We start from the raw sequence: 72,089 nt of genomic DNA, 5'->3' as shown, positions 1-72,089 counted from the left end.
ACTGTCGCCAGTACTGATGACATAACAATCTGCATAGAGAGTCCTAATGGATCCACACTGCCTATTATGAATAATAAATAATTTCAACAAAGGAGCAGGGTACAAGATTAATGTAAAGAAGTCTCTTGCATTTCTACACATTAATCATGAGATACCCTAAAATGGACGTTGAAAGCAATACTATTTAAAATCCATCCCCTCGAATATCTTGGAATAAATGTAACCACATATGGGAAAGGTCTACACACTGAAAATTATAAAACATTGACAAAGAAATTAAAAATTATTCAAAGAATTGGAAATATGTCTTGTGCTCTTGGATTGAAAGAGTTTGTATTGTTAACATAGTCGTACTACACAAAGAAACCTGCAGATTTAAGCAAATTCCTGTTAGATAGCTATAGTGTTTTCCGTAGAAGTAGAAAAAAATAACTGTTTTACATGAAACCATTAAAAAATTGCCAAAATGATCTTGAGAAAAACAACAAATCTGTAGATATTACCCTCCCAGATACCTTACTATACTACAAACCTACAGGAATAAAAACAGCATGGAATTGGCACAGAGATATAATCAATAAAAACAGTCTAGAAATAATTCAACACACCTATGAGTAATGAATCTATGATAAAAGAGGCAAGAGTACACAATCGATAAAATGTCACGTCAATGGATGGTGTTGGGAAAGCTGGACATCTACATGTAAAACAGTGAAATTAGAGCATTCCCTGACTTCATATACAAAAATATACTCCAAGTGTATTAAGGACCTAAATATAAGACCTGATACTATAAAACTGCTAGAAGGGAATATAGGTGATACCCTATTGGATATATATCATAGGAATATTTTCTTATATCAGTCTCCATAGGTAAAAGAAATAAAAGCAAACATAAGCAAGTGGGACCTAAACAAACTTGAAAACTTCTGCACAGCTAAGGACACAATCAATGAAATGAAAACGCTGCCTGTGTAATTGGAGAACATATCGGTAAACAATGCAAATGACCAGGGTTTAATAGATGTAGGTAAATAGATGCAACATACATTTAGGTTACACAACTCAATGTGAAAGGCAAAAACCCAATCAAAAACAAGGGCAGAGTAACTGAGCTAATATTTTTCCAATGAAAACATAAAGATGAGCAACAAGCAAGTGATAAAATTGCTCAACATTACTAATTATTAGGTAATTACAAAACAAAACAACAAAGAGGTATCACTTCACACTTCTCAAATGGCTATTATCTAAAAGTCTACAAATAGAAAGTGTTGGAGACCATGTGGAAGTAAGAATTCTCTTGAATTCTCTTGGTAGGAATGTAAATTTGAACAACTTCTATGGAAAACAATAGTCAGATTTCTTTAAACCTAAAAGACAAATACCATATGAAACATTAATAACTCTCCTCAGAAAAATCTGGGGAAAACACCATAAATTGAGAAGAATCAATGTTCAAAACAGCACTGTTTATTATATGCAAGACAGGGAAGCAATCCAAGAGTCCACAGTAGACTATGGAATTAAGAAGATATGATATTTCTATAAATATGCAATGGTATAAAATGCAGCCATGAAATAGTATAACACATTGCTATTTCAACGTCATGAAAGGACCTAGTAAATAATGTGCTTAGTGAAGTAACTTATACAAAGACAAAACTATATAATATAATTTATGTTTGGAATCTAAAGAATAACAGATATCTATGTAAATCTATCTATAGCTATCTATTGATAGATGGCAGATAGATAGATAGAAGGATAATAAATGATAGAGAGATAGATAGATATATAGATAGATGATAGATAGAAAGATAGATAGATAGATAGATAGATAGATAGATAGATAGATAGACAGATAGACAGACTGATTGATTGATTGAATGATTGATAGAGATATGGTAGAAAGAAAGAGAGATTAGATAGACAAGACTGAAGCAGACTGAAATATATGGGAAAACATTTATCTTTACCAAAGTGGAAGGGAAGTGCAATTTTATGGTATGATATTGAGGGATATAATATAGAATACATAAAGGAGAGAAGCAACAAGATAATCTGTATAGATCAGGGAATTATACACAATAACTTAGAATAATTTAATGTTAAAAATATTGTCATAATTTATAATGCAATATTATCCACAAAGAGGTTGGTATCCCTTAACTGTACATCTGAAACTGCACAATATACTACATCAACTGTACTTCAATTAAAAATAAAACATCTCATGTATAATTTAGCCCTTTTTCCGCTGATAGCAGCTCCTTTAATATTGATTTATTTTTACTCTTTAACTTTTAATATTACTGTCTCAAATTAGTTCATTTATTCTTGTGAAGTTGTTACCAGATTGATGTATATATATTTATTGCCCCTGATTTCCTATTTTTCTTTCTTGAATACATATAGTAGAGAAGCTTTTAAAAACATACCCAAAGAAACAGTTGCAAATTTCTCATGGTGTCTACTTAGCATTTTGTTCAATGTTTTGCATATTTTTGCTCTCTTATTTTTCTTAGTAGAGCTCTTTTCTGCACCCCGTATAAGGTGTCTCAGTTTTGTTTTTTCATCTCATTCAGGTTTTTTTTTGTCTGGTAAAGACTTTATTTTCACTTTATACCTAAGTGATAACTGTGCAAGGAAGGGTATTCTTGGGTGAGAGGTTTATTATTTCAGGAGTTTGAAAATGTCATTTTATTTACCCTTGGCCAATGTTTTCTGCTGAGAAATCTGCTGAAAGCCTAATGAGGTTACTTTGTAGATTATTATAATATTTTTTGGCTGCGTTTAAAATTTTCCTCTGTCATTGAGTTGTCAATTTGCATCTGACGTATCTTGAATGTCTCTTTGCCTTAAAGTTATTGGTGTTTTGTTGGCTCACGGACTTGTATATCAGTTCCTTACACAGGTTTGGGAAGTTATCAACTATTACTTCTTTAAATAAACCATCAGCTACATTCTAACTTTCTTCTCCCTCCAGGATGTCACACTAAAGTGCATTTCCTGAAGAAGTCTGATGGCTATTGTAGAATTTCCTCACTTTTTAATATCTTGTATCTCTGCCCTCTTCTATCATTTCTAGTTTTGTATTGGTCAGCTTGGTAAATTCTCTTCCACATAGGCAGTCTGCTTCCAGTGCTTTCTGTTGCATTCTTCGTCTCAGTTTTTGAGTTCATCTCGTCCTCCAATTATGTTTGGTTATTTTATAGTTTCAGTCTCTTTGGTAATGTATTGCTTATCAGCATTTAATTTATTCCTAAGCTCACTAAACTTATATCTGAGTTTTGTTTTATGTATTGAGATTCTGTATGACACCTATTTGGAGTCTAAATTATATGGCAATATACCATGACTTTAAGTTTGCTGCAGGGTTGACATTGTGTGTGTGTGCGTGTGTGTGCTTGTGTGTGACTGTGTCTGTTTTGGTGTCTGTGTCTGTGTATCTGTATGTTACCATGCCCTATAATTTTACTGTGATTGGTCATGGTCTTGGTAATTTACTGCTCTGATGACACTAAATAACAGATTGGGAGTTGAAGACCTTGCTTTTGTTTTCTGGTAGTTTGCAATATTGCACAATTTTTGGTTTTACTTACCTGAGCTACCTCTGATAATATTTCAAAATGGCACTTTCCAGTCGTTACTGTCTGGATAAAAGATGTGCTTTCATTGTCACTTCTTAGAATTCTCCGGTAGTTAATGCCACTCTTGTCACTGGTATGGTGAACACTTCCTTTTATCTGATATGCCTTGAGACTCAGTGTACACATTGAGGAAACATGCAAAGACAGGTGGGTAATTGGAATCAGGCAAGTGCCTTTCCCATGACCAGTTTTGCAAGGTAACTTGTCTCCACCAATATGAATTGGGAGTTAGGACAATGTCATGAATGTCTGAGTGTCTGAAGGATGGAATTCCTGTCTCCATTGTGGCTCCCTCCTAGTTACCTGTGACCATGAGTACTGGTGCAGTTTGAGGCTGAAGCTGTGTGAACCACTGAGACCCTGTTTCTACTGGGTTCTCTGAACCTGTAGGCTCAGATACCCTAGTCAGTGGTCCTTGGTTGCAGGCACCAAATCTTCTCTTCCCTCAGTAGAGCCTCCTTTATGTGTTTTCGCCCACCAAACGTCAGCTGTACATATGCGTTCTGGAGTATTGTTTTGTGTTGTAGTTATTTTTGTTGAGATGTGAACGTTTTACTGACTGTAGATTTAAGGGGAGAGACAGAAATAATTTAAACTTATGTCACTTTTTTCAAAGTATATACTTTTTCATTTAAATGCTTAAATTATAATAAGGACATTATAAGAAGAATAAAGAAATTGAACAAATCACCCCCCTTAATGTCATAGTACTACAAAATATTTTATTTTCCTGGGTTCTTTTCTTCAATATTTTTCCCACATACACGCACATTTTACTAAAATATATGCCTATAATTTCTTTAAAATCATTTAAATTATTAAAATATTTCTGTGCTGTAAATATAGCACTGTTGCTCCTCTAATTTATAACTAGTAGCTTGCATATTTCTGTCTTCCCCATCCTTCTTGTCTGTCCCCAAAGGAAACCACTACTTGGAACAGTACACATATATATGTGATTATGTTACTGTTTCTTTATGATTATTACACTTATATCTTTAATTTTCTCATGTAAGTTATAACTTAAAGTGTTTTTGTCTGTATGATTTATTTTCATATATACAACACTCTCTGGGTCCAGTCACATTGTTCCAATTTGAAGAATTTTATTTTTTGATATGGCAATGACTATTTATTATGTTACCTATATCTCACATCTACTTCAGCCAATCATCTCTTGATGGGCAGTTGATTTGTGCATCTATCCTTGGCTATTATAAATGATGATGTAAAGAACATTGGGGGTAAAATATCCTTTAAAGTTAATGTTTTCATGTTTTTACAGATTTATACCAAAAACTGGAATTGCTGCAACATATAATGCTTCTATTTCTAGTTATTTGTGCACTGTTTATACTTTTATATAAGTGGATGCATCAATTTTTATTTCCACCAACAGTGTACCTGGGCTCCATTTTATCCTTTGATGGTTGTCATTTGAAGACTTTTCTAATAGCCATTTTGGTTGCTGTGAGATTATATTTCATTCTGGTTTTGATTTATGATTCCCTTATGAATAGCAAAATTATGTTTCTTTTTATGTGCATGAAAATCATCCACATGTCTGTTTTTGAAAAGTTTACATGAAGACCCTTAAAGTGTTTTTAAGATGGGGCATGTGTTTTAAAATATTGGGTCTAATATGCTACATATATATTATGGCTATTAACACCATCTTGGTCTCATTGTCTGAAGTTTTTCCTTCTATTCTATGTGTTGTCATATTTCTTGTAGAAGGTTTCCTTTGCTCTGAAAACGGTTTTGCACTTCACACTTATACAAGAATTAGAATCCCTGTATCACGTAGAAAATCTAATTTTTCCTTAGTAAACTTAAAACTATTATTAATTTTCCTTTTTTTAATTAGGAGACATATCAAAAATAAATATTGCTATGATTTATCTCAAAGTCAGTTCTCCTCATGTTCTTGGTCAGAAATTGTATAGTTTCAGGTTTTACATTAAGGAAATTAATCCATTTTTTTTGTATTCTATGGAAGGAAATGCTCATACATCTTCTTTTTACATGTACTGTCCTGTTTTCCCAGAACTACTTGTTGAAGGGATTGCTAATTTTCCATTGTATACTCTTGCCTCCTTCATTGTGGACTAATTGACCATATGTGTGTGGGTTTATTTCTGGACTTTTTATATTGTTCCATTGATCTATGTGTGTCTTTTAGTGATAAATTTTGATGTTTTGAATACTGTAGCTTTGTAATATGTTCTAAAGTCAGGGAGGGTAATACCCACAGCTTTGTTCATTTTTCAAAAATAATTTTAGGAAATTTGTGTCTTCTGATTTTGAATATTATTATTTTTCTCCTTGTTTTGTGAAGAAACATATGGATTCTGGGAGAATAGAAATTTTCTATAGGAAAAAACAAAAGAAAAATACTAAAATTTAGATTATAAATCATACAATATTAAACAACCAATGGATTGCTGTATAAATCAAAGGAAATATATATAAAGAAAATGACAACAAAAACAAAGTCCATGGGGTATAGCAAAAGCAGTATTAATAGGGATGAATATAGCAAAATAATCCCACTTATTCAAATAAGAAATATCTCTCTCTTATAACATAATCGTATAAACAGATGATGTAGCAAAATATGAAACAAACTTGTTAGTAGAAGGAAAGACAGCTGAAAGATCATAAGATACATGAATAAAAAGATTAAAAATAGAACCATTCAATCATACTAAATAATGGCTATTGAAAGATAGATAAAATTGATAAAATTTAACCAGACTCATGAGTAAAACCAGAATACAGATAAATAAGCTCATAAATAAATGGAAGTTACAGTTTATATCAAAGAAATACAAAACATTATAAGAAGATACAACAAATTATATGTCAATAAAATGGAAACCCAAGAAGAAATGGACAATTTCTTAAAAAGACATAATCTCCAGGATGGAATGAGAAAGAGAAAATATGAACAGATTATCACTAATGAATTTGAATAAGTTATTAAACAAAATCTTCCAAGAAACAAAATTCCAGGCCTAGACAGCTTCACAGGTGAATTCTGACAAACAATTAGAGAAGAGCTATCACCTATACTTCTCAGAGAATTCCAAAAATTTGCAGAGGAAGGAAGGCTTCCTACCCCAACTTTCTGTATCACACTACTATTAAAACTGGAACAAATACCTCAAAAAATTACAGGTTATATACTACTGATAAGCATAGGTGTAAAAATCATCACTAAAATGTTAGCAATGAAAAAAATACAGTAAAAGGATTATACAGTATGATTAGTCCATTTTATTCAAGGGATGCAAAAGCGATTCATTACCCACAAATTAATTAATATGATACACCACACTAACAAATTGAAGAAAAAAATAATATGCTCACTTCAAAAGAGTCATAAAATATTTTGAAATATTCAGTATCTATTTATGAGTAAGTTTCTCCTCAAATTGGGCATGAGGAAACATACCTCAACACAGATAAGATCATATATTACAAGAACTCAGCTAACATGACACTCACTGATTAAAAGCTGAAATCATCTCCTTTATGGACAGGAAAAAGACAAGAATGCACACTCTTTCAACTTTTATTCTGAATAGTATTGGAAATTCTAGCCATAGTTATCCAAAATAAATGTAAATAAAATATGGCTAATTTAGAATAGGAATAAAAGTATCTGATTGCAGATGACATACTTTAAACAGAAATCCTTATGATGGCACCTCAAAACTACTAGGGCTTATCAATGCATTTGATAAAATTTCATATTGTAAAATTAACATACAGAAATCTTGCATTTCTGCACACTAACAACAAGCTAACAGATAGAGAAAGTGAGGGAACTGTCTCACTTAGAGTTGCATTACAAAAAAATAAACCTGGAAATATATCCAATCAAGGAGGTAAAAGAACTGTACACAGAAAACTATGAAATATTTATAAAAGAAATTGAAGATAATGCAAACAGATGAAAGTATATATTGTGTTCATTGATGAGGTAATAATATTGTTTCAATGACAGTATTAGCAAAGAAAATACACTAATTAAATTCAGTGCCTATCAAAATACCAAGGGCATTTTCATAATTTACAATAAATAATTCTAAAATTTACATGTAAACACAAAATTGTTGAAATCACTAAAACAAATAACAAAAGAAAAAAACAAACCATAAATACAAATTTATTTTATAAACAACAAAGAGGATGTATCACTTTCCCTGATTTAAAACTATAATACAAAGCTACAGTAATAAAAAGAATTTGGTAGTGGCACAGAACAAAGGAAATAATGGCACACAAAGAATGCCTAAAAATGAAATCAGACAGTTATGGTCATTTAGACCATTACAAAAAATGAATATACAGTGGGGAAAAGGTAACCAACAGGCATATGAAACCGGTCAACATCACTAATCATCAGAAGAATGCAAGTCCAAAACACAATGAGAGTTTATGTCAGCCCTGTCAGAAAGAATATAATCAAAAAGATAACAAATATAAGTGTTGGTGAGTATGTAAGAAAAACAAACCTGATGCACTGCTGGAGTGAATGTAAATTTGTGCTGCCACTGTGGAAAACAGTATGCAGTTTTCTCGAAAAATTAAAAATGAAATATAATCCAACATTTCCATATCTGGATACTTATTCCAAGAAAATAAAAACACTAACCAGAAAAGATAAATTCAAACATATATTCCCTGCAGCATTATATACAATAGACAGGATATAGAAGCAAATTAATTGCTCATCAATAGATGATGGATAAAGATAATGTGTGTTTATAATATATATATCTACACAGCTATATTTTTATCTTTGATTTTATTGATTAATCTATATTTACATGTATATATAAATATATATGTATATATATATGCACACACACAGATAAAATTCCAATGGGTTATTACTCAGCTATAAAAAGAATAATTTTTTCATTTGCAACAAATTTGTAGACCAAAAGGGTAATATGTTAAGTGAAATAATTCAGAAATAGAATGACATATGATATATGATTTTACTCATATTTGTAATTTAAAACAAATGAAAATAACACAGCAGCAAAGGAGATATAGATATACAAAGAAACAGGTTGTTCACAAGAATGGGGGAAATGGGGTGAGGAAAAAGAAATATTTCATGAAAATTAAGAGAGAAAATTTTCCAGTTGCAAATTAAATGAGTCAGGGTCAAGAAATGTGCTGTATGGGGAATAGTAAATAACTACGAAATATCTTTAAATAGCAACATATCATATCTAGATATATTCTGGTTATCAGTTTGAAGTGTACTAAAAGTTGCAAAGAGTTTGATGTTTAAGAGATACTAACACAGTTTATAAATTAATGTTCACTTCGTAAAGAAACATACTTTTAGAAAGAAATTAGATTTGTAGTTAACAGGGGCAGGGGTTGGGAAAGGAGAATTTGATTAATGCACTCAAATGCTATAAACCTCCAGCCATAAAATAAACGTGTTCAAGGGATGCCCCGTAGTAATATGAAAATTACAATAAATACTGCTTTATGTTATATATGAATGTTGTTAAGGAAGTAGACAATAAGGTTTTATATCACAACCAAAAGGCAAATCGTATTTCTTTAATATTGAATCTAAATGAGATAATGAATTCTCCCTAATGTTGCTATGATATTTGTTTCAAGATACTTGTTAATCAAGCCAATATCCTGGACACCTAAACTTACACAATGTTCTATGCCATTTATATCTCAATAGATGCAGAAGGAAAAATGGAAAGACAATATTCATTTTTCCCATGATATTTCTCATGATTGTTTCTGCAGCAAGTAAATTTGAGTTATGATATACTTATTCTAGGTAAAGATACTAATAAATATGTGATTCTAATAAATAATACATAAAGATACTAATATAATTAGTTTTACCATGCCTTAAACATTGTTCATGTTAACAGCCCACTGCTTCTGTAGGCATCAAAATTTCACTCTGTGTATTCATCTGAGATTAGGAAATGGATGCTCTTCGGCTGAGTGATAAAGTTCACTGTCTCTGACCGATGGTCTCATCTCCATAACAGCATCAGTAAGAAAGGAACATGCTAGGTTGCTAAAAATCTCAGCATGGGAAAATCTCAGAACCCCTACAATTCTTAACTGTTTTGCAATGGGAAGTCAATACTGACAAAGACTTGATTTTGGATAACAATGTGGTGTTTTCTCATGGTTGCATTAGAGAATGTGAGGATAATCATTGAGACCCACAACAAATATTCTCGCTCAAGAGCTGGGCAAAGAACTGTAAATGTTCTGCATTATTAGGACTGAGGACTGCTTTCAAAATGATGACAATGCAAACTCTACTCCATGTAGTCCAAGGAAAGAAAGATTATTGCAATTTCTAGGTGAACAGGAATAAGTCAGTGGTTCAGTCTCTATAAATTAGTCAACGGGTGTTCAAAGCCAAAATAAGTTGTGACAACAATGAGAATTAAAAGAAAAATAACTTAGATGTAAGCTTAAATTAAAAAGGAGACACAATCCTGTTCTGGGCTCTGTGGACTGAAGAATGTACCTGCCTCAGTCCAATTCAAGGGTTCAGAGGCTTGGCCCCAGCTTCAGCTCGGGATTCAATGAACAGTTAACAATTAGTATACTGGAAGAAATATAATCTACCTCTCCCTGATCGGTAGAAAATCTGGTGGCTCAATGAAACTCTTAATACACAGATATTCTGCCAAATGCAGAGGAATATTTCACTGATGACTCAGCTAAGACAAACTTAACAATCCATCTTCACACACACACAGTGATAGACAGATTTGTAGTATTTACTGGGAAGAATTCAGTGGGCAGTGCACAGAGAATAGTTTTCAAAGCACCAGCCAACTTTTGTACTTTTGCCAATGGTCTAGATTTTACCAGGGAGAAAACTACAGATGGACAAACAAACAATATTCTTCTTTAGGATTTTGAATTTTGAAAGTAAACTGTAGCTTTTGGCTTGTAAGTATAGAACCTTGTTAAGATGATTACGGTAAGACCCACTGTCTGATAAGAGAGCTGGAAACTAGCTGCTGAACCAGCCCATCTGAACCCCAGACTGCTAATGTAAGCAAAAACATAGCCACCATCAGATTTGAGCTGACAAACTTAAAAGCATGATGTTTCTGTTGTAGGAAAAACCACTGCTGTCAATACACAGATCTCCTACTGCAAGTGGTCTCTTTCTTCTCTTGATAAAGGTCATATTGGTGGGATGTTCCAAGAGCTTACCCTGGACCATTTGCCCATTCTCCAGATAATCAAATACTTTCTTCACAACTGGTGACACATTTTCAGGACTCAATTTTACCATTCCAGTCTTATCAGCTGACACTGGCTGCATGATTATGACCAGAAGCCTTAGACACCCTGACCTTGCCTACAATTTTTCCAGACTTTCAGGGCATTTCACATTCTGAAAATGCTTCACCTTTTATTTTAAATAAATGGGAAATACTCAAAGTCTTCCAGGAATATATTATATTTCCTAATATCTGCAGAAATTTGGTAATCTTGCAGTTGGACAAATTTTAATTCCACCACCCTCACCTCCTACTATTCCACACATATTAGATTGCAATTTCGTTACTGAATACGACCACCACAACCAAGGTTCTAGTACCTCTTAGATACTTCCTGTGTTAAGGTTAGAAGGGGCACAAATTATGTGGGGTGTATAAATCTACATTAAAAGTTTGAAATGGCACTGTCTCTTCTGGACAAAGCTCTGATTCTAAGAAGTAAATTAATTAGAAGGCAGTATAGTTATTGGTATGGGGAAGAGAATCAGCTATTTTGGGTGGGTGTGTGATGAAGAGATAGGAAGAAATCCAGCAAATGAAAATGGAATACTTTATGCCTCTCGAGGCATGAATTAAGAAGAAAATAATACTTTGTCTACTTTACCTACTTCCACTTACTGTTTTGAGTGACTAGTCCTTGGGCTATGAAAAGAGCTAGTTTGTGGGGAAGAGTAAACACCATAACGAAATAGTTTGAAAAGCATGAGAGATTTGTTGTTTCAGGAAAGTAGATTTTCCTTAAAGTCAACATGTATCTTTCATTCACTAAATATTAAATTGCATCCTGTGGCATGTGCTGTGCTTACAGTGCTGGTATCCAAGTTAGACAATGAAAGGGGGATAGACAGAAAACATCTGGAGGAGGTGGTTTCATGCTGAGACTGGGAAAGTCTAAGAAGGTAAAAGGAGGATACCTAAAGTCCATGGATGAGCTGGAACAAAAGTGGTAAGGTTGGAGCTTACATTGTTGACAAGCATTTGCCTGGATATATCTCCAGATACTGTGAAACATAAAGATATTCCAAGGAAGTCAGATACCAGATTTATTAAGGAATGACTAAACTAAGTTGAGTTTCTGGGCTTAGAGATGTATAGGCATTAAGTGCCAACCTGAGGACATAAGCTTGTCTTTAGCTGGAACGTAAAAGCAACATAAATTATTGACTTGTTAGTATACTGTAGACTCTTTAGTTCAGGAAATGAAACCACCAATTGGAATGTTTTGAGAACAGCACAAAGAAGACCATAGATAGAATTGCTTCTTAAATTCTACCACATGCTTAATATGCCATCTGAGACTACATTATGTGAACTTTATGGTTCCAGGAGTGACACAATAGAGACCATGATCCCTGGGCTTGTCCTACATTTACCTTCTGTTCCAACCTATCCTAACTTAACACTATTAATACTTTCAAGGATGAACCAGAAACCATTTAGTACATTTGTCTCTCTCCATGTGTTAGTTTTTTTCCAAATTCTTCCATTTTCTCTTCTTCCTTACAAGAAATTATTTAAATTTACTTACATATTGTTCCATCAAATGATCAAATCAATGAAATATTTTTTTTTCTTAAATGGTTACTTAGTCTCACATTTAAATTTTAACTCCATTTAAAACAAATAAGGAAAATACAGGTACAAATCTATGTTTATTGTTCAAATAAGAAATTTGCAGATATTTGTGGACATTTGACAACATCAATTTTAATCTTTGTTATCTTGCATAATCTGGTAGTCCTCTGGTAGATCAGTTTTAATTAGGATGACGTTGATAAACTGAAGATGGTTGATGAGTTGGCTTTGAAAGAGAGGTAGTTGATGTATCAGCTATCCCTGGCACTGGAAACCGTGGGTTGCTCCCTGGTTGAAGTTTAGAAAAACGACCTTCACTGGCAGATTTGTTGTGATATCTATTTGGAAAAGTAGAAGGCTCCAACATCAGTCCATAACAATTGCTCTGTATGGGAGACAAGATGCTGTATTGAGAATTAGAAGTTGTAGTTGTAATGAAGTTCACAACAGTGTCATTTGCTTCATTGAAGCTGCTTTGAGAGTGCCCGTGGACAGTGGTAAACTGACTTAAAATAGCACGTTGATCCACTGCAATTTGCACTCGTGGTCTAACTGATATTGATGATGGAGGAGAAAAATCACCTCTGATCGGGGTATTTGTATCACCAATAATTTGGCTAGTAGGGGGCTTACTTATTAGATTCATATTTAAATTTGCAGGAGATAAAAATGGACTTTCTCCACTAGTGTCAGCCACAAAACCAGAATTAAGATTATCCACATTACCACCTGATTTAAAGTGCTTCTTTTTGAAATCTTCATCCAATGAAGATACCAGAGAGGCATTTTTAATCCCAACTCTTCTTTTTATTCTCACTAAAAGCTGGGGACAGACTCGTTTAAAATTTGGATAATGATAGAATTGCAGCTACAACCAAAGGAGAAAAATTTTAGTAATATTTTAAACCAAAATACAAGACTAAAATAAGCCTAACTAATAAAACCTCAGATTTCACGTTTACTGTGCATAGAAAATATCATCAAAATATAAACAATGCTGATGATATTTTGAAGTTCCTTATTTGGAAAATACAAATTTAAATTTTGTAGTCATCAAATTTAAGAAGTTAACATTTGCAGCAACGGTGAATTCCAATTTTTAAAGCAACTTTAATACCTTTATTTAGATTTCTGGTGTGATTCATAGTTGCAAGCAAAGTTTCTCATAATCTTGACTACTTAAGGCACTGTCCTCATTTTTTTGAAAAACTAAAGGATTTTAGTCTTAGTAGTTCTATACAATTTTCAAAATCTAGCTTTACATTTATATTACCATAGATTGATGTACAAAATAAACTTTTATATATAAGTTACCAAGTCGTAACTAATATTTCTGAATATCTTGCTTAAAACAGAGACTAATTTTTCTTCTGCCAGAATGTCAGCTAGACAAGCAGATCTTTGAAAATTCTGCCACTGTTTACTAAACCCATAAAGCTTAAGCTCTCTAACTAAACTTTTCATACTTCCAGTTTCAAATATAGTGAAAGGGGACTTTCTTTCCAAAACTTCCTTCTTAAAGACATCTTCATCAATCACTACAGAGGTTCCATTATCATCCCAACAGATGGATTTAAATTGGTCACTCCCAGTCATTTTCCAGAGTATTCTGGGAAATGTCAGAGAACGAAAATTATTATCTTCATCTGGTTCAGAGACACAATGTGTGTAACATGGTCTTTTTATCATGGATTCTTCAGAGAAAGTCTGGAAAATATTTTCCTCAATCATAGACCTCAAGTCCAAGTCCCCAGAGAATGTTTGATCACACAATAGAGATCTACCGGGGTTTCCTGAACCAGTTTGTTCATCTTTACGAGACACATCTTGAATTTCTGAAGAAACATGTGCCATCTCAAATAAATTTTTCCACAGCTACTTTTCTAATCAGCATGATTTTGAGCACTGCAGCTACAAATGCAGCTTTGGCAGTCTTGCACAGATAAACTGCTAGGCCATCACAATGGTTCTCAACCTGAGTAGCTGTCACATCACAAAGCGACTGATCTCCTACCAACCCAAGAGTAACATTCAGCCACTGTTTACTTCTCATTCATCCAGTTAAAATGAAACATATAGGATGCTTATGTTTATAGTGTTATCTGCAAATCTTATTCCCACAAAATCTTTTTAAATAATTTAATTTTGGGGTCTATGAAATAAAACCAATCTCCATCCTTTTGTACACAAATTTATACCAGATTGGTGAACAGAGTATAAATAATGCACAAAATATCTATAGTAATTTTAAAGTTTTGGAATTTAAAGTGAAATTTGTGTAAAAACTGTAAAGAAATGGTATAATGATTTCATCATCATTTGTAATTAAAGTGAAACTTAGTTTGATTTGGAAATGGAAGTAGTTATTTATCTGTGTACTTTACAATATGTATCTCTATATTCAAAACATGTGAAGAATAAATATGTTTATTTTTTATGTTTATAAATAAATGATAAATATTTATGAAATAAAATTAGATTAAAATAATCATTAAAATTTAAGAAATCCCAAAGGGTGGCATTTTTGTTTTAAATTGTAATTCAGTGCTATAAGTAAAACAAATGTAATTTAATATACTACTTTAAAATTACAAGAGAGACAATCTTATTGTATATTTACAAATGTTTGTTTTTGCCATTCTTTCACTCAGAGGTTTCTCAGTGCATAGAACTAATAAATTTTCTTGTCATCTATATAATACATACCCTTGGGGCTTCTGTTATGTGTTCCAAAATGATGTTGATTAATACTCTTATGCACAATATCCTGGGTTCAATAAATGTGCCTCCATTAAGGGGGAAACAAACAATCAAAAAACAAAGAAATAACAGTGTATGTGGGTTGGGGTGGAAAAGACCAGGTAATGCATTTTAGGAAGCAACATATTTCTCAGTCCTGAAACATTTGTCATTGTAAGTATAATACGGCATTTTAAGGCAAGTGTCTTGTGAACTAATTGTAATAATAGCTATGTTCTGTATCAGTAAACTGTAGTAAATCCAGTTCTACCAATACTTATATACTTATTTAGAAATAAATTCCGTTAAACATAAGCCAAATTCAAAATGGGAGATAAAATTTTTAAATAAATAAATGTACCCTCAAGCTACAATGTAAAATTTTCCTTCAGTATCTGTAAATTCCATTCTAAATAAATAATAGCAACCTGAATTTATTGCACGTTATAAGTATTAGAAATTATAGTTAAGTTGGGTTTAGTCCTCATTCATAAATATTACTTAACATATGTAAATGAATATATGTGATACCGTCCATTAGAAAACAAAGAATTCAAAAATAACAATCTGAAAATATGTAGGAAAATTATTCACAGATTGGATATTACCTTTTTTTATAAAAATATTCTTAACAAATTTGCTCTAGATTGAATGTAACTAAACATAATAAAAGCCATATATGGGAAACCCATGACTAACATCAAGTTCAATATTAACATACAGTAATGTTTTCATCTGACCCAGTAATAAGAAGAAGTAGCTCATTTTCAGAAGTCCTAAATTACAGTACTAGATGTCCTAGCCAGAACAAGTAGTCAAGAAAAATTATAAAAGGCATCCAACTTGTAAAAATGCAGTAAAATTTTTACAGATGACATAATTATGCATAGATAGAAAACTCCATATACTCCTCCAGTGACTGTTAGAAATAATGAACAAACTTAGTAAACTTGCAGAATACAAAATCAATATACAAATATCCGTTGCATTTATGTATACTAAAAACACATTATCAGAAAGAGAAATTTGGGAAACAATTGTGTGTAAATTAATACCAAAAATATTAAAATACGAATAAATTTGATAAGTGAAATAAAAGATCTAAGCATAGATGTATAAATTACAGGTGCAAGAAATAAAAGCAAACAAAATAAATACAAAGATATTCTGTGCTCATGGATTGTATACATTGTGAGGAAATATTCTAATCTATCTTTTACATGTTCAATCTCCCAGCACTAATTATTGAGGAGAATGTCTTTTCTTCATTTTATACTCTTGCTTCCTTTATCATGGGTTAAAAGATCATAGGTGTGAGGGATTATATTTGGTTGCTCTATTCTCTTCAATTCATTGGTGTCTGTTTTTGAGCCAGTATCATGTTGTTTTAAATACTAAAGCTTTGTAGGACTATTTAACGTCAGAGAACTTTACACCATTATATTTAATACACTTTTTGAAGATTATTTTGGCAACTCATGATCTTTGTGGTTACATATAAATTTTGAAATTATTTGTTCTATTAAATGGAAAAATATCATGGGTATTTTGACATGAATCACACTAAATGTAGATTGCTTTGGGTAGTAGGGTTGTTGCAACCACATTGTTTCACATTATTAACACAAGAGATTTTTTTCATTTCTTTGGACCAGTTTTAATTTCATTCATCAATATTTTCTGTTTTTTAATGTATAGGTTTTCTCCTTATTTGTTAACTTATTTGTAGGTTTTCTTTACATATATATAATTAAATACATTGTATTTGTAAATACATTTCCTGCACAAATACAACAGGCAGAAGGCAGTGGCAAGTCATATTCAAAGTCCTGAATGAAAATAGCTGTAATCTAAGATACTTTATCAAGCAAGGCTACCTTTTAGTGTAGAAGGCGAGATAAATAGCTTCCACACAAGCAAATACTAAAAGAATTAAGCAAGAGAAAAAGAAATAATGAAAGATCTACTCTAAATAAAAAACAAGCAGGAAGCTATAGAAAAGAGAAAGGTATAATTAGAAAGGAAATAGCTACAATGACTTACAACAGAATAAATATGATGTTGTAAAACAGGACGTCAAAATTTTATGCGTCACTGACTGAAACATGAAAATACAGAGTGTTTTCTTCTTGTTTCTCTTCTCTGCAGGATGGGTTTGAGTTATATTCTTATCAGTTAAAATAAACAGAAATATCATAGGTCAATATAAATATAAAACAATGTAATAATAAGTCAAAAGCTTACAATGAATTCACAAAGCAAAAAGAAACCAAGATTATAAAAGAATACTTATCAAGCCACAAAAAGAAAAAGAAATGAACAAAAAGGAAATACCAATCAACTGGAAAATGAAGTTAAAAATGGAAATAAACACTAGTCTATTAATAATTATCGCAAATGTTAATGGATTTAGTACTTCAATCAAAAGATATATATTGTCAGATGGGATAATATAACAAGACCCTACATTATGACAAATACAAGAGAACCACTTTTGCGAGAGGAACACACATCAAATTTATGTCAGAAGATGGAAAAATATATTCCATTCAAATGTACATATGAAGAATGCAGGACTAGCAGTACTGACTTCACACAATAGAGACTTTACAAGAAAGGCCATAGAGAAAGATAAACAAGGACATGATATAATGATTAAAGGAACAATGCAAAATGGGGGTATTATACTCATTAATGTATATGCACTCAATATAGTAGCCCCTAAATATATAAAGCAAATACAAATAGATAAAAAGACAGAAATCCCTGGGAACACAATCAGAGTTGGAGACTATAACTCCCCATTACATCACTGGACTGGTCTTTCACACAGAAAATTAATAAGGGAACAAAGATACTAAAAGACATTATAAAATAATTGGAGATGGTTGATATTTTTAAAACAGTAATTCTCCCCAAAACAGAATATGCACTCTTTTCTGTGCACATGGAACATCTTCTAGGAAAGATTATGAACTCAGGCTCTGAAAAAGCCTCAACAAATTTAAGAAGATAAAAAATATTTCAAGCATCTTTTCTGAGTATAATACCATGAAACAGAAAAACAGGGAGAAAAAATGACACCATCCAGGATAAAAAACATGGTACTAAAACAAGGGGGAGAGTTGATGAAGTAAAAGAAGAAATTACAAAATATCTTGAGAAATATGACAAAACACAGCACAAATTCTATGGAAAACTTAAAGCAGGCTTAAGAGGGAAGTTCATAGTGAAAAGGCCTTCGTCAAAGAAGAAGAACAATTTCAAATAAATAATCTAACGTTCTATGTAAACTAATCAAGAAAAGAAGAGCAAACAAAACCAAAAGTCAACAGAATGATGTAAAAAATAAAGACCATGGAAGGAAGATTTGGAATAGAGATTAAAAAATAGAAAAAATATAATCTAATTATTTTTTAAAATAGTAAACAAAATTGACAAATCTCTGTACAGGCTCACCAACAAGAAAAGAGAGAGAACACAAATAATATAAGAAATGAAAATGGAGAAAATACAAAGAGTACAACAAATTTGCAAAATATCATAAGGGATTACCATGAGCAACTGTATGTAAACAAACTGGGCAACCAGGAAGAAATGGAGAAGTTTTTGGAAACATTCAGCCCACCAATATTGCATCAAGAAGAAATTAACCATTTGAACAGACAGATCACCAGAAATCGAATAGAAATATCAATAAAATAAAATTCTCTGCAAACAAAATCCAGACCCAATTACCTTCACTGGGGAATTTGATCAAACATACAAAGAAAAATCCATACCAGTCCTCCTCAAACTCTTCCAAAAGATTGATATGGAGAGAGTACTCCCAAACTGACACCATAGGCCAATATCAAACTGATACCAAAAGCAGAAAAAGACACTACCCCAAAAAGAAAACTATAGGCCAATATCATTGATAAACATAGATGTAAATGTCCTTAAGAAATTATTAATAAACAGAATCCAACAGCATGTAAAAAAAGATCATGCACCATTTACACTTTAGGTTCATCCCAGGAACACAAGGATGGTTTACCATTTGCAAATCAATCAAACAATTGTGATACACCATATCAACAAAAGAGAAGACAAAAATGATATGATCATCTCAGTAGATGCAGAAAAAGCATTTGATAAAATTTAACACCTATTTGTGATAAAAGTTCTTATCACAGTGGGCATAGAAGGACCATATCTCAACATAATGAAAGCTATTTATGACAAATATTTAGCCAGCAAATACTCAATGGTGAAAAACTGGAACCCTTTCCACAAAAACCTGAGACAATACAAGGATGCACATTCTCACAATTTCAATATAGTCTTGGAATTCCTAGCCACAACGATCAAGCAAGAAAAATAAATAAAATGATTCAGACTGTAAAAGAAGAGTTAAAACTGTCATGATATGCAGATATGACACTATATATAGAAAACTGTAAAAGCTTCACAAAAAATACTTAGGGTAAAAAAGGAATTGGGCAAGGTAGCCAGTGTAATGTACAAAAACCAATTAGATTTCATTACACTACCATTGAATCAACAGGAAAAAAAAAGTATAGAAACAACCCCTTTTATAACTGCACCCAAAACTATAAAATGCTTAAAAATAACTCTGACCAAGTAGGTGAATGACTTATACATGGAGAACAGGAAATCATTGTTTCAGGAAATCAAAAAGGATTTTAAGAATTGAAAAGATAACCAATGGTCTTGTAATGGAAGAAATAATATTGTTAAAATGGCCATACTGCCCAAGGCAATCCCCAGGCTTAATGTGATTTCCTATCAAATTATTCAAAACATTTCTTTTTAGGACTGAAACAAATGATCATAAGAATTATATAGATACACTAAAGATCTATAATTTTCCAAACAATATTGAAGACAAAGAAAGAGGCTGGAGGAATAACCCTCCTGGTCTCCATACACTATTGCAGACCTACAATAATGAAAACGACATGATATTGGTACAGAAACAGACATATGGCCAATGCAACAGAATTGAGAGACTAGGAATAAATCTACAGGCCTATGTTCAATTAATCTTTGACAGAGTAGCCAAGAATATGACTGAGAAAAGACCATCTCTTCACCAACTGGTGTTGGGAAAACAGGATAGCAGCAAGCAGGGCAATGGAGTTAGAACACTCCTTCGCTCCATACACAAGAATAAACTCAAAATGGCTTGAATACTTAAATGTAAGGCAAGACAGAGTAAATCTCCAAGAAGAAAACATAGGCAAAACACTCTGAGATAAATCTCAGCAATGATCTCCTAGTACAGTCTACCCAAGTAATGGATGTAAGAGCAAAATTATTAAAATTGGACCTAATTAAACTTATAAGCTTTTGCACAGCAAAGGGAACCATAAACAAAGCAAAATGACTAACTACAGGATTAAGGAAAATATTTAGAAATGATGCAACTGACAAAGGCTAAATTTCCAAAATATAGAGTTCATACAACCTAATAATAATACAAAACAAAAGAAACCCAATCTGAAAATGCACAGAAGCCCTAAACAATACATTATCCATTAGAGACATACAAATGCCACATAGAAATATGAAAAAAAAATTGCTAACTCTCATTATCAGAGAAGGGCAATTCAAAACTATAATGAATTATCACCTCACATTAGTCACAATGGCCGTCAATAAAAAGTCCAAAAACAATAAATGCTGGGGAAGCTATGATGAAATGGAACCCTCTTACACTGTTGGTAGGAATGTAGTTTGTTGAAGTCATTGTGGAAACCAGGATGGGTATTCCTCAAAAGAATAAAAGTATATTTAACTTATCCAGCAATCCAACTCCTGGGTATATATAAAAGAGGACCCTAATTCAAAATGTCACCTGCACACAAATGTTCTTAGCAGTGCTATATACAAAAGCCATGACATGGAAGCACCCTAAATGTCCATCAACAGATGACAGTATACAGAATTTATGCCTTATTTACAAAATGGAATAATATTCTGCCATAAAAATTGATAAAACAATGACATTTGCAGCAAAATATATCTCCCAAAATGTGTCATTCCAATTGAAGTAAGCCAGAAAGAGAAAGAAAAATTATACATGGCATGACACATGGAGAAACCTAAAAAAAAAATTTGGATGAGAACACTATGATTTCATCTACAACTATGAAACACACTTGCAGATCTACATAATAATCTTATGGTAACTGCCGAAATGGTCAAGGATAGGATATATTTGGGAGCTGTAGATTTATAAATGTTATCCACTATATATAAAAATAAATATTTTCAAAATGTCTATTGTATGACACAGGGCAGTATGTTAAATATCGTGAAGTTAAATTTAATAGGCATGCAAACATATGCATGAAGTGGGTCACTGTGTTATGCACCACAGATTGACACGTTGTAAATGGAAGTAGTTCAATGATAAATAAATGAATATATAAGTAAATAAGAAAATAAATAAGTAAATAAATAGACAAATTAAATAAATAAATAAATAAATAATATTTAATAATGAATGTAATACAAAGATTCACGCTACTTAACTTTACACATCAAGAACCTAGGAGAAAACAGAAAGAATGAAGAAGAAAATTGAATGAATGAGAGTAAGGCAAATAACAAGAGAAATAATTGAAAAGATAACAAAAAATATACCTAAGTGTGATTCTTTTAAACATAAACTGGACAAAAGTTTAGGTTGGCTAAGAAAATAAAGACAAATAAAATTTGAAATAGAAGAGAAGATATTAACACTGATGTTGTAGAGATGCATAGCATCATAAAAAATGACCACTAGATAACAATTTGAATGACCTAGAACAAAAGACAAATTCCCAGAAATATGTCTTCCAATACTGAATCAAGAAGTAATTAGAAAGTTAAATATAGCAAAACTGTGTATGAGCAAATCAGTAATCCAAACCTCTGAAACCAGAAAATATTTACAAAAAGTCTTTACCGGTATATTCTGTCATATATTTGAAGACAATTTTTCACCAATTCTTCCCCAAATCTTCCAAGAATTTGATGGGGTGAAAGTTTCCAAACTAGATTTATGATGCCAGCTATATTTGCATAAAATGCTAGAAAGGACATTATATGCAATATATATAATATAACCCTCATGAACATATAAGCCAAAATTCTCAAGAAAACACAAGCAAAATGGATTCAATAAAACTTTTAATGTATCATACACATACATGAGTAAAGGGATTTATCCCTGGGTTTAAGGAAACTTCAAAATATTCAAATCAATAAAGATGACATGCCACACTAATAGAATGAGAAATAAAACTCACATAATCATCTCAATAGGGGCAGAAAGAGTATTGTATATAATGCAACATCTTTTTAAGTTACTCCCAACAAATTAAATTAAACCTGTCAGAGGCACGATATAATATACACACAAACACTGTGTGGAGATAAGCGAAGCAGTTCTCTGTTTATTGATTCTTAGGAAAAGGGTTTATATACATCATGCACAATGCCTCACATATCATCTAAGTTATAACAATGTTAATAATCGTAAGCTATTTATGTCCCCATGCTCCTGCAGTAAGCATAGGATGTTAAATGATCAAGGATTGTTTTAAAGTTCATCACAGAACTTCATTAAGTAGGCCATCTCTTATCCAGCCGGCTCTGCCTGTCTTACGTTGTCCTCCTATGAGTATCTTATCCAGCATAGGCTATCCAGCCAACCATACAGGATACATTGAATAGGCCATTTCTTTTCCAGCCTGGATATGTAACACTCCTCACAGCTTGTTTATTAGTTCAGCCCATGGGCTTATTTTCTAGAGCCTTCAGACAGGGGCCTACGAACCAAACATCCCTTGACAGAAAACTGGATGAAGAATATTTGATGTTTATATGTTATGGAATCAATACTTTGCATTCCTATCAACAGTTTCCATGGTGTTCCCTTTTCTCCACAATCTCACCAATATCTATTTCTTTTCCTTTTGTTGAGAGCCTTCTGACAAGTGTGAGGTGTTGTCTCATTTTTGGTTTATGACTTTCCTAATAATTTATAACTCTGAACATATTTTCATGTGTCATTTAGCAAACTGTATGTTTTCTACAGAAAATTGATTCAGATCTATCTATTCAGTACCTATGGACTTTTTTTAATTGAATTGTTTGGTCTTTATTTTGTTGTGGTGTATGAGTTTGCCATATATTTTGGATATTAACACTTGATAGGAAAATATCACTTGCATATATTTTCTCCCATTGTCTTGGTTGACTGTTCATTTTATTGATCATTTCTTCTGCAGTGTAAATCTGTTTAGACTGATACAATCATCTTTTGTTAATTTTGCTTCTGCTTCCCCTGCCAGAGGAGACATATGAAAAATCAAATTAAGTCAAGTGTACTTCTTTTGTTTTACCCTAGGATTCGTTGTTTTCAGGTTTTATGTTTTATATGCCCAGGAGTGGGATTACTGTGTCATAAGATAGGTCTATTTTTATTATTAAAAGGAACTTCCGTACTGTTTCCAAAGTGGTTGCACTAATTTTCATTCCCACCAACAGCGTTGGAGAGTCCCTTATTCTCTACAACCTCCACAGTCTTTATTATTTGTAGACATTTTGATGACAACCCTTCTCACTAGTGTGAGGTAAAACATTATTTTATTTTTGTCTTGCCTTTGTATAATGATTAGCAATATGAGCATGTTTTTATGTTCCTGTTGGTCATCTGTGTGTCTTCTTTGGAGAATTGTCTTCTGCTCATTTTCTGGCTGGGTTGTTTGTAGATTTTTGAAATGGAGTTTTATAAACGATGTGTGTATTTTAGAAATTAGCCTCTTGTTGATTGCATTTTTTCCAAATGTTTTCTCCCATTTGGAATTTCATGTTTTCATTCTGTTTATTTTGCTGTGTATAAGCTTTTAATTTTAATTCAGACTAATTTGATTATTTTGCTTTTATTGTTTTCAGCTTGGGAGAGTGAAATAAGAAAATCTCAGTACAATTTATCTATTGTTTTCCTTATGTTAGTTTACAGGAGATTTATTGTGTCATGTGTTAGATTCAGATAATTAAATCATTTTGAGTTTATTTTTGTACTGTATGAGGGAGTGTTCAAATTTCATTGATTTACATGTAGCTGTCTAATTGCCTCAACATCACTTGCTGAAAACTGTCTTTTAGGCATTGTATATTTTTGTTTCCTTTGTCATTGTTTAGTTGACCATGGGTGTGATGTTTTATTTCTACCTCTGTGTTCCGTTCCAGTGATATAGATGTTTGTTTTCCAGTATTGTGCTGTTTTGATTACTGTATTTTTGTAATATTGTCTGAGATCTGGGAGGGTTATGGGTTATGCTTCCAACTTTGTTCTTTTCCCACATTGTTCCTTTTGCAGTTCTGGTTCTCTTGCAGTTCCTTACAAATCTTAGGACTGTTTTTATTTCTATGGAAAATATCATGTATTTCGATCTGAATCACTTTATATCTGTAGACATTTTTGTAGTATGTATATTATAGCAATATTATTTCCTCTAAGCTAGGACCTTGAGATTTCTTTCCATTTCTTGCATCATCTTCAATTTTCTTTATCAGTGTCCTAATGATTTTTATCTTGATTTTTAATAGGTTTTTCATTTTTCATCTGATTTCATATGGTTTTTTAAATTATGGAATATTTCATTGTTAAAGAAATGTGACAGTATTTTATATTAATCATGAATCATGCAACATTGGTAAATGTCTTTATTAGTTTTAGTTGTTCTGATGTGGAGAATCTTTAGAGTTCTCTATATAGATTATTATGTCATCTAAAATAATGACTGTTGTACTACATTCAATCCAATTTGAATACATTTTTTTTCTATTCCAATTGTTGTTGCTAGGGCATCCCATACTGTGTTTAATAGAAATCTTGAGAGTGGGCATCCTTGTCTTATTTCTTATTTTGGCTTTCAGTTTTTCACTTTTACATATTATATTTTCTGTGGGTCTGTAATTAATGACTTTAGTTATGTTGAGATTTATTTCCTGAATCCTACTTTTGTAAGAGGTTTCTGTTGTTGTTGTTGCTGTTGTTGTTGTTGTTGTTGCTGTTGTTGTTGTTGCTGTTGTTGTTGTTTTAATGAATAAATTTTGAATTTTTTGAAATGCTTTTTATGGATTTATTGGGGTGACCACATCATTTTCACTTTTTCTTTTGTTAATTTGGTGTATCAAACTGATTTGTGTATGTTGAACCTCTCTTGTGACCCTGCAATAAATCCAAGTTGATCATAGTGCATGATTCATTTTAGCTATTGTTGCATGCAGTTTGCTAATGATATTTGGTAGAACTTTTGCAACTAAATCAATCAAATATATTGGCTTGAAATTCTCTTTGCCTGTACTTTGTTGGCTTTGCTATCACATTGATGAAGTCTTCATTGAATTAATTTGGGAGTTTCCCACATCTTCACTATGTTTGAATAGTTTGAACAGTATAAGTCCTGTTTTGTATGTTTGTACAGTACTCCACGACAGCTGTTTATATCTGCACTAATGTTTAACGATTTTTTTAAATGAAGATTCTAACTTTCTTCTAGTAATTAGTTTGTTCAAATTATTTGTTTCTCCTTATCTCTGTCTCTTTCTAGACATTTGCCTATTTCTTCTAAGTTGTCCAGGTTATTGGCATGTATGTGTTGACAAAATGATCCTTTTTTTTGTATATCTGAGGTAACAATTATTATTTCTCTTTTTATTTCTTATTTTATTTCTTTGGAGCATCTCTCTTTTCTTCTTGGTGCACCTGGCTAGAGGTTTTTTGATTTTGCTTACCTTAAAAAGAAAACATAAAACAAAATCTGGTGTTTTACTACTCTTTTGCATAGTGTTTTTGCTCTCTAATTTATATTTACACCTGTAATATTTAGGATCATGTTTTCTTCTATTATTAACTTTTTTTATTCGTTTATATTCATTTTACAAAGTTGACTCAAATTCCAGCGAAGAGCACAATCTTTCAGTTACAATGAACATAACACATTTGTTTTCCCATTTTTTCCTCAGTGAGCTGCCGTAAGATGTTTTATATATTTCCCTGTGCTATATAGTACAATCCTGTTTATCAATTCTACAATTTTGAATTCCCAGTCTATCTCTCCCTGCCCTGTGCCCCCTTGGCAACCAAAACATTGTATTCTATATTTATGAGTCTATTTCTGTTTTGAATTTCTGTTTTTTTTTGGTTTTTTGTTTTGTTTTGTTTTTAGTTTCCACTGATGAGCCATCTCATATGGTATTTCTCTTTCTATATATGGGTTACTTCACATAGACTGATTTTCTCCAGGAGCATCCATGTTGCTGATAATGGCATTATGCTGTCAGTTTATAAGCCTGAATAGCATTCCATTGTATAAATATACCACCTCGTCTTTATTCAATAAACTGTTGATGGACATTTTGGACTTTTCCACATCTTGGCTATTGTAAATAATGCTGGCTATGAACATTGGGGTGCAGGTGTCATCCTACAATAGGGTTTTTTCTGGATTTATGCCCAGGAGCGGGATTCCTGTGTCATATGATAAGTCTATTCCTTGGCTTTTGAAGAATCTCCATCCTGTTTTCCACAGTGGCTTCACCATACTGCATTGCCACCAGCAGTGAAGGACTGTTCCCTTTTATCCACAGCTCCTCCAGCATTTGTCATTTGTGGATTTTTGAATGATGGCCATTCTGAGTAGTGTGAGGTGATACCTCACTGTAGTTTTGATTTGCATTTCTCTGATAATCAGAGATATTGAGCATTTTCTGATGTGTCTTTTGGTCATTTGTATGTCTTCCTTGGAGAATCGCTTGTTTAGGTTTTCTGCCCATTTTTGTATTATGTTGTTTATTTTTTCTTATTCAGTTGGATGAACTGCTTATATACTTTGGAGATCAAGCCTTTATAGGTTTCATATGCAAATTATTTTCCCATTCCGTAGGTGGTCTTTTTGTTTCACTTCCGATTTCTAACTGTGCCGAAACTTGTAAGTTTCATTACGTCTCACATGTTTATTCTTGTTTTTATTTCACCTGCAAGAAAATTTTGGAGACGTAAGTTAGATAACGTTTTGCCTATATTTTCCTCTAGGAGGTTTCTTGTATCTTGTCTTATGTTTAAGTCTTTGATACATTCTCATTTTATTTTTGTGTATGGTGTTCTAGCTTCATTGGGAGTGTTCTAGCTTCATTGATATTCCTGCTGCTGTCCAGTTTTCCCAACACCATTTCCTGAAGGGACTGTCTCAATTCCATTGTATTTTCTTGCCTCCTTTGTCAAAGATTAATTGACTAAAAGTTTGTGGGTTCATTTCTAGGCTCTCTATAATGTTCCACTGGCCTATATGTCTGTTTTCCTACCAATACAGTGCTGTCATTTTTACTGTAGCTCTTTAGCATTATCTGAATCGTTAGCGTAAAGAAATGTCACTGATTTTTGAACCTTAATCTTGTAAACTGCTACCTTGCTGAATTCTCCGTTCAGCTGTAGTAGTTTTTGGTTGGATCTTGCAGGGTTTTCTCTATATAGTAACATATTATTTGCATATAGTGAGAATTTTACCTCTTCCTTTCCAATTTGCATCCCTTTTACTTCTCTCTCTTGTTTGACTGCTGTGGCTAGGAATTCCATGATTATATTGAGTTGGAGTGGTGATAGTGTGCATCCTTGTCTTGTCTCAGATTTTGGTGGGAAGGTTTAATTTTCTCACCATTCAGTACTATGCTGGCTGTAGGTTTATCTTTAGCTTTCATGATGCTGAGATATGTTGGTGAGATTTTTTATCAAACTTGAGTGTTGAATTTTATCAAATAATTTTCCTGCATCTATTGAGAAGATCATGTGGTTTTGTTCCTTTCTCTTGTTGATGTGCTGTATTACACTGATTGATTTGCATATGTTGAACCACCCCTGTGTCCCTGGCATAATCCCCAATTGGTCATGATGTATAACCTTTCATCTGTGTTGTTGGATTCTATTTGCTACAATTTTTGTGAGGAGTTTTGCATCTGTGTTCATCAGTGATATTGATCTAGAATCCTCTTTTTTGGTAGTGTCTTTGCCTGGTTGTGGTATCAGGGTGATTGTGGCTTCATAGAATGACTTTGGGAGTATTCCTTACTTTTCAATCTTCTGGAAGAGTTTGAGAAGGACTGGTATGAGTTCTTCTTTGTATGTTTGGTAGAATTCTGCAGTGAATCCGTCCTGTCCTGGAGTTTTATTTGTAGGGAGCTTTCATATTGCTATTTTGATTTCATTTCTAGTGCTCTCCTTGTTCAAGGGGTCAGTTTCTTCTTGATTCAGTGTTGGTGGACAGTATGTTTCCAGAAACTTTTCCATCTCGTCTAGGTTATCCATATACTTTTAATAATACTTTCGTATGATATTCTGTATTTTTTATTTGTTGTTATTTCTCTATTCTCCTTCCTTATTTTGCTAATTTGTGGTCTCTCTCTTTCCTTCTTTTCGAGTTTGGACAGAGATTTGTTGAATTTACTTACTTTTTCGAAAAACCAGCTTTTGGATTTGTCGATATTTTTCTATGGTGTTTTTAATGTCTATTTTATTTATTTCCTCCCCAATATTTATTATTTCCTTCTTTCTGCTGCCTTTTGTTGTTTTTTGTTCTTCTTTTTCCAGTGCATTCTGCTGGTGGTTTAAATTTTTTTTGAAATTGTTCTTCTTTTTGTGGAAGGCCTGTATTGCTGTAAACACCCCTCTGAGCACTGCTTTTGATGTGACCCATAAATTATGTGTGGTATTGCTTTCATTTTCTTCTGTCTCAAAGTATTTTTCATTTCAGCTATGATTTCTTCATTGACCCATTGGTTTTTTATTAACATATTTTTTAATCTCCGTGTTTTCCTTTTGTTCCCCTTTGTTTCTCTGTTGTTGATTTCTAGCTTCATGGGTTTGTGGTCTGTAAAGATGCTTGAGATAATTTCTATCTTCTTAAAATTGCTGAGGTTTCTTTTGTGCCCAAGTATATCATGAATCCTGGAAAATGCCCCATGTGCACTTGAAAAGGCTGTATATTCTATTTTTTGTGGTTGCAATGCTCTGAAAATATCCACCAAGTGTAATATTTCTACTGTATTATTTACCTTCTCTGATGCCTTATTCATTTTCTGTCTCAGTGATCTTTCCAGTGATGTTAATGCAGTGTTGAATTCTCCAACTATGATTAGATTCCCATCACTATCCCCCTTTATATCTGTAAGTAATAATTTTATGTACTTAGGTGCTCCTTTTTTTCATGCATATGTATTAACGAGTGGGCTATTCTCATTTTTTAATCACTCCTTCAATCATTATAAAATGTCCTTTTTTATCTTTCTTTATGGCCTTTGTTTTAAAGAATATTTTGTCTGAAATCAGTACTGTAACACCTGCTTTTTTGGATTTCCTATTTGAATGTAATTCCCTGTTCCATCCTTTCACTCTCAATGTATATGTGTCCTTCTATCTGAAGTGGTTCTCTTGTATGCAGCATATTGAAGGTTCGTGCTTCATTATACAGCATGCCACTCTTTGACTTTCTACTGGAGCATTTATTCCATTAACATTTACAGTACTCAATGATAGGTTTCTGTTTATTGCCATTTTTACCTTATCTTTGCTGTTGATTTGTTATTTCCTCTTTGTTCATATCACCTTCCTTTTATGGTTTGGTCATTTTCCTTTGTATTTTCATGAATTTTATTTTGTTTTAGTGACTCCCTGATATGTTTTAGTCTTGTTGTCACCCTTCATTATAAGTCTTTTAGACCATTATTATAACTGCTTTTATTAAACTGATAGTAACATGATCTCAATCCCATTTAACCAAAAACAAAAGAATTTTTAAAGACTAAAAAAAAAAATGTTCTATTTTCCTGCTTCCCTCTCCGACTCTCAATGATTTGGATATCTTATTTTAAAATTTTGTGCATATTTTATTTGTAATTCATGAGTTATCACGTTTCCAGCTGTGAATTTCACATTTCTGAAGCATCCTGCTTCTTTTCTATTTAGAGTAGACTTTTCAATATTTCTTCTAGCATGGGTCTAGTGTTGCTAAACTCTTGAAGCATTTTCTTGTCTGTGAAATTCTTTATGTCTCCTTCTACCAAAAAGGATAGACTTGCTTATTAAAGTATCTTAGGGTATATCTTTTTTCACTCAGGCCTTTGAATATATCTTTCCACTCCCTTCAGGCCTGTAGTACTTGTGTAGTGAAATTAGCTGGGAGAGTTATGGGGATTCCCTTGTATCTCACTCTTTGCTATTTTCCTGCTGCCTTTAGGATCATTTCTTTATCCTTGGCTCTGGCCATCTTAATTATATGTCTTGGTGTGGGTATATTTGTGTTCTTCCTGTTTTGGACACTCTGAGCTTACTGTACCTGAGTATCTGATTCCTTCTTTATGTTTGGGAAGTTCTCAGTCATGAATTCTTCAAACGGCTTTGCGATCACCTTTGATCTTTCCTCCCCTTCTTGGACTTCTATCATACCAGGATTGGCATGCTTTATAATATCCCATAGATCTCATGCATTTTTCATTTGTTTCTCATTGTTTCTCTTGTAGCTATTCTGATTGTGTGCTTTCTATTGTCCTGTCTTCTAAGTCACTAATTCTTTCCTCTGCATTGTCTAGTCAGCTTTGTGATGCTTTTATATCATTCCTCATCTCAGTCAATGGGTTTACTAATTCTACTCGGCTCTTCTTTATACCTTTCATTTCATTTTAAACATATTTTATATCTCTAAACACTATCTTTAATTTCCTTCAATAATAAGATCACTATTTTTTTGAAATTTTGATCTTGTAGGATATTGATGTCTATTTCACTGATCATTAATTCAGGGGATATCTCTTGTTCTTTTAATTGTGAATGGTTTCTCAGCTTCTTCATCTTGCACCTACCTCTCTGGCACTGTGATTTATGGAGTATCAGTTATCTACTGCGGTCCTAAAAGAGTTTATCTACCTAATACCTATGTAGTAATACAAGTTAGAAAATGGAAAAAAGAGAGAGAGAGATGAAGAATTTTAAAGAAGGGAGAACAAAAGCTTTGAAGACATTGTATAATGAATAATAGAAAAACAAGTTGAAGCAGAAATCTGATAAATAATAATAATAAAAATATTTTTGAAAATTTCAAAGGGATTTAAATGGGGGTATATATAATTGCATAAGAAGTAAAAATTAGGAGGGTAATGGAAAATGGAATAGGTAAAACAGATTAAAACATGGGGGTGGTCAGTGTCCTCCTGGAGACTGTGAAATTTTTCTGTATTCATCCTGTTTTGGAATCTCAGCCTGCTGTTTCCTGAGACCCTCCATTGGAGCCCTCATCTGTGGTGCTCCCAGGGCATGTCGGCAAGCAGATAGCTCCTAAACCCAACACTGGGTCAGGTTCAGCTCTCTTTACTATGGGCTGGCTTATCACTGCCCTGCCTGATGCTGCAGTCAGATGTTGCAGACTGACAAGGCAGGATTGGGCATCACAACCTTTCCCAACACCATGGTCAGGGGCTGCATTCCAGCCCAAAATGTAGGGGGCCACATGCACCCTCAGGGTGCCGGTCACTCTGCTGCACTGTGACACTGTACTTTCTGCCTCGGGTTTGCACAACAGAAGTGGGCTCAGGGTAGACTGAGTATCTGCCCTGTCCCTGTTCTGGGCCAAAATCCAGCTCCTTGTTTGTCTTGGTGGACAAGATCTCTGAGAAACCAGGACAGTAGTATCCTATCTGCTTCAGGCTGTAGGCAAGTCTCCATCTGGCTCTTGAGGCATCTAGGTTCTTAGGTGTAGATGCAGGTTTTGCCCCCACTGTCACCTGGGTGCAAAACACCAGAGGTTATGGTGGCTGTGTCTTAGCCCCAACTCTCTTCACCTAGAACTTTTTGCAGATTTCCAGAGATGGGGATAGTACCCTTCCCCCCAACAGGGCACATCTGCCCTGTCGTTTTATGGAAGGCCCAGGTTGTTCTGCCCTTTGCACCCACAGCAATGGCACAAAGCCTTTTCCATTCCACTGGGATGCCTCAGTGCAGCCATCCCCATCTTCCTCCCAGCTCGGGCAGCAAGGCCCTGCCCCCTGCATCTGGGGTGCATTTTTGGCTGTGTTTCAGAGTGATCCTCTGTGCCTGTTAACTTAGAATTGTCAGTCAAATTATACTTTGTAAAGGTCAAACCTTGGAGGCTCCCCTTCCGTCCTGCCAAACTCTAAGTTGTAGAGGGGAGATACAGTGAATGAGCACCAGTCCTTCTTTGCTGCTCCCTCCCCATGGGATCTGTCCCACTATGTTTTGCCTTTTCTTCTTTCTTTCTTCATTTCTCCTACCAGATTTTTCGCACCTTTATCTATTGAAGAGGACAATGTTCTGGCAGAGATTTGCAGGTCCTCTGGTTAGCTGAGTGGGTCTGTGGATGTGAGTCTTGGTGCATTTGTGTGAAAGGGTGAGCTACGGGCATCCTTCTGCTCTAACATCTTTGCCTCCCCCCCAAAAATGTCTCACTTTATGGTGGAAGATAAACATAGTCTGGAAATAAATGGAAATGATATTCCCTGGAAATGACAAGAAAGTGCAGATTGCAATGCTCAACTCATAGGAAATACATTTTAAAATAAGGGCCAAAATGAAAGAAACATGAGATTATATAAAGAAAAAGAGATCAATAAAAAAATAGGGTATTACACTCATTAAATTATATATGGACCCAACACCATAGATCCTATGTATAAAAAGAAATTTTAGTAGACAACAAAGAATTAATTCATTATAAAACAATAATAGCAGATGAGTTTAAGATCTTATTATAATGATGGCCAGATCATCCAGAAAGAATATCTGTAAGAAAACAGAGGTCTTAATAGCATATTAGATCATTTGAACCTAACTGAAATGTTAGACACTGCATCAGAAAAGCAGAACACATAAACTTTTCAAGTGTGCACAGGATGTTGTCTAAGGAATTAACCACACATTATGTCATGAAATGAGCCTCAGGAACTTTAAGCAAATATAGATTACAGCAAGTATTTTTACATACACAAAAGTATGAAACTATGAATCAACTGTAGAAAGAAGAATAGGAAAAGCACAAACATGAGGTCAAACCACATCCTTTAAAAAAATAAAATAAAACATGTTCAATGATGAAATCAAAGAGGTAATAAAATCATACCTGGAGACAAATTACAATGACAACACAGCTTCATAAAATGTATGGGTTGCAGCAAAGACAAATCTAAGAGGGAAGTTGAGAAGAAGCCAGGGCTTCTACAAGGAACAAGAAAAACCTCATAGAAAGGACAAAGCATACCACCAAAAATAACAAGAAATAAAAGAAACAAAACCCAAAGGCAATAGAAAGAGAAATCTTTAATGATTAAGTTGAAAATAAATAAAGTAAAAGTTGAAAAATAAATTACAATTCATATCATCAACATCTTTAATTTTTCTTAAAAATTTAACAAACATGTAAGCATTTAGCCAGGCTTATCAAGAAATACAGAGACTGGACCAAAACAAAATAAGAAATGAAAGAGTAGAAATAACATCTGATATTTCAGAAATACAAAAAAAAAAAAGGTTATGAAAGCACTATGAGCTTTTACATGACAACAAACTGGACTACCTAAAAGAAATGCACAATTTTCTAGAAATGTACAGCCTGCCAACAGTGAAGTAAGGGAAAACTGAGAACTTGAAAAGAGCAATCAGTATAAGTTAAATAAAATCTGTAATTTTAAAAACACCCCTTGAACAAAATGCCTGGATGCATTCCCTAAAACCACTTTCCCCCCAACTATTTTAAAAAATGAAGATAGAAGGAAAATTCCCAAAGTTATTCTATGAGGCCACCATTACACTGATAACAAAACCAGTCAAAGAAAATACCAAAAAAAAATGAAAATGAAAATCCAATATCCTAGATGAATATATATTCAAAAATCCTCAAAAAACATCAACAAATTAATCCAGCAATACATAGAAAAGATTATATATTATGATCAGTTGGATTCCTTCCAGAGACACAAGGATGGTTCAACATACACAATTCAATCAGTATGACAATTATCTAATAAAGGAAGGACAATATTCACAAGACCATGTCAATACACAAAGAAAAAGCACATGAAAATTCAACATACATTAACCTTCAGAACTCTCATGAAAGTGAGTAAAATGGGAACATCTCTCAACATACTAAAGGCCATTTATAACAGTTTATAATACTCAGGGGAAAGGCTGAAAGCCTTCTGGGTAAATTCGGGAACAAGACAAGGGCTCCTACTGTCACCACTTGTGTTCCACACTAATACAAGAAAGGAAGAGGAAAAGAAAAAAAGTAAAAGAAACGCAAAATGGAAAAAGAGGCCAAATTTTCACCAGTACTGATGGCATAAAAATCTACATAGAGTGTCCTAAGGGCTCCACACTGACTATTATGAACAATAAATAATTTCATTAAGGGAGCAGGGTACAAGATTAACGTAAAAAAGTCTCTTGCATTTCTACACATTAATGAAGAGATACCATAAAATGGACATTGAAAGCAATAATGTTTAAAACCCCATTCCCCAGAATATTTTGGATTAAATGTAGCAACATATGTGAAATATCTACACACTGAAAATTACACAACATTGACAAAGAAATTAAAAATGTTTCAAAGAAATGGAAAGATGTCTTGTGCTCTTGGATTGAAATGTTTCAAAGAAATGGAAAGATGTCTTGTGCTCTTGGATTGAAAGATGTCTTGTTAACATGGCCATACTACACAAAGAAACCTACAGATCAAGTGCAATTCTTGTTACGAAGCTGTAGTATTTTCTACAGGACCAGAAATTAAATAACTCTAAGTTTTACATGAAACCATTAAAAATTGCCAAAATGATCTTGAGGAAAACAACATATCTGGAGGTATAACCCTGCCGGACACCTTACTATACTACAAACCTACAGTAATAAAAACAGTATGGCATTGGGAAAGAGATATAATCAATTAGAAACAGATAGAGAGCCTAGAAATAATTCCACACACCTATGAGCAATGAATCTATGATAAAAGAGGCAAGAGTACACAATGGAGAAAAGACAGTCTCATCAATGGATGGTGTTGGGATAGCTGGACATCTACATGTAAAACAGTGAAATGAGAGCATTCCCTGACATCATATACAAAAATAAACTCCAAGTATATTAAGGACCTAAATATAAGACCTGATAATATAAAACGTCTAGAAGGGAATGTAGGTGAAACCCTATTGGATATATATCATAGGAATATTTTCTTATATCAATCTCCTAAGGCAAAAGAAATAAAAGCAAAAATAAGCAAGTGGGACCTAAACAAACTTGAAAATTTCTGCACAGCTAAGGACAATATCAATGAAATGAAAACACTGCCTGTGTAATAGGAGAACATATTTGCAAACAATGCAAGTGACCAGGGGTTAATAGATGTATGTTAATAGATGTAAGATGTATTTAGATTACACAACACAAGGTGAAAAACAAAAACCCAATCAATAACAAGAGCAGAGTACCTGAGTTAATATTTTTCCAAAGAAAACTTACAGATGAGTAACAGGCAAGTGATAAAATTGCTCAACATAACTAATTATTAGGTAATTGCAAATCAAAACTGAAATGAGTTATCACTTCACATAGGTCAAATGGCTATTATCAAAAAGTCTACAAATAGTAAGTGTTGGAGATGATGTTGTGGTAACAAATCTCTTGTATACTCTTGGCAAGAATGTAAATTGCTACAACTTCTATGGAAAACAGTATTCAGATTTCTTTAAAACCTAAAAAGTTAACTACCATATGACCCAGTAATGCCTCTCATAGAAAAAATCTGGGGAAACACCCTAAATTGAGAGGAACCAATGTTCCCAATAGCAGTGTTTATAATATACAAGACAGGGAAGCAATCCAAGAGTCCACAGTAGACTATGGACTTAAGAAGATAGGATGTTTCTATAAATATGCCATAGAATATTACTCAGTGATGAAAAAGTATAACACTATGTTATTTCAGCATCATGAATGAACCTAGTAAATATTGTGCTTAGTGAAGTAACTTAGAAAAAGACAAAAGAATATAACATAATTTATATGTGGAATATAAAGAATAACAATTATCAGTTTACATCAATCTATAGTTATCTTTTGATAGATGACAGATAAATAGATGGACAGATACATACATACATGGTAGATAGATAGATAGATAGATAGATAGATAGATAGATAGATACATGGATAAATAGACAGAGACATGATGGAGAGGTAAAGAGATTAGATAGACAAGACTTAAGCAGGCTCAAAGATATGGGAAAATATTTATGTTTACCAAAGCGGAAGGAAAAGAGAATTTAATGGTAGGACATTGACAGATACAAACTAGTATAAATAAAGGAGAGAAGCAACAAGAATAATCTGCATAGGTCAGGGAATTATACACAATGGCTTAAAATAATTGTATGTTACAATCATTTTAATAATTCATAATGCAATAAAATCTACAAACTGGTAAAAATAACTATGCTTTACTTCTGAAACTACACAATATACTACATCTACTGTACTTCAATTAAAAATAAAACATCTCATGTGTAATTTAGTCCTTTATCAGCTGATAGAAGCTTCCTTAAATATTATTTTATTTTTAATCTTTACCTTTTATGATTACTGTTTCAATTTATTTCTTTTACTGCTATGAACATGTAACCAGTTTGAAGTATCTATATTTATTGCAACTGATTTCCTATTTTTCTCTCTTTAATCCATATATTATAGTAGCATTTAAAAACATACCCAAAGAAACAGTTGCAAATTTCTCGTGGTCTCTCCTTAGCATTTTGGTCAATGTTTTGCATATTTTTGCCATTTTATATTTCTTGGAAAGCTTCTTTTTTACACCTATTATAAGTTATCTCGGTTGTTTATTTTACCTCATTCAGGTATTGTTTGTCTGTTAAAGTCTTTATTTTCACTGTATCTCTAAGTGATAATTGTGTAAGTATTAATGGGTGAGACATTTTGTATTTTAGTATTTGAAAATGTAATTTTATTTACCCTTGGCCTATGTTTTCTTCTCAGAAATCTGCTGATAGCCTAATGGGGGTTCATTTGTAGATTATCATAACTTTTTTGGATGCTTTTAAAATTTTACTCTGTCATTGACTTGCCAATTTGCATATGACGTATCTTGAAGGAGGTCCCTTTTTCTTATAGTTATTGGTGTTGGCTCACGGACATGTATATCAGCTTCTTACACAGGTTCGGAAAGTTATCAACTATTACTTCTTTAAATAAACCATTAGCTGCCTTCTAAATTTCTTCTCCCTCCAGGATTCCAGTCTAATGTGTACTTCCTGAAGAAGTCTGATGGCTATTGTAGAATTCCCTCACTTTTTAATATCTTGAATCTCTGCCATCTCCTATCATTTCTAGTTTTGTATTGGTGAGTTTGCTAATCTCTCTTCCACAAAGACAGTCTACTTCCAATGCTTTCTGTTGCTTTCTTCATCTCATTTATTAAATTCTCCTGGTCCTCCAATACTATTTGGTTATTTTATAGATTCAGTCTCTTTGATAATGTATTCCTTATCATCATTTCATTTATTCCTGAGCTCACTAAACTGCTTTCTTAGTTTTGTTTTTTGTATTGAGATTCTGTATGACACCTATTTGGATTCTCTATTAGTAATGTGGCAATATACCATGACTTTAAGTTTGTTTGCTGCAGGGTTGACATTGTGTGTGTGTGTGTGTGCAGTTGCATGTGCGTGTTTGACTGTGTCTGTGTCGGTGACTTTGTGTGTCTATCTGTGTGTGTGCATGCCCTATAATGTTACTGTGATTTGTCATGGTCTTGATAAGTTATTTCTCTGATGACACTAAATAACAGATTTTGAGTTGGAGTCCTTGTTTTTGTTTTCTGGTTGTTTGCAATATTGCACAGATTTTGTTTTACTTACCTGAGCTACCTGTGATAATATTTCAAACTGGCACTTTCCAGTCACTATTTTCTGGATAAAGATATGTTTTCATTGTCACTTCTTAGACTTCTCTGGTAGTTAATGCCACTCTTGTCACTGGGACTGTGAACACTTCCTTTTATTTGATATCCCTTGAAACTCAGTGTACTCAGTGAGGAAACATGTAAAGACAGGTGGGTATTTGGAATCAGGCAAGTGCCTTTGCCATGTCCAGTATTGCAAGGTAACATGTCTCCACCACTGTGAATGGGGAGTAGGGACAGTGTCATGAATGTCTGAGCGTCTGAAGGATGGAAATTCTGTCTCCATTGTGGGTCCCTCCTAATTACATGTGACCATGAGCACTGGTGAAGTTGGAGGTCGAATCTGTGCGAACCACTGTGACTCTGTTTCTACTGGGTTCTCTGAACTTGTGGACTAAGATATCTTAGTCAGTGGGCCTTGGTTGCAGACACCAAATCTGCTCTTCCCTTAGTTCAGCCTCATTTGTGTATTTTAGTCCATCAAACTTTACCTGTTCACATGCCTTCTGGATTATTGCTTTGTGTTGTAGTTATTTTTCTTCAGATGTGAATGCTTTACTGACTGTAGATGTAAGGGGAGAGACAAAAATAATTTAAACTTATGTCACTTTTAAAAGTATATACTTTTTCAAATGAAAGCTTAAATTCTACTAAGGACATTATAAGAACAGTAAAGAAAGTGAACAAATCACATCCCTTAATATCATAGAACTACAAAATATTTTGTTTTTCCTGGGGTTTTTCTTCAATGTTTTTTACACCCACATACACATTTTACTATAATATATCCATATAACATCTTTAAAATCAATTAAATTATTAAAATATTTCTCTGTGCTGTAAATATAGCCCTTTTGGTTTTCTAATTTATTACCAGTATCTTGCACATTTCTGTCTTCTCCATCGTTCTTCCCTGTCCCCACAGGAAACCACTACTTGGTACACTACACATATATAAGTGATTCTGTTTCTGTTTTTTTATGATTATTTCTCTTATATCTTTATTTTCCTCATTTAAGTGACAACATAGTGTGTTTTTCTCTGTATGACTTATTTTACTATGTGCAATAATCTCTGGGTCCACTCACATATTTCCAAATTGTAGAGTTTTATTTTTTAATATGACAATGACTTAGTATTTATTATGTTATCTATATCTCACATCTACTTGAGCCAATCATCTGTTGATAGGCAGTTGAGTTGTGCTTCTATCCTTGGCTACTATAAATGATGATGTTAAGAACTCTGTGGGTAATTTATCCTTTAAAGTTAATGTTTTCATTTTTATCAGATTTATAACAAAAACTGGAATTGTGGCTACATATAATGTTTCTATTTCTAGTTTCCTTAGCACTGTCCACACTTTTATAATAGTGGATGCATCAATTTATATTTACACCAACAGTGCACCTGGGTTCCCTCTTATTGATATTCTTATTAATATTTGTCATTTGTAGAGTTTTTATTAAAAGCCGTTTTGGTTGTTGTGAGATTATGTTTCATTCTGGTTTTGATTTTTAATTTCCTAATGAATACCAACAATATGTTTCTTTTTATGTGCATGAAAATCATCCACATGTCTGTTTTTGAAAAGTTTCCATGAAGATCCTTCAACTGTTTTTAAGTTGGGGTCTTTGTTTATTAAATATATTGTCTAATATGCTATATATATATTATGAATATTAACATCTTGTTGGTCTCATTGTCTGAAATTTTTCCTTCTATTCTGTCTGATATCATGTCTTGTTGAAGGTTTCCTTTGCTCTGGAAAAGGTTTTGCACATCACACATATACAAGAATTAGAATCCCTGTGTCACATAATACATCTATTTTTTCCTCAGTAAACTAAAAACTGTAATTGTTAGTTTTCCTTTATGCTTGAAATTTGAAGACAAATCAAAAATAAACATTGCTATGATTTATCTCAGAGTCACTTCTGCTCCTGTTCTTGGTCAGAAATTGTATAAATTTGTGTTTACATTTGGGAAATTAATCCATTTTTATCTCATTTTTTATACTTTGGAAGGAAGTGCTCTTACATCTTCATTTTACATGTACTGTCTACTTTTCTCAGAACTACTTGTTGAAGAGACTGCCTTTTTTCCATTGTATACTCTTGCCTCCTTCATTGTAGACTAATTGACCTTAGGTGTGCGGGTTTATTTTTGGACTCTTTATTTTGTTCTACTGATCTATGTGTTTCTTTAAGTACCATATTTTGATGTATTGATTGCTGTAGCTTTGTAGTATGTTATAAAGTCAGGGAGGGTAATGCCCACAGTTTTGTTCATTTTTCAAAATACTTTTAGAAAATTTGGGTCTTTCAGATTTATGTATAAATTTTAGTATTATTCTCTTTGTTTTTTGAAGAAACTTATGGATTCTGTGAGAATGAAAATTTGCTAAAAGAAAAAACCTGAGAAAAATACTAAAGTGTGGAGGATAAATCATGCAATATTAACAACAAATGGATTGCTGAATAATTGAAAGAAAAAATATATATAAAACATGACAACCAAAACAAAATCCATGGGGTATAGCACAAGCAGTATTAATAGGGATGCTTATAGCAAAATAATCCCACTTATACAAATAGGAAATATCTCTCTCTTATAAAATATAGTTACCAGCAAATGTTGTAGAAAATAATAAACAAACTTTTTGCTAGAAGGAAAGACAGCTGAAAGGACAGAACATAATTAAATAAAATAAAGATTAAAATAGAAACATATAATCAAACTAAATAATGCCTTTTGAAAGATAAATAAAGTTGATAAACTTTAACCAGACACAAGAGCAAAAAAGATAGTTACAGATTAATAAGCTCAGAGATGAATGAGAAGTTACATCTTATTTCAAAGAAATACAAAGCATCATAAGATGATACAACAAATTATATGCCAATAAAATGGAAAGCCTAGAAGAAATGGACAATTTCTTAGAAAGAACTAATCTCCAGAATGGAATGAGAAAGAAAATATGAACAGATTATCACTAATGAAATTGAATATGTAATTAAACCAAATCTTCCAAGAAACAAAATTACAGGACTACACAGATTCTCAGGTGATTTCTGCCAAACATTTTGAGAAGAGGTTTCACCTATACTTCACAGAGTATTCCAAAAATTTCGAGAGGAAGGAAGGCTTTCTACCCCACATTTCTGTATCACACCACTAGTAAAACTGGAACAAATACCTCAAAAAATTAGAGATTAAATACTACTGATAAGCATAGATGCAAAATCATCACTAAATTGTTAGCAAATCAAACAATATTTTCAGAGGATTATACAATATGAATAAGCCCATTTTTTTCTAGGGATGCAAAATTGATTAAATACCCACAAATTAATCAGTATGATACACCACACTAACAACCTGAAGAATAAAAATTATATGGTCACATCAATAGAGTCATAAAATGTTTTGACAAATTTGGTATCTTTTTAAGAATATATTTCTCCTCAAAGTGGGTATAAAGAAACATACCTCAACATAGTTAAGGTCATATATGACAAGAACTCAGCTAACATGACACTCACTGATTAAAAGCTGAAAGCATCCCCAATAAGAGAAGGAAGAAGACAAGAATGCTCATTCTTACCACTTTTATTCAGTATAGTACTGGAAATTCTAGCCATAGCTATCCAAAATAAAAGTAAATAAAATATAACTAATTAAGAAAAGGAGTAAAAGTATCTGTTTGCAGATGAAATACTTTAAACAGAAATCCTAAAAATGGTGCCACAAAATTTCTAGGAGTTATCAACGCATTTGGTAAAATTTCCGAATGTAAAATTAACATACAGAAAACTTGCATTTCTACACACTAACAACAAGCTAATAGATAGAGAAAGTGAGAGAAATATCACTTTTACAGCTGGATTACAAAAAACAAAAAAAAATCAAGAAATGTTTCCAACCAAGGAGTTAAAAGACCTGTTCTCAGATAACTGTATAATATTTACAAAAGAAATTGAAGATAATGCAAACAGATGAAAGGATATACTGTGCTGGTAGATGAGAAAATAAATTCTTTAAATGACAGTACTAGCCAAGAAAATAAACAAATTAAATTCAGTGCCTATCAAAATACCAAGGGCATTTTCAGAATTTACAATAAATAAATCTAAAATTTACATGTAAACACAAAATAGTTGAAATCAATTAAAAAAAAGAAAGAAAAGAAAACAAACTAAAAACACAAACGCTTTGACAAAGAACTAAGAGGGTGTATCACTGTCCCTCATTTTAAACTACAATTAAAAGCTACAGAATTAAAAGAATATGGTAGTGGCACAGAACAAACAGAATAATGGAACACAAAGAATGCTTCAAAATGAAATCAGACACTTATGGTCATTTATCCCATTACAAAAATTGAATATACAGTGGGGGAAAGGCAACCAACAGGCATATGAAACCGATCAACATCACTAACCATCAGAAAAATGCAAGTCCAGAACACAATGAGATTTTATGTCACTCCTGTCAGAATGACTATTATCAAAAAGATAACAAACATAAGTGTTCATGAGGATGTAAGAAAAACAACCATGATGCACTGCTGGAGTGAATGTAAATATGTGCTGCCACTGTGGAAAACAACATGGAGATATATCTGAAAATTAAAAATGAAATATATACCAACATTTCCATATCTGGATAATTATTTCAAGAAAATGATAACACTAATTAGAAAAGATAAATTCAAACCTATATTTACTGCAACATTATTCACAATAGACAGGATATAGAAGCATATTTATTGCTCATCAATAGATGATTGATAAAGAACATGTGTGTTTATAGTATATATATCTACCCAACTTAAATGCAGATTTATCAATATTTATATATACATACACACAATATATATTTATATGCACTATATATATGCACACACACACATAAAAATACAATGAGTTATTACTCAGCTCTAAAAAGAATAATTTCTTGTCATTTGCAACAAATTCGTAGATCAAGAGGGTAATATGCTAAGTGAAATAAGTCAGAAACAGAATGACAAATGCTGAATGATTTTACTCATATGTGGAATTTAAAACAAATGAACATAACAACACAGAAAAGGAGTTATAGTTATAGAAAGCAACAGGTTGTTCACAAGAAGGAGGGAAATGGGGTAAGGAAAAGAAAAAGTTGAGGGAAATTAAGAGAGAAAATTTTCCAATTGCAAATTAAATGAGTCAGGGACAAGAAATATACTGTATGGGTATTAGTAATTAACAATAAAACTTCTTTACATAGCAACAAGTCATAACTAGGTATATTCTGGTGAGCAGCTTGAAATGTATTAAAAACTGCAAACAGTATGTTGTGTAAGAGAAACCAACACAGTGTTTAGATTAAAGTACACTTCAAAAACAAGGAAACATTTTTATAGAAAAAAATTAGACTTGCAGTCAACAGAGGCAGAGGTTGGGAAAGGAGAATTTGATTAATGCACTCAAAATCTACAAACCTCCAGCCATAAAATAAACGTGTTGTAAGGATGTCCCATAGTAAAATGAAAATTACAACTAATAGTGCTTTATGTGCTAAATGAATGTTGTTAAGAGAGTAGACCATAATGTTTCTCATCACAACCAAAAGACAAGTTGTATTTCTTTCAAATTGTATCTAAAAGAGATAATGAATTCTCCCTAAAGTTGCTATGATATTTATTTCATGATACTTGTAAATCAAATCACTATCCTGTGCACCTAAACTTACACAATGTTTTATGCCAACTATATCTCAAAAAAAAGTGGAAGAAAAAATGGAAAACCAATGGTCAATTTTTCCCATGTCATTTCTCATGATTGTTTTTGCAGCAAGAAATCTTGAGTCATGATAAACTTATCCTAGGTAAAAATACTAATAAATAAGTGATTCTAATAAATTATACATAAAGATACTAATAAAATTAGTGTTTTGTCATGCCTTAAACTTTCTTCATGTTAAAAGCCCACTGCTTCTGTAGGCAACAAAATATCACTCTGTATATTCATCTAAGATTAGAGAATGGAAACAAATGGTAACCCTGGCTGCTTTTGCTGTGAGTGATAAAGTTCACTGTCTCTGACCGAAAGTCTCATCTCCACGACAGCATCTGTAATAAAGGAACCTGCTGGGTTGCTAAAAATCTCAGCATGGTAAAATCTCAGAACTCCTACAATTCTTAACTGTTTTGCAATGGGAATGCAATACTGACTAAGACTTGATTTTGGATAACAATGTGGTGTTTTCTCATGGTTGCAACAGGGGATGTGAGTATAATCCCTGTGATCCACAACAAACATTTTCGCTCAAGTGCTGGGCAAAGAACTGTAAAGGTTCCCCATTATTAGGACTGAGGACTGCTTTCAAAATGATGACTACGCTCACTCTATTCCAGGTAGTCCAAGGAAAGAAAGGTTATTGCAATTTCTAGTTGAACGGGAATAAGTCAGTGGCTCAGTTGCTATAAATAAGACAACGGCTGTTCAAAGCCATAATAAATTGTGTCAACAATGAGAATAAGACAAAAAAAATTAGACATAAGCTTAAATTAAAAAGGAGACACAGTCCTGTGCTGGGCTCTGGGGACAGGAAAATGTATATACCTCAGTCCAATTCAAGGGTTCATTATAATGGCCCTAATATCAGCTTGGGATTCAATGAACAGGTAACAATTAGTATACTGGGAGAAATAAAAACTACCTATCCCTGATTGGAAGGAAATCTGGTGGCTCAGTGAAACTCTTAACTCACAGAGATTCTGCTAGATGCAGAGGAATAATTCACTGATGACTCAAATAAGACAAACAGTTGCTGCTTAACAATCCATTTTCACACACACACACACACAATGGTAGACATATTTGTTGTACTTAGTGGGAAGAATTCAGTGGGCAGGTCTCAGAAAATAGTTTTCAAACACCAGACTACTTTTCTACTTTTGCCAATAGTCTAGCTTTTGCAAGGTAGAATACTACAGATGGACAAATAAACAATATTCTTATTTAGGATTTCTAATTTTGAAAGTAAACTGTAGCTTTTCACTTTTCATTATAGAACCTTGCTAATATGATCGTGGTAAGAACCACTGTCTGATAAGAGAGCTGGAAACTAGCTGCTGAACCAGCCCATCTGAACCCCAGACTGCTAATGTAAGCAAAAACATAGCCACCATCAGAGTTGAGCTCACAAACTTAAAAGCTTGAAATTTCTGTTGTAGGAAAAAACCACTGCTGTCCAAAGTTCTCCTGCTGCAAGTGGGCTATTTTCTTCTCTTGGTAAATTTCATATTGGTGGGATGTTGCTACAGCTTACCCTGGCCCATTTGCCTTTTCTCCAGATTATCAAAGGCTTTCTTCACAACTGGTGACGCATTTTCAGGACTGAATCTTGCCATTTCAGTCTTATCAGCTGACACTGACTGCATGATTATGAGCAGAAGCCTTAGGCTCCCTGAACTTGCCTACAATTTTTCCAGCATTTCAGGGCATTTCACATTCTGAAAATGCTTCACCTTTAATTTTAAAATAATGGGAAAAAGTCAGAGTCTTCCATGAATATTTTATATTTCTAATATCTGCAGAAATTTGGTGTTCTTGCAGTTAGATAAATCTTTAATTCCACTACCCTCACTTCCTCCTACTCCACACATTTTAGATTGCAATTGGGTTACTGAATATGACCACTCCAACCAACGGGCTAGTACCTCTAAGATGCTTCCTGTGTGAAAGTTAGAAGGGGCACAATTTATGTGGGGTGTATAAACATACATTAAATATTTGCAATGGCACTGTCTCTTCTGTGTAAATTTCTGATTCTAAGAAGTAAATTAATTAGAAGTCAGTATAGTTATTGGTAAGGGGAAGAGAATCAGCTATTTTGGGGTGGGTGGGTGATGAAGAGACAGGAAAAATTCCAGCAAATGGGAATGGAATGCTTTAGGCCTCTGGAGGCATGAATTAAGAAGAAAATAATACTTTTTCTCCTGTACCTACTTCCACTTACTCTCTTGAGTTACTAGTCCTTGGACTATGAAAAGAACTAGTTTGTGGTGAAGAGTAAAGACCATAACGAAATATTTTGAAAACCATGAGAGTTTTGTTGTTTCAGGAAAGTAGATTTTGCTTAAAGTCAACATGTATTTTTCGTTCACTAAATAGTAAAATTCTTCCTTTGGCATGTGCTGTGCTTACTTTGCTGGTATACAAGTTAGACAAGGAAAGTGGGATAGACAGAAAACATCTGGAGGAGGTGGTTTCTGTGCTGAGACTGGAAAAGTGTAAGTAGGTAAAAGGAGGACACACAACTTCCAAGGATGAGCTGGAGCAAAAGTGGTGAGGCTGGAGCTAAAATAGTTGACAAGCATTTGCCTGGATGTATCTCCAGATACAGTGAAACATTAAGATATGCCAAGGTAGTCAGATGCCAATTTATAAAGAACTGACTAAACTAAGTTGAGTTTGTGGGCTTAGAGTTGGAAAAGCATTAAGTGCCACCCTGAGGATGTAAGCTGGCCTTTGGCTGGAACAGAAAAGCAATATAAATTATTGACTAGAAAATATAGTGTAGAATCTTGAGGGCAGGGAATGAAAGCACCCATTCGATTGCTTTGAGAACAGCGCAAAGAAGACCATTGATAAAATTACTTCTTAAATTCTACCACGTGCTGAATGTGCCATCTGAGACTACATCATGTGACCTTTATGATTCCAGGGATGACATAATAGAGACCATGATCCCTGGGCCGATACCTGCATTTATCTACTGTTCCAACCTATCCTAACTTAACACTTTTAATACTTTCCAGTATGAACCAGAAACCATTTAGTACTTTTCCCACTCTCCATGTTTTAGTCTTATTCCAAATTCTTCCATTTTCTCTTCTTCCTTACAAGAAATTATTTAAATTTACTCCCATATTGTTTCATCAAATGATCATATCAAATATCTCTTTTTTTTTAAATGGTAACTTACTCCCCATTTAACTCTTAATTCTATTAAAAAATAAAAGGAAAATACAGCTACACATCTATGTTTATCGTTCAAACAAGAAATTGGCAGATATTTGTCGACATTTTTCAACATCATTTTAATCTTTGTTACCTGTATAATATGGTAATCCTGTGGTAGATCAGTTGTAATTAGGATGACGTTCATAAACTGAAGATGGCTGATGAGTTGGCCTTGAAAGAGAGGTAGCTGATGTATCAGCTATCACTGGCACTAGAATCCGTGGGTTGCTCCCAGGTTGAAGTTTATAAAAACGACCTTCATTGGCAGATATGTTGTGATATCTATTTGGAAAAGTATAAGGCTCCACCATCAGTCCAAAATAATTGCTCTGTATGGGAGACAATATGCTGTACAGAGAAGTAGAATATTTAGTTGTAATGAAGTTCACAACACGGCCATTTGCTTCAGTTTAGCTGCATTGATAGTGCCAGTGGACAGTGGTCAACTCATTTAAAATAGCACGTTGATCCACTGCAATTTGTTCTGTTGGTCTAACTGACCTTGATGATGGAGGAGAAAAATCATCTCTGATAAGGGTAGTTGTATCACCAATTATCTGGGTGGTAGAGGGCCTTCTTATTAGAGGCATGTTAAAATTTGCAGTAGGTTAAAAAGCACTTTCTCCACTAGCATTAGCCACAAAACCAGAATTATGATTATCCACATTACCCCCTGCTTTAAAGTGCTTCTTTTTGAAATCTTCAGCCAATGAAGATACCAGAGAATCATTTTTAATCCCAACTCTTCTATTTACTCTAAGTAAAATCTGGGGACAGCCTCATTTAAAATTTGGATTATGATAGAACTGCAGCTACAACCAAAGGTGAAAATTTTTAGTAATATTTTAAATCAAAATACAAGTCAAAAATTAGCCTAACCTGTAAATCCTCAGATTTCACGTTTACAATGCAAAGATAATATCATCAAAATATGAACATTGCTGACGATATTTTTAAGTTTCTTGTTTGGAAACTACACATTTAAATAGAATAGTCATCAAATTTAAGAAGGTAGTATTTGCAGTAATGGTTTATGCCACGTTTTAAAAGCAGCATTAATACCTTTATTTTGATTTCTGTTAAGATTCAGAGTTTCAAGCAAAGTTTCTCATAATTTTGACTTCTTAAGGTACTGTCCTCATTTTTTAGAAAAAATAAAGTATTTTAGCCTTAGTAGTTTAATACAATTTTCAAAATCTATCTTAACATTTATATTACCATAGGATGATGTACAGAATAAAATTTTATATATAAGTTACCAAGTGGTATCTAAAATTTCTGTATACCTTTCTTAAAACAGAGACTTCTTTTTCTTTTGCCAGAAAGTCAACTAGACAAGCAGATCTTTGAAAATTCTGCTGCACTTTACCAAACCCATAAAGGTTAAGCTGTCTAACTAAACTTTTCATACTTCCAATTTGAAATATTCTGAAAGGGGGCTTTCTTTCCAAAACTTCCTTCTTAAAGACATCTTCATCAATCACTATGGAAGGTCCATTATCACCCCACCAGATGGATTTAAGTTTGTCACTCACACCTTTTTTCCAGAGTTTTCTTGGAAATGACAGAGAACGAAAATCATTATCTTCATCTGGTTCAGAGACACAATGTATGTAACATGGTCTTTTAATCAAGGATCTTTCAGACAAATACTGAACAGCATTTTCTTCAATCATAGTCTTCAAGTCCAAGTCCACAAGGAATGTTTGATTACACAATAGAGATCTACTGGGGTTTCCTGAACCAATTGGTCCATCTTTATGAGACACAACTTGAATTTCTGAAGAAAAATATGCCATCTAAAGTAACTTTATCTACAGCTACCTTTTTATTCTGCATGATTTTGAGCACTGCATCTTCAAATGCTGCTTTGGTAGGTCTGCACAGATAAACTGCTAGGCCATCACAATGGTTCTCAACCTGAGTAGCTGTGACATCACAAAACGACTGGTCTCCTAGCAACTCAAGTGTAATGTTCAGTCAGTGTTTACTTCTCATTTATCCAGTTAAAATGAAACATGTAGGATGTTTATTTTTATAGTGTGATCTGCAAATATTATCCACACAAAATCTTTTTAATAATTTAATTTTGGGGTCTATGAAATAAAACCAATATCCATCCTTTTGTACATAAATTTACACCAGATTGGGGAACAGAGTATAAATAATGCAGAAAATATATAAAATAATTTTAAATTTTGGAATTTACAGTGAAAACTGTTTAAAACCTCTACATAAAATTTATAACACTTTCATGATCAGTTGTAATTAAGGTGAAAAATAATTTGATTTGGAAATGGAAGTATGTATTTATCTGTGTACTTTACAATAAATAACTCTATATTCAAAATATTAGCAGAATAAATATCTGTTTATTTGGTATGTTTGTAAATAAATGGTAAATATTTATGAAATAAAATTAGGTTAAAATAAGCAATCAAATTTAAGAAATCCCAAAGGGGGGAATTTTTGTTTTAAATTTCATTTCATTGCTATAAGTAAAAAAAATGTAATTTAATATTCTACTTTAAAATTACAAAAGAGAACATATTATTGTATATTTACAAATGTTTATGTTTGCCATTCTTTCACTCAGAGGTTTTTCAGTCGCTAGAAGAAATAAATTTTTTGTCATGTTTATTATCCATACTCTTGTGGGTTCTGTTATGTGTTCCAAAATGATGTTGATAAATACATTTATGCACAAGATCCTTGGTTCAATAAGCAGTGCCTCCATTAAGGGGCAAAGAAATAAACAATCAAAAACAAAGAAACAACAGTATATGTGGTTTGGGGTGAAAAAGACCAGGCAATTCATTTTAGGTAGCAGTACATTTCTCAGTTCTGGAACAGTTGGCATTGTTAGTATAATACGGCATTTTAAGGCAAGTGTTTTGTTCACTAATTGTAAATAATAGCTATGTTCTGTATCAGTAAACTGAAGTAAATGCTGTTCTACAAAACTTTATATTTTTATTTAGTAATAAATTCCGTTAAACTGAAGCCAAATTCAAAATGAGTGATAAAATTTTTAAATAAATAAATGTACACTCAAGCTACAAAGAAAATTTTTCCTTCAGTATCTATAAATTCCATTCTAAATAAATATTAGCAACCTGAATTCATGGCATATTACAAGTATTATAAACTATAGTTAAGTTGTGTTTAGTCCTGATACATAAATATTATTTAACATACACAAATCAATATATGTGATATCATCCCTTAAAAAACAAAGAACTCAAAAATAACAATCTCAAAAAATGTAGGAAAATTATTGACAGATCTGATCATAACTATTTTATAAAAATATTCTTTACAAATTTGCTCTACAAAGAATGTAACTAAACATAATAAAAGCCATATATGAAAAAATCATGACTAACATCAATTTCAATATTAGCATACAGGAATGTTTTACTCTGGTCCAGTAATAAGAAAAACTAGCTCACTTACACAAGTCCTAAATTACATTACTAGAAGTCCTAGCCAGAACAATCAGTCAAGAAAAATATAAAAGTCATCCTACTTGTAAAAAAGCAGTGAATTTTTACAGATGACATAATTATGCATAGATAGAAAACTCCATAGACACCTCCAGTGACTGTTAGAAATAACCAACAAACTCAGTAAACTTGCAGAATACAAAATCAATATACAAATATTCATTGCATTTTTGTATAGTAACAACACATTATCAGAAAGAGAAATTAGGAAAACAATTGTGTGTTAACTTATATCAAATAGAATAATATAGGAATACATTTGGTATGTGAAATAAAAGATCTTAACATAGATCTATAAATTTCAGGTGCAAGAAATAAAAGAAAACAAAATAAATAGAATGATATTCTTTGCTCATGGATTGTATACAATGTGAGGAAATATTCTAATCAATCTTTTACATGTTCAATCTCTCCAGCACTAATTATTGAGGAGAATGTCTTCATTTTGTACTCTTGCTTACTTTACCATGGGTTAACTGATCATAGGTGTGAGGAATTATATCTGGTTGATCTATTCTCTTCTTTTGATTGGTGTCTGTTTTTGAGCCAGTAACATGTTGTTTTAATTACTAAAGCTTTGTAGGAGTGTTTAACATCAGAGAAATTTACACCATTAAATTTAATACTCTTATTCAAAATTATTTTGTCAACTTATGGTCTTTGTGATTATATATAAATTTTGAAATTATTTGATCTATTTAATGGAAAATTCTCATGGGTATTTTGATATGAATCACACTAAATGTAGATTCCTTTGGGTAGTATGGTTGTTTCAACCACATTGTTTCACTTCGTTAACATAAGAGATCTTTTCATTTCTTTGGATAAATTTTAATTTCTTCATCAATGTTTTCTGTTTTTTTATGTATAGGTTTTCACCTTATATATTAACTTCATTTCTAGGTGCTCTTTACATAAATATATATAATTATATATATAAAATTTGTAAACTAGTTTCCTACACAAATACAGCAGGCAGAAGGCAGTGACAAGACATATTCAAAGTCATCAATAAAATAAAACTGGGTTCTAAGATACTTTATGAAGCAAGGCTATCTTTGAGAATTGAAGGAGAGATAAATAACTTGCACACAAGCAAATACTAAAAGAATTTAGCAAGAGAAAAAGAAATAATGAAAGATCTACTCTAAATAAAATAGAAGCAGGACACTATAAAGAAGAGAAAGGCATAATTAGAAAGGCAATAGATTCAATGACTTACAACAGAATAAATATTATGTTGTAAAACAGGACATTAAAATTTTTAAGTGTCACAGAGTGAAACAGGACAATACAGGGAGTTTTCTTATTGTTTCTGTTCTCTGTAGGATGGATTTGAGTTTGTGTTCTTTTCAGCTAAAATAAACAGATATAGTACGGGTCAATATAAATACAAAACAATGTAACCATAAATCAAATACTAACAATGAAGTCACAAAGAAAAAAAAAACCAAAATAGTAAAAGAAAACTTATCAAGCCACAAGGAGAAAAAAAATTAACAAAAAGGAAATACCAAATCACCTGGGAAATGAAGTTCATAATGGAAATAAACACCAGTCTATCAATAATTATCACAAATGTTAATGGACTTAGTGCTTCAATAAAAAGATATATATTGTCAGATGGGATAATATAACAAGACCCTACATTATGAAGCATACAAGAGACCCACATTAGTAAGAGGAACACACATCAATTGAAAATCAGAAGATGGAAAATTATATTCCATGCAAATGCACTTGACAGGAAAGCAGGACTAGCAGTACTGACTTCACACAAAATAGAATTTACAAGAAAGGCCATAGAGAAAGATAAACAAGGACATGACATAATGATTAAAGAAGTAATACAACGTGAGGATATTATACTCATTATGATATATGCACTCAATATAGGAGCACCTAAAAGAAAAGCAAATACTAATAGATAAATAGAGAGAAATCCCTGGGAACACAATCACAGTAGGAGACTACAGCTTCCCATTACCACCACTGGACTGGTCTTTCACACAGAAAATTAATAAGGGAACAAAGATACTAAAAGTCATTATAAAATAATTAGAGATGGTTGACATTTTCAAAACAGTACTTCTCCCCAAAAGAGAATATACATTCTTTTCCTGTGCACATGGAACATTTTCTAGGAAAGATTATGAACTCAGGCACTGAAGAAGCCTCAACAAATTTAAGAAGATAATAATAATTTCAAGCAGCTTTTCTGAGTATAATAGCATGAAACTAGAAATCAATCACGGAAAACCAGGGAGGAAAATAACAGCATCCAGATTAAAAACATGGTACTAAAACAAGGGGGGTAGGTGATGAAATAAAAGAATAAATTAAAAAATATCTTGAGAAATATGACAAAACACTACACAAAGTCTATGGAATACAGTAACAGCACTCTTAAGAGGGAAGTTCAGAGTGACAAGACCCTCCTAAAAGTAGAAGAACATTTTGTAATAAATAATCTAATTTTCTATGTAAACTAATCAAGAAAAGAAGAGCAAACAAAACCAAAAGTCAGCAGAAAGAAGGAAAAAATAAAGATGAAGGGAGGAAGAATAAAATAAAGTTAAAAAATAGAAAAAAAATCAATCAAACTCTTTTTTGAAGTAGTAAACAAAATAGACAAATCTCTGGACAGGCTCACCAGCAAGAAAAGAGAGAGAACAAAAATAATATAAGAAATGAAAATGGAGAAACTACAAAGTGTACAACAAATTTACAATACATCATAAGGGAATACCATAAGCAACTGTATGGAAACAAACTGGATAACCAGGAAGAAATGGAGAAGTTTTTGGAAACATTCATCCCAGCAATATTGCATCAAGAAGAGATTAACCATTTGAATAGACAGATCACCAAAACTGGAATAGAATTATCAATTAAATAAAAAATCTCTGCAAACGAAATTCAGACCCAAATAGCTTCACTGAGGAAATTGACCAAACATAGAAGGAAAAATCCATACAATTCCAACTCAAATTCTTCCAAAAGATTGATATGGAGGAGTACTCCCAATCTCACACCATAAGGTCAAAATCAAACCGATAAGAAAACCAAAGACACTACCCCAAGAAGAATACTATAGGCCAATATCATTGATAAACATAGATGTAAATGTCCTTAAGAAATTATTAACAAACAGAATCCAACAGCATTTAAAAAAAAATCATTCACCATGAACAAGTTGGGTTCATCCCAGGAACACAAGGATGGTTTAACATATGCAAATCAATTAATAAATTATGAAACACCATATCAAAAAAAGAGAAGACAAAAACGATATGATCATCTCAGTAGATGCAGAAAAAGCATTTGATATAATTTAACACCTATTTGCAATAAAAGTTCTTATCACAGTGGGCATAGAGGGACCATATTTCAACATAATGAAAACTATTTACCACAAACTTATAGCCAGCAAAATACTCAATGGTGAAAAACTGGAAAACTTCCCACAAAAACCTGAGACAAGACAAGGATGCCCATTCTCACACTTTCAATTCAATATAGTCTTGGAATTCTTACCCACAACGATCAGGCAAGAAAAAGAAATAAAAATTCAGACTGGGAAAGAAGAGGTAAAATTGTCACGATAATCAGACATGACACTATATATAGAAAATTGTAAAAGCTTCACAAAATATAACTTAGGCAATAAAAGGAAATGGGAAATGTAGACAGAGTAATGTACAAACCATTTAGATTTCTTTACACTACCATTGAATCAACAGGAAAACAAAGCATAGAAACATCCCCTTTTATAACTTCACCCAAAACTATAAAATGTTTAATCAAAACTCTGACCAAGGAAGCAAATGACTTATACATAGAAAACAAGAAAACATTGATTAAGGTAATCAAGAAAGATTTGAAGAATTGAAAAGATACCCAATGGTCTAATAATTGAAGAAATACTATTGTTTAAATGGCCATACTGCCCAAGGCAATCCACAGACTTAATCGGAGTTCCTATCAAATTATGCAAAACATTTCTTTTTAGGAATGAAACAAATGATTATATGACATATATAATCAAAAAAAAATCCATAATTTCCAAAACAATATTGAAGACAAAGAAATAGGCTGGAGGAATAACCCGCCTGGACTCCATACACTTTTGCAGAGCTACAATAATCAAAACGACATGATATTGGTACAGAAACAGGCATATGGACAAATGCAACAGAATAGAGAGCCTAGGAGTAAATCTACAGGCCTATGTTCAATTAATATTTGACAGAGTAGCCAAGAATATGACAGAGAAAATTCCATCTCTTCACCAACTGGTGTTGGGAAAACTGGATAGCAGCATCAGAGCAATGGAGTTGGAACACTCCTTCACTCCATACACAAGTATAAACTCAAAATGACTTGAAGACTTAAACATAAGCCAAGACACAGTAAATCTCCTAGAAGAAAACATACGCAAAACACTCTGAGATGAATCTCAGCAATTATCTTATAGAACAGCCTACCCAGGTAATGGATGTAAGAGCAAATTTAATAAATGGGACCTAATTAAACTTATAAGCTTTTGCACAGTAAAGTGAACCATAAACAAGTCAAAATGACAACCTACAGGATTAAAGAAAATATTTAGAAGTGATGCAACTGAAAAAGGCTAAATTTCTAAAATATAAAGGGTTCATACAACCTAATAATAATAAAAAAAAAACAAGAAACCCAATATGAAAATTTTCAAAAGCCCTAAGCAAGCAAATCTCCATTAGAGACATACAAATACCACATAGAAATATGAAAAAACAATTGCTCACTATCTTTATCAGAGAAGGGAAATACAAAACTTTAATGAAGTATCAACTCACAATAGTCACAATGGCCATCATTCAAAACTCCACAAACAATAAATGCTGGGGAAGCTGTAGAGAAAGTGACCACTCCTACACTGTTGGTAGGAATAGAGTTTGTTGCAGTCTTTGTGGAAAACAGGACGGTGATTCCTCAAAAGAATAAAACTAGACTTAACATATGATCCAGCAATCCCACATCTGGGTATATATCAAAGAGAACCCTAATTCAAAAAGACACCTGCACCCCAATATTCTTAGCAGTGCTATAGACAAGAGCCACGACATGGAAGCACACTAATTGTCCATAAAGAGATGACAATATGCAGAATTTATGCCATATTTACACAATGGAATTATATTCTGCCATAAAAAATGATAAAACAATGACAAATGCAGCAAAATGGATGTCCCAAATAGTGTCATTCTAATTGAAGTGAGCCAGAAAGAGAAAGAAAAATAATACATGACATCACATATGTAGAACATTAAAAAAATTTTGGATGAGAACACTATGATTCCATTTACAAAAGTGAAACAAACTTGCAGACCTACTTAATAATCTCATGGTTACTGAAGAAAGGGGCTAAGAGACGATGTATTTGGGAGCTGTAGAGTTATATATGTTATCAACTATATATAACAATAGATTTTTTCAAAATGCCTTTTGTATGACACAGGGCTGTATGTAAATATCATGAAGTTTATTTTAATAGGCACAAAAACATATGCATGAATTTGGACATTCTGCTATAAACCATAGATTGACACATTGTAAATGGTAGTACTTCATTGATAAATAAATGAATAAATAAGTAAATAAGTAAATGATTATGTAAGTAAATGAATAAATAATAACTATATAAATAATATTTAATAATAAAAGAAATACAAATATTCACACTACTTATCTTTACACATCAAGAATCTAGGAGAAAACAGAAAGAATAATGAGAAAATTGAATGAATCAGAGTAAGGGAAATAACAAGAGAAATAATTGAAAAGATATAAAATATACATAAGTCTGTTTCTTTTAAACATAAATTGGACAAACATTTAGGTTGGCTAAGAAAATAAAGATTGAAATTAAATTAGAAATAAAAGAGAAGATATTGTAGATGTGTAGAGATACAGAGCATCATAAGAAATTACCACTAGCCAACAATTTGAATGACCTAGAACAAAAGACAAATTCCCAGAATCATATGTCTTCCAATACTGAATCAAGAAAAAATTAGAAATTTAAATAGAGCAAAAGTGTGTATGAGTAAATCAGAAATCCAAACCTCCCAAACAAGAAAATATATACTAGATGACTTTACTGGTGAATTCTGTCATAAATTTGAAGACAATTTTTCACCAAGTCTTCCCCAAATCTTCCAAGAATTTGAAGGGGGTGAAAGTTTCCAAACTTATTTTATGGTGCCAGCTTTATTTGCAATACAATGCTAGAAAAGACATTATATGTAAAATATAGAATATTATCCCTGATGAAAATATGTGCCAAAATTCTCAACAAAACACAAGCAAAATGAATTCAACAACACATTTAATGTATCATACACATACATGAGTAAAGGGATTTATCCCTGGGTTTAAGGAGACTTCAAAATATTCAAATCAATAAAGGTGACATGCCACACTAATAGAATGAAAAGCAAAACTCACATAATCATCTCAATAGGTGCAGAAAGAGCATTGTATATAATGCAACATCCTTTTAAGACACTCCCAACAAATTAAATTAACCCTGTCAGTGGCACGATAACATATATACAAAAACACTGTGTGGAGAGAAGCGAAGCAGTTCTCTGTTCATTGATTATTAGAAGAAGGGTTTATATAGGACATGCACAATACCTCATATATCATCTAAGTTATAACAGTGTTAATAATCTTAAGCTATTTATGTCCTGATGCTCCTGCAGAAAGCACAGGATGTTAAATGATCAAGGATTGTTTTCAAGTTCATCACGGAACTTCATTAAGCAGGCCATCTCTTATCCAGCCGGCGGCTGTGCCTGCCGTAGTTTGTCCTCCTCTGAGGAACTTACCCATCATTGGGTATCCAGCCATCTATACTGGATACATTGAGTAGGCCATTTCTTATCCAGCCTGAATATGTGACATTCCTCACAGCTTGTTTATCAGTTCAGCCGATGGGCTTAATCTCTACAGCCTTCAGACAGGGGCCTACAAACCCAACATCCCTTGAAAAAAACTAGATGAAGAAAATTTGATGTTTATATGCAATGGAATTAATACTTTGCATTCTTTGCATACACAGTGTCCTCGGTTATTCTTTTTCTCCACAATCTTTCCAACATCTATTTCTTTACTTTTTGATGAGAGCCTTCTGAGAAGTGTGAGGTCTTGTCTCATTTTTGGTTTATGACTTTCCTAAAAATTTATAACTCTGAACATATTTTCATGTGTCATTTTGCCAACTGTATGTTTTCTTCAGAAAATTGATTCAGATCTATCTATTCAGTTCCTATGGACATTTTTTTAAATTGGATTGTTTGGTCTTTTTTGTTGTTGTGGTGTATGTGTTTGCCATATATTTTGAATATTAACAGTTGATTGGAAAATATCACTTGAAAATATATTCTCCCATTGTTTTGGTTGAATTTTCGTTTTATTGATCATTTCCTCTTCAGTGTAAATCTGTTTAGAATGATCTAATCATATTTTGTTACTTTTGCTTCTGCTTCCCTTGCCAGAGGAGACATATAAAGTATCAAATTAAGTCAAGTGTACTTCTTATGTTTTACCCTAGGATTCTTTGTTTTCAGGTTTTATGTTTTATATGCCCAGGACTGGGATTTCTGGGTCATATGATAGGTCTAATTTTATTATTTAAAGGAGCTTCCATACTGTTACCAAAGTTATTGCACCAATTTTCATACACACCAAGAGCGTTGGAGAGTCCCTTTTTCTCTACAACCTCCACAGTCTTTATTATTTGAGACATTTTGATAACAGCCCTTCTCACTAGTGTGAGGTAAAACATTATTTTATTTTTGTCTTGCCTTTGTATAATGATTAGCAATGTGAACATGTTTTTTTATGTTCCTATTTGTCATCTGTGTGTCTTCTTTAGAGAATTGTCTTCTGCTCATTTTCTGTCTGAGTTGTTTGTAGATTTTTGAAATGTAGTTGAATGAACGATGTGTGTATTTTAGAAATTAGCCTCTTGTTGATTGCGTAGTTTCCTAATGTGTTCTTAGATTTAAGTTCATCTTTTCATTCTGTTTATTTTGCTGTGTAGAAGCTTTTAAGTTTATTTTTTTTGCTTTTATTTATTTTGCTTTTATTGTTTTCAGCTTGGAAGAATGACGTAAGAAAATTTTACTACAATTTCTCTCTTGTTTTGCATATGTTAGTTTCCAGGAGTTTTATTGTGTCATGTATTAGATTCAGATAATTAAAACATCTTGAGTTTATTTGTGTACAGTGTGAGGGAGTGTTCTAATTTCATTGATTTACATGTAGCTGTCTAGTTTTATCAATATCACTTGCTGAAGATGGTCTTTTAGGCATTGTATATTTTTGTTTCCTTTGTCATAGTTTAGTTGACCATAGATGTGATGATTCATTTCTGCCTATGTGTTCTGTTCCAGTGATATAGTTGCTTGTATGTTTTCCAGTATTGTGCTGTTTTGATTACTGTATATTTGCAATATATTCTGCGATCTGGGAGGGTTTAGGGTTATACCTCCAAATTTTTCTTTTTCCTCATTGTTACTTTTGCAGTTCTTGTTCTTTTTCAGTGCCATACAAATCTTAGGAGTATTTTTAGTTATGAGGAAAATATCATGTAGTTCGAGCTGAATCACTTTATATCTGTAGACATCTTTTGTAGTATGCATATTTTAACAATATTAATTAATCTCAACTAGACCTTGAGATTTCATTCCATTTCTTTGCATCATCTTCAAATTTATTTATCAGTATCCTATTGATTTTTTTATCTTGGTTTTTCTTAGGTTTTTCATTTTTTGACCTGATTTCATATGAATTTTTTAAAATTATGGAATATTTCACTGTTAGGGTAAAGAAATGTGACAGTTTTTATATATTAATCATGAATCATGCTACTTGGCGAATTGTCTTTATTAGCTTTAGTAGTTTTGTTCTGGAAAATCTTTAGGGTTCTCTATATAGATGATCAGGTCATCTAAGTTAATATAGTAACAGTTTTACTTCATTCTATTCAACTTGAATAACTTTATTTCTTGTCCGAATTCTGTTGCTAGGACTTCCCATACTGTGTTTAATAGAAATGGTGAGAGTGGGCATCATTGACTTGTCCCAGTTTTTAGTGGGAAGATTTTGACTTTCTCACCGTTGAGTACTATGCTGTCTGTAGATTTGTTATCTATAGCTTTCATGATGCAGAAATATGTTGCCTCTATGTCCACTTTGGTTAAAATTTTTATCATACTTGTGTGTTGAATTATAGCAAATGTTTTATCTGCATCTATTGAGATGATCATGCGGTTTTGTTCCTTTCTCTTTTTGATGTGCTGTATTACATTGATTGATTTGCATATGGTGAACCACACCTGTGTCCCTGGCATGATCCCCACTTGGTCAAGATGTATAATCTTTTTTCTGTGTTTTTGGATTCTATTTGCTACTATTTTGGTGAGGATTTTGGCATCTGTGTTCATCAGTGATATTGGCTTTTAATTCTCTTGTTTGGTAGTGTCTTTGCCTGGTTGTGGTATCAGGGTGAATGTGGCTTCATAGAATGACTTTGGGAGTATTCCTTCCTTTTCAATCTTCTGGTAGAGTTTGAGTAAAACTGATATGGGTCCTTCTTTGTATGTTTGGTAGAATTCCTTAGTGAAGCCATCCTGTCCTGGGCTGTTATTCATAGGGAGGTTTTATATTGCTATTTTGATTTCATTTCTAGTGCTCTGCTTGTTCAAGGGGTTAATTTCTTCTAGATTCAGTCTTGGTGGACAGTATGTTTCCAGAAACTTGTCCATCTCGTCTAGGTCATACAGTTTGATTCCATATAGTCTTCAGAATATTCTCATATGATATTCTGTATTTCTATTTTATTTGTTGTAATTTCTCCATTCTCCTATCTTATTTTGCAAATTTGTGCTCTCTCTCTTTTCTTCATTTTGAGTTTTGCCAGAGGTTTGTCGATTTTACTTACTTTTTTAAAAAACCACCTTTTGGATTGGTTTAATTTTTTCCTATGCTCTTTTTAATCTCTATTTTATTTCCTCCCCAGTATTTATGATTTCCTTCTTTTTGCTGTCTTTGGCGATTTTTTGTTCTTATTTTTCTAGTTCATTCAGCTGGTGAGTTAAATTATTTTTTTGTGATTGTCCTTCTTTTTTGAGGAAGGCCTGTATCGCTATAAACTCCCCTATCAGCACTGCTTTTGCTGTGTCCCATAAATTTTGTGCCGTTTTGCTTTCATTTTCTTTTGTCTCAAGGTACTTTTTCATTTCAGCTTTGATTTCTTTATTTTCCCATTGGTTTTTTAATAATATATTTTTTAATCTCCATGTTTTCCTTTTGTTATCATTTGTTTCTCTGTTGTTGATTTATAGCTTCATGGCATTGTGTTCAGTAAACATGCTTGAGGTAATTTCTGTCTTCTTAAAATTGCTGAGGTTTCTTTTGTGCCCAAGTATATCATGAATCCTGGAAAATGTCCCATGTGCACTTGAAAAGAATGTATATACTATTTTGTGGGGGGTGCAATGCTCTGAAAATATCCACCAAGTGTAATATTTCTATTGTATTATTTAACTTCTCTGTTGCCTAATTTATTTTTTATCTCAGTGATCTGTCCTGTGATGTTAATTCAGTGTTGAAATCTCCAAATATGTTTAGATTCCCATTAGTATCCCCATTTATATCTGTTAGTAATTATTTTATGTATTTAGGAGCTCCTCTATTTGGTGCATATATATTAACGTGTGTGCTATCCTCATCTTGTATAACTCCTTCAATCAGAATAAAATGTCCTTCTTTACCTTCCTTTATGGCCTTAGTTTTAAAGACTACTTTATCTGAAATGACTACTGTAACACCTGCTTTTTTGGCTTTTCCATTTGAATGGAATACTCTTTTCCATCCTTTCACTCTCAATCTCTATGTGTCCTTCTCTCTCAATTGGGTCTCTTGTATGTAGCATTTTGAAAGTTCTTGCTTTATTATCCAGCATATCACTCTATGACATTCGACTGGAGCATTTAGTCCATTAACATTTAAAATAATCGATTATAGGTTTGTGTTTATTGCTATTTTGACATTATTTTTGCAGTTGATTTGGTATTTCCTCTTTGTTCCTTTTATCTTCCTTTTATGGCTTGGTCATTTTCCTTTGTATTATCATGTATTTTATTTAGTTTTATTGACACCCTGATAAGTTTTTGTCTTGTTGTTACCCTTTTTTATAAGTCTTTTAGACCATTATTATAAGTGATTTTATTAAACTTATAGTAACATGATCTCAAACCCATCCTACAGAGAACAAAATATTTTAAAAAGAAAGAACAAAAAAAAAAATTCTCTCTTTTCCTGCCTCCCTCTCACATTCTCAATGATTTGTATCACTTGTTTTAAAATTTTGTGTGTATTTTATTTGTAATTCATGAGTTAGCACTTTTCCTGCTGTGAGTTTCACATATTTGTTGTATCCTGCTGCTTTTCTATTTAGAGTAGACTTTTAAATATTTCTTCTAGCATGGGTCTAGTGTTGCTAAACTCTTGTAGCATTTTCTTGTCTGTGAATTTCTTTATGTATCCTTCTACCATGAAGGATAAACATGCTGATTAAAGTATCCTAGGATACAACTTTTTTTCATTCAGGACATTGAATATATCTTTCCACTCCCTTCAGGCCTTTAGTATTGATGTAGTGAAATCAGCTGGAAGCCTTATGGGGATTCCCTTATAACTCACTCTTTGCTATTCTCTTGCTGCCTTTAGGATCATTTCTTTATTCTTGACTCTGGACATCTTAATTTTATGTCTTGGTGTTGGTATTTGCATTCTTCCTGTTTGGGACACTCTGAGGTTAGTGTACTTGGATATCTGATTCCTTGTATCTGTTTGGGAAGTTTTCAGTCATTATTTCTTCAAACACCTTTGCAATCCCCTTTGATCATTCCTCCCCTTCTGGGATTTCTGTCATGCCATTATTGGCATGCTTTTTATTATCCCTTAGGTCTCATGCTTTATTCAATTGTTTCTCTTGTAGACAATCTGATTGGATGCTTTCTATTGTCCTGTCTTCTAAGTCAATAATTCATTCCTCTGCAATGTCTAGTCAGCTTTGTGACCACTTTAGATCATTTCTCATCTCAGTAAATAGGTTTACCTATTCTACTCAGCTTTTCTTTATATCTTCCATTTCATTTTTTACATATTTTATATCTCTAAACTCTATCTTTTATTTCCTTCAATAATTTGATCACTCTTGTTTGAAATCTTGATCTAGTAGGCTATCGATATCTATTTCACTGATCGTTCTTTCAGGGGATTTCTCTTGTTTTTTAATTGAGAATGTTTGCTTCTTCATCTTGCTCCTACCTCTCTGGCACTGTGGTTTATGGAGTATCAATTATCTACTGTGCTCTTAAAGGTGTTTATCTACACAATGCCTATGTAGAAATACAACTAAGAAAAGAGAAAAAAGAGAGAGAGAGACATAAAGAATTTTAAAGAAGGGAGAAATAAAAGTTTGAAGACATTGTATAATGACTAATAGAAAAGCAAGTTGGTGCAGAGTTTTGAAAAATAATAATATTAAAAATATTTTTAAAAATTTCAAAGGGATTAATATGGGGGTATATATAATTGACTTAGTAGTAAAAATTAAGAGGGTAATAGAAAATGGAACAGGTAAAAACAGATTAAGACAAGGGGATGGTCAGTGTCCTCCTGGAGACTGTGTACATTTAATGTGAACTCTTTCTGTATTCATCCTGTTTTTGAAGCTGAGCTTGCTTTTTCCAGAGGCCCTCCATTGGAGCCCTCATCTGTGCTGCTCCCAGAGCCTATCAGCAAGTAGATTGCTCCTACACTGAAAACTGGTTCTGGAGCAGCTATCTTTACTGTGAGCTGGCTTCTCACTGCCCTGTCTGAGGCTGCAGTCAAATGTTTCTGACTGAGCAGGCAGGAGTGGGTGTCATGCCCTCTCCCAGCACCATGGCCAGAGGCTGCATTCAACCCCAAAATTTGGTGGGCTGCCAGCCACCTCAGGGTGCCAGTCTCTCCACTGCTCTGTGCCACTGAATGCTCCGCCTCAGGCTTGCACACCGGAATTGGGCTCAGGGTAGACTTAGGAACAGACCTGTCCCTGTTTGGGCCAAAACACATCTCCATGTTTGTCTAGGCAGAGCAAGTATTCTGAGGAAAAATGACAGAAGTATCCTATCTGCCTCGGACTGTAGACAAGCCCCATTTGGCTTTTGAGGCTGCTAAGTCCTTAGGAGAGGATACAGGTTTTGCCCCCACTGCCACCTGGGTGCAAAGCACCAGAGGGTATGGTGGCTGTGGCTGAGCCCCAGCTCTCTTCTCCAAGAAAATTTGTGGAATTTCAGAGATGGGGAATGCACCTTTCCCCTGCCAGGGAACATCTGCCCTGTTGTTTTATGGAGGGCCCAGGTTTTTCTGCCCTGTCCACCCACAGCAATGGCACACAGCCCCATCCATTCCCCTGGTCTGCCTCAGTGCACCCATCCCCATCTTCCAACCAGGTCTTGCAGCATGGCCCTGCCCTCAGCTGCCTGGATGCATCACAGGCTGGCTGTCACAGGGATCCTCTGCCTGTTTAACTTAGTACTGTCAGTCAACTTATAGACTTCAGAGATCCAATCCTTGGAGGCTCCCCGTCCATTCTGCCAACATTTCAGTGGGAGTGGGGAGACCTAGTGAAAGAGCGCCAGTCCTTTTTAGCTGATCCCTCCCTGTGAGACCTGTCACAATCTGCTTTACCTTTTCTTCTTTCTTTCCTCCTTTTCTCCTGCCAGATTTTTTGCATCTTTATCTTTTGAAGAGGACAATGCTCTATCAGAGTTCTGCAGGTTCTCTGGTTAGCTGAGTGGGTCTGTGGATGAGTCTTGGTGCATTTGTGGAAAAGGGTGCGATGCCAGCATCCTTCTCCTCCAACATCTTGGCCTCCACCCAAAAAAATCTTACTCTATGGTGGAAGACATACACAGCCAGGAAATAGATGGAAATTATATTTCATGGAAATGACAAGAATGTGCAGATTGCAAAGCTCAAATCATACAAAATACATTTTAAAATAAGGTTTACAATGAAAGATAAATATGAGATTACATAAAGAAAAAGAGATCAAAATAAAAATAGAGTATTACACTCATTAAATTATATATGTACCCAACAATGTAGATCATAAGTATAAAAAGAAATATTAGTAGACATGAAGTAATTAATTCATTATAAAACAATAATAGATGAGTTTAACACCTCACTTTTCTGATGGCCATATCATCCAGAAAGAGTATCTGTAAGGAAACAGAGGTCTTAATGTCAAATTAGATCATTTGAATCTAAATGAGTTATTGGAAACTGCATCAGAAAAGGAGAACACATAAGATTCTCATGGGTGCACAGGATGATTTCTAAAGAATTAGCCACATATTATGTCATAAAAAGAGCCTCAGGAACATTAAGCTAATATAGTTTACAGCAAGTAATTTTCCATACACAAAATTATGAAACTATGCATCAAATCTGTAGAGAAGAACAGGAAAACTACAAACATGAGATTAAACTACATCCTTTAAAAAAATAAAATAAAACAAGGTCAATGATGAAATCAAAGAGGTAATGAAAACATACGTAGAATCAAATTACAATGAAAAGAGCTTCATAAAATTTATGGGATGCAGCAAAGGCAAATCTAAGGGGGAAGTTTAGAGCAATTCAGGCCTTCTACAAGGAAAAAGGAAACCTCACACAAAGGACCAAGCTTGCCACCCAAAATAAAGTGAAATAAGAGCAAACAAAACCTAAAGGCAGTAGAATGAGAAAGCTTTAATGATTAGGTTGAAAATAAATACAATAAAATTAAAAAATAATTTAAAAATCATAAAAAAACCAGCTTTTATTTTCTTAAAAATTTTAACAAATTGATAAAATTTAGCCAAGCTTATCAAGAAATACAGGGAGTGGGCCCCCAAAAAATAATAAATGAAACAGTAGAAATAACATCTGATATTACAGAAATACAAACAAAGATTATGAAAGCACTCTGAGCAGTTACATGACAACCAACTGGACGATCTTAAAGAAATGGATAAATTTCTCAGCCTGCCAACACTGAATAAAGAGAAAACTGAAAACTTGAAAAGAACAATCTGTGCAAGTTAAATAAAATGTATTATTTTAAAAACACCCCTTGAACAAAATGCCTGGATGCCTTCACTAAAACCACTTTCCTCCCAAGTATTTCAAAAAATGAAGGAGGAAAGAAAATTCCCAAAGTTATTCTATTAGGCCACCAATACCATGATAACATAACCAGTCAAAGATACTAACAAAAAAAAAAAAAGAAAATGTAAAGCCAATATTCTTGATGAATATACATTCAAAAATCCTCGAACAACATCAACAAACTAATCCAGCAGTAGATAGGAAGGATAATAAACGATGATCAGTTTGATTCCATCCAGATTCACAAGGATAGTTCAACATACACGAGTCAATCAGCATGACACTTATATAAAAAAGGAAGGACAAAATTCACAGGACCATGTGAATACACACAGAAAAATCATTAGACAAAATTCAACATACATCATGATCCGAAATCTCATTAAAGGGAGTGCATTGGGAACATCTCTCAACATACTAAAGGCCACTTATAACAATTTATAATGCTCAGAGGAAAGGCTGAAAGCCTTCTGAGTAAATTCGGGAACAACACAAGGATTTCTATTCTCAGCACTTCTGTTCCATAGTAAAAGAAGAAAGAAAAAGGAAAGAAAAAGAAGTAAAAGAAATGCAAAATGGAAAGAAAGAGGCAAAATTGTCACCAGTACTGATGACATAACAATCTACATAGAGTCCTAAGGGCTCCACACAGACTATTATGAACAATAAAAATTTCCTCAAGGAAGCAGGGTACAAGATTAATGTAAAGAAGTCTCTTGCATTCCTACATATTAATCATGAGATACCTTAACATGGATGTTGAAAGCAATACTATTTAAAATCACATCACCCCGAATATCTTGGAATAAATGAAAACACATATATGAAAGATCTACACACTGAAAATTAAAAAACATTGACAAAGAAATTAAAAATTATTCAAAGAAATGGAAAGATGTCCTGTGCTCTTTGATTGAAAGAGTTAATATTGTTAACATGGCCGAACAAAGAAACCTACAGATTTAGTGCAATTCCTGTTACGAAGCCGTAGTATTTCCCACAGTACCAGAAAATAAATAACTCTAAGTTTTACATGAAACCATTAAAATTTGCCAAAATGATCTTGAGAAAAAAACAACAAATCTGGAGGTATAATCCTCCCGGATACCTTACTACACTACAACCCTACAGTTATAAAAACAGCATAGGATTGACACAGAAATGTAATCAATAAAAACAGATAGAGAGCCTAGAAATAATTCCACACACCTATGAGTAATGAATCTATGATAAAGGAGGCAAGAGTACACAATGGAGAAAAGACAGTCTCGTCAATGGATGGTGTTGGGAAAGCTGGATATCTACATGTAAAAGTGTGAAATTAGAGCATTCCCTGACATCATATACAAAAATAAACTCCAAGTGTATTAAGGACCTAAATGTAAAACCTGATACTAAAAAACTGCTAGAAGCGGATATAGGAGATACACTATTGTATATATATCATAGGAATATTTTCTTATATCAGTCTCCTAAGGCAAAAGAAATAAAAGCAAAAATAAGCAAATGGGACCTAAAGAAACTTGAAAACTTCTGCACAGCTAAGGACACTATGAATGAAATGAAAACACTGCCTGTGTAATTGGAGAATATATTTGCAAACAATGCAAGTGACCAGGGGTTAATAGATGTAGGTTAATAGATGTAACATGGATTTAGGTTACCCAACTCAATGCTAAAAACAAAAACCCAATCAAAAAATAGAACAGAGTTCCTGAGTTAATATTTTTCCAAAATAACAAAAAGATGAGTAACAGGCAAGTGATAAAAATGCTCAACATTACTAATTATTAGGTAATTGCAAATCAAAACCACAATGAGATATCATTTCACACTGCTCAAATGGATAATATCAAAAAGTCTACAAATAGAAAGTGTTGAAGATGATGTGGAGGAAACAAATCTGTTGTATCCTTTGGTAGGAATGTAAAATGTACAACTTCTATGGAAAACAGAATTCAGATATTTTAAAAGTAAAAAGAGAACTACCATATGACCCAGTAATATCTCTCCTAGGAAAAATCTGGGGAAAAACACTAAATTGAGAAAAACCAATGTTCACAACCGCACTGTTTATAATATGCAAGACAAGGAAGCAATCCAAGAGTCCACATTAGACTATGGATTTAAGAAGGTATGATGTTACAATAAATATGCAATGGAATATTACTCAGCCATGAAAAAGTACAACACATTTCTCTTTCAGCATCATGAATGGACCTAGTAAATATTGTGCTTATTGAAGTAACTTAAACAAATACAATAGTATATAATATAATTTATTTGTGGAATCTAAAGAATAATAAGTATCTGAGTACATCTATCTATAGCTATTTTTTGATAGATTACAGATAAATAGATAGAAGTATAGATACATAGATACATGATAGATATATAGATAGATAGATAGATAGATAGATAGATAGATAGATAGATAGATAGAGATATGGTAGAGAGATGGAGAGATTAGATAGACAAGACTGAAGCAGACTGAATCATATGGGAAAATATTTATGTTTACCAAAGGGGAAGGGAAAGACAATTTAATGGTAGGATATTGACAGATAAAAATTAGTATATATAAAGGAGAGAAGCAACAAGGATAATCTGTATAGATCAGGGAATTATGCACAATAACATATAATAATTGTATGTTACAATTATTATAATAATTTATAATGCAATATAACCTACAAAGTGGTTGGAATCACTATGCTATACATCTGAAACTACACAAAAGAGTACATCTACTCTATTTCAATTAAAAATAAAATATCTCATGTATAATTTAGTCCTTTTTCTGCTGATAGCATCTTCCTTTAATATTGTATTATTTTTACAAGTTACCTTTTATGAATACTGACTCAAATTATTTCTATTACTGTTGAGAACATCTTACCAGATTGATGTATCTTTATTTATTGCAACTAATTTCCTATTTTACACTATTTTATCCATATAGAATAGCAGCCTTTAAAAACATACCCAAAGAATCAGTTGCAACTTTCTCGTGGTCTCTGCTTAGTATTTTGTTCAATGTTTTGCATAGTTCTGCCATTTTATTTTTCTTAGAATAGCAGTTTTCCTCATATCTTTTAAGGTGTCTTGGTTTTTTTTTTTATCTCATTCAGGATTTGTTTTTCTGGTAAAGGCTTTATTTTAATTTTATACTGAAGTGACAACTGTGCGAGGTAGAATATTCTTAGGTGAGGAATTTCTAAATACAGTAGTTTGAAAATGTCATTTTATTTAACCTTGGCACATATTTTCCACTCAGAAATCTGCTGAGAGCCTAATTGGGGTTCTTTGTACATTATCAAAACTTTCTTTGGCTGCCTTTAAAATTTTACTCTGTCATTGACTTGCCAACTTGCATATGATGTATCTTGAAACAGGTCTCTTTGTCTTAAAGTTATTGGTGTTTTGTTGGCTCACAGAGTTGTATATCAGTTCCTCAAATAGGTTCGGGAAATTATCAACTATTTCTTCTTTAAATAAACCATCAGCTGCCGTCTAACTTTCATCTCCCTCCAGGATTTCACTCTTATGTTCACTTCCTGAGGAAGTCTGAAGGCTACTGTAAAATTTCCTCACTTTTTAATATCTTGAATCTCTGCCATCTCCTATCATTTCTAGCTTTGTATTGGTGAGTTTGCTAATCTCTCTTCCACAAAGACAGTCTTCTTCCAATGCTTTCTGTTGCATTCTTCATCTTATTTTCAAAGTTCATCTGGTCCTCATAATGTTGGGTTATTTTATAATTTCAGTCTCTTAGGTAATGTATTCCTTATCAACATTAATTTTAATACTGAGCTCATTAAACTGCTTTCTGAGTTTTGTTTTTTGTATTGAGTTTCTGTATCACAACTGTCTGGATTCTCTATTAGTTATATGGCAATATTCCATGACTTATGTTTCTTTGCTGCAGGGTTGACATTGTGTGTGTGTGTGGGTGCGAGTGTGGGTTTGTGAGTGTGTTCTTGTGTGTCTGCATCTGTGTTGATGTCTGTGTGTGAGTATCTCTGTGTGTGCGTGCCCTACACTGTTACTGTGATTGGTCATGATCATGGTGAATTATTGCCCTGATGACACTAAATAACAGATTGGGAGTTGGAGTCCTTGCTTTTGTTCTCTGGTATTTTGCAATATTGCACAATTTTTGGTTTAACTTACCTGAGCTACCTCTGATAATAATTCAAAATGGCACTTTCCAGTTGCTACTGTCTGGATAAAAGATTGCTTACATTGTCACTTTTTAGACATCTCTGGTAGTTAATGCCACTGTTGTCACTGGGCCAGTGAACCTTTCCTTTTATCTGATATCCCTTGAGACTCAGTGTACACATTGAGGAAAGGTGTAAAGACAGGTGGGCATTTGGAATCACACAAGTGCCTTTGCCATGTCCTATGTTGCAAGGTACCTTGTCTCCACCACTGTGAATGGGGAGTAGGGACTGTGTCATGAATATCTGAGTGTCTGAAGGATGGAATTTCTGTCTCCACTGTGCCAACCTCCTGGTTACCTGTGACCATGAGTAATGGTGCAGTTGGTGGCTGAAGCTGTGTGAACCAATGAGACACTGTTTCTGCTGTGTACTCTGAAGTTCTGGGCTCAGATACCCTTGTCAGTGGGCCTTGGATGCAGGCACCACCTCTGCTCTTCCTTCATTTTAGCCTCCTTTATGTGTTTTAGCCCACCAAACTTCAGCTGTACACATGCGCTCTTGAGTATTGTTTTGTGTTGTAGTTATTTTTGTTGAGATGTGATCCTTTCACTGACTGTAGATTTAAAGGGAGAGACAGGAATAGTTTAAATTTATGTCACTTTTTTAAAAGCATATGCTTTTTCATTTAAAAGGTTAAGTTCTACTAAGGACATTATTAGAACAGTAAAGAAAGTGAACAAATCACCTCCCTTAATATCAGAGTACCACAAACTATTTTGTATTTCCTGGGTTCTTTTCTTCAATGTTTTTCCCACCTACATGCAAATTTTACTATAATATATGCCTATAATTTCTTTAAAATCATTTAAATTATTAAAATATTTTTCTGTGCTGCAAATATGACAGTGTTGCTTCTCTAAATTATATCTAGTTCCTTGCACATTTCTGTCTTCTCCATCCTTCTTACCTGTCGTCACAGGAAACAACTACTTGGTACACTACACATATAAATGTGATTCTGTTTCTCTTTTTTATGATTATTTCTCTTATATCTTTAGTTTCCTTATATAAGTGATAATGTAGATTGTTTCTCTCTGTATGACTTTTTTTTTATGTACAACACTCTCTGGGTCCAGTCACATTGCTCCGAATGGCAGAATTTTATTTTTTGATATGACAATGACTAAGTATTTTTTATGTTATCTATATCTCACATCAACTTCAGCCAATCATCTGTTGATGGGGGGTTGAGTTGTGCATCTCTCCTTGACTATTATATATGAAGATGTTAAGAACATTGGGGGTAATATTTTCTTTAAAGATAATGTTTTCATTTTTTTAAGATTTATATCAAAAACTGGATTTGCTGCAACATATAGTGCTTCTATATCTAGTTTTCTGGGCACTGTCCACTCTTTTATCATAGTGAATGCATCAATTTATATTTCCACCAACAGTGTATCTGGGTTCACTTTTATCGACATTCTTATTAATGTTTGACATTTGAAGACTTTTTTAATAGCCATTTTGGTTGCTGTGAGATTATTTTTCACTCTGGTTTTGATTTACAATTTCCTAATTAATAGCAACATTATGTTTCTTTTTATGTGCATGAAAATCATCCACGTGTCTGTATTTGAAAACTTTCTTTGAAGATCCTTCAAATGTTTTTAAGTTGGAGTCTTTGGTCTTTAAATATTGAGTCTAGTATGCTATAAATATATTATGGATATTAACAAAATGTTGGTTTCATTGTCTGAAATTCTTCCTTCTATTCTGTGTGTTGCCATATATCTTGCTGAAGGTTTCCTTTGCTC

The 72,089-nt window shown here is 33.0% G+C and overlaps 1 long non-coding RNA gene across 1 annotated transcript; it reads right to left on the bottom strand.

The window, feature by feature from the left end:
• Positions 1–12,605: 12,605 nt before the first annotated feature.
• On the bottom strand, positions 12,606–49,063 carry LOC140695453 (uncharacterized). The gene is made up of 4 exons (XR_012071138.1): positions 48,877–49,063; positions 47,431–47,621; positions 38,817–38,887; positions 12,606–12,932 (listed from the first exon to the last, which is right to left on the bottom strand). It is a non-coding gene; the product is annotated as an uncharacterized lncRNA (long non-coding RNA).
• Positions 49,064–72,089: the final 23,026 nt, after the last annotated feature.

The sequence above is a fragment of the Vicugna pacos genome, unplaced genomic scaffold (assembly GCF_048564905.1).
Source record: "Vicugna pacos unplaced genomic scaffold, VicPac4 scaffold_211, whole genome shotgun sequence".
Taxonomy (NCBI): domain Eukaryota; kingdom Metazoa; phylum Chordata; class Mammalia; order Artiodactyla; family Camelidae; genus Vicugna; species Vicugna pacos.
Note: the sequence above shows the minus strand (reverse complement) of the source record. Positions and strands in the feature narration are given on the sequence as shown.